The sequence below is a fragment of the Scatophagus argus genome, chromosome 9 (genome assembly GCF_020382885.2).
Source record: "Scatophagus argus isolate fScaArg1 chromosome 9, fScaArg1.pri, whole genome shotgun sequence".
Taxonomy (NCBI): Eukaryota; Metazoa; Chordata; class Actinopteri; family Scatophagidae; genus Scatophagus; species Scatophagus argus.
In genome coordinates this window covers 6,637,696-6,698,643 of record NC_058501.1, presented here as the reverse complement: position 1 = coordinate 6,698,643, position 60,948 = coordinate 6,637,696, and the positions used below count along the sequence as shown (strand labels likewise).

The following is a 60,948-nucleotide window of genomic DNA, read 5'->3' as shown; positions in this document are numbered from 1 at the left end:
TACACAGAATGAAATCTGTTTTATTCTGTTCCGTTTCCTGTTTTGTTCTGATACCTTATGTAGTTCAAGCATACACGGAGGTGACAACACACTTTCTGTACTTTGTGAACTTCTGCTTTAGCCTAATAAAGTAGGTGTATTTTCACATAAAATCTATTTTAGTACATACATTATGTGTAAAAAATTAAAAAGGCATTTGAAGGAAGGCCTGTTTGTGAGCAGCTGTGATAAAGAAGGAGAGGCAGAGGACTGAGTTATGAGAAGGTCAAAAGCAGAGGAAAGCGGGGGTGGGGCATTAAAAAGATTGTGTCCGTCTGGCTAATGGTTCTTTATGGCTCCCTCATGTCCTCAGATGGGCAGGATGACTGGCAGAGAGTGACCGCTGGTAACTGTACATCACCTCTGTTTGCCCCCTTCAGCCGACGTCCCACTCAGCGAGACCGCCTGCCACGGTGAAGCGAACCACTAAAACACCATAAAACCAAGAGACTAAACAGCCATTCATCATTACTGCGCGGACATGATCCGCGTCACACATAGCAGGCTTAACTGTCCCACTCTGTGACTCAATGCACACATTAAAACTTCATCAAGTACTACTGATACAAAAAAGTCTGACCACTCAAACCTCAACCGCCGTTTGTGATGTCCAGAAATAAGGCAATCATGGGTGCAAATGGTTTTGTTGGTCAACTTTTATTGAATTGGTGATGACTTGAACCAGCGCAAAGCATAACTGTGCTTCTTGAGAGACAAGTGTGGGGAAAAAAAGATGTCACACAATGAGTGGGATGGATCCATCTTGTGTCACTAAAATCCTGTTTCCTGACCTGCCCAGTTTGGTGTCTGGAAGAAACGTGTGAAGAAAATAGAATATTAGACCACTGGTAGATCACTGAGAGTCATCAAAACAAACTTTTTTTGTTGTTGATTGTGGAAAATGTGAAAAAGTGACATACATGTGCAAGCAGTTAAGTGCTGACGTGTAGTGTGTGTGTGTGTGCGCTTGCTGGTGAGTGCTGGGTGGCTGTGAGAGTTGACAGGGACCCTAAGCAGCCGGCCCAGATGGTAAGCAGTAAACGTTCTCTATATGTAAGTGATTTGTAGCCTTGAGGACAGCAGGATGTTATGGTGCTCTGTGAGTTGTTTGCAGCCTCTTTTGTCAAATTACAGAAACTCCTTAATGAGGAGAGGGTGAAGGGGCTTTTGCTTTATTTATTTCATTTTATTTTATTTGTTTGTTTATTTGTCCTTTACAGGAGAGGCTTACGGCTGCACTCCTGCTGCAGATATTCAAATAACAGGGAGCAGGATAATTGAGCATATCAAAAGATAGCCTCTCAGGAGCCTGCCATTGAAAAAGTGAACATTTAATATGCCTGTTGTAACCCTGTGGCCTTGGTGCTGTCAGGTGTTGGCCGGGGAAAAGCAGCCCATCAGTCCGCTTTGACACACGTGCATGTCCTCAAGGAGTGGGAGCTGTAGGAAGCAACAGCTCACAGCTCCAGTTCAGAGTATGTGCGTGATTGTGACATTCTGTGTAGTTGTAGTACTTTAACAGTCAACATACCACTTAAATGCACAAGGTCAACATCAAAAACACACTTAAATGGGATGACTGGACCCTGAGCCAGACATCTGTAACAGGTCCTAAGTGCAGGGAACTCCAGGCTTTGAGTAAAGTTCACCAAACCCCAGTGTGAGGGTCCACCTTATTTACACTGTTGAGCTGACTCATAGCGCTCAGGCATCGTTTTATGGTTGTTTGGAATCTACCTTGTCATTAGGCCTTTGAAGAGCAATGGAGGGATGAAAGCGTTAGTTCTGTTAAACTTGCTCTTACTGGCTTATTTTGTGTAAAGAGAGCTTTTGTTGGTGGTTGTTCATCAACATTCTTTGGCCTTGTTGGTCTGAGATGCTTTGAACTGCCCCGGGTTCATGTTGACCTTCTAGCAATCTGATCGGTCAAGGGACTGATGGTTGCAGTCAACGATGTGCTGGGGGGTGGCGACTTGTGCGCATTTCCTTTGTACAGTACATGCACTACTCACCTCACTCTTGGTGCTCTGTGCCTGCTTTTTCTCAATGTTCATGGCCAACACTTGGCTGCGGAATGAAAGGCTCTTGGTCTTCTCAATCACCTGCTGGTAAGGGGATACAGCGTTGTTTCCCATTACCACATGGCCCTAAAAAAAAAGACAAAAAAAATGAACAACACCTTCACGGTAACAATCAATCGACCAATCACACACAGTCTTACAGACATACCATCATACAAACACCAACCAATGTTTGCTAAGGTCCCATTCACATCTACTATAGGCACATCTAGATAATTCTATGTCATTCTGGAGGACTGGGCTGTGATTTGCTGATTACAGAGAACTGTTGTGATGTGTATGCCAAAACATGCAGGTTCAACAAGGGGCCTCACGGAAGGGACCAAACAAGGGTGAGATATTATGGTACCTATGTCCTTACAGTGTGCCCTTTCATTACAAAATATGAACATACATAATGCCTTTTCATCCCTCTCAAGTCACACAGTAGGAACATCTAAAAAGGTTTATGTGTAACTACCACTATCAATTTGAAAAGGGCAATTTTTAACACTTATTAATTAGTTACATCCTGAGCTGACTAACTGAAGAGGACAGGAGGTCTCACCAGTTTGGAGTCAATCTTTGCATCCAGCCTTGCATTGCGGATGAGGTTGACGATCCATCTCTCAGCTTCTTCGGGTGACATGTTCAGTTTGTCTGCCAGCATGCTGTGGAGGAAACAGAAACAAGGGGCTCTGACCTGGGTGTAATGCAACAGAAAAGGCAGGAAGGTCTATCTCAGAGCTGGGCACACTGTCCTGGATATGAGGTGAAAATAATATCCAAGGATGACCTCGACTAAGCTCTCAATCTGTAGCACCACTGGCATGGGACTATCAACGCATGTCAGGAAATAAATTCACCCGAATCATTGCTGACTCGGATTTGTGATGTACTGATTCAGCAAATCAAAATCTGATATTTGCATGGATATTAGGGTCCTGTTTTAACACCAAATAACTTCAAGATAATACTACACTACATTATTATGAATGTTTAACACTGGGTGCCAGGCCACTATTTTCATTTGGCAGTTTTAATAAATGGCAAACACATTGTTTCTGGGCAAAAGTGGTACAACATGAAACCCCAAAAACACTTCTAATGGGAAGTTGATTTACAGACTTGTACTAATAACTCAGTTAGAAGCGCTGGAGTGACCCCATGTTGTGAGTCTCTGTGGGTACTTATCCTGTTAATTTTTAGTTCAGTGTTTTTTTTTGGGCCCAAGGCACGCTCTCTCCCCACCTGGCTGCTAAGGCTTATCATGACACACTGATCCAAATAGTGACTGTCCCTCAAAATGAAAACCAGGTTGGGGGCCGGCCTGCTCTTTGATACAGCTAGCAATGGATGTGTCACAGTAGAGGGAGGGGACGTATGAGGGTGGCTGGCATTCTTTGATCCACAGCTTTCCCCAGTGCAGCTGGCTTCCCTTGTGGCTTTCAAAATAACTAGACCCCCCCTTGATACCCTCATCTAGACCCCTTCTCCCCCACATTTCCTGCCCTCTTCCTTCTGTCTGACCCCCACCACCCTCCACGCCTACCACATTTCATATAAGGGCCCCAATAAATATCCTCAACCCCTCTGTGCACTGGCCACAATTACTACAGCAACCCTAACTCTCATCTTGAAAAGGCAAGACACAGACACCACCCCCACCCCCCCACCTAAAAAAAGTTTACTTTACTAAACATACTTTAGGAAATACTGTAACTACAAATTTGTCACTGTATATAGTCAGTGCATTTGTAAAAAATAATCAGGGTTATAAGGCCTATATAAAAACAATTTACTCAACTAATTGTCACTTCCTGGTTCATTAATCACATTTTGTGAGGCTCCTTCAGTGAGTAAGCTACAATCTGCCCAGACCACACCACTTCTCACGCCATCGCTCTGCAAACACAGATCCCACCACTACCATTAATGATTTCAACTGTAGCTCTCAGATTCTGACTTATTTAAGGCATTCTTTTGGTGGAACGTAATCTTATTTGGGATTTGTGATAATGTTTTTCTTACCTCAAGGTTCAAAATGAAAAAAACAAAAAACAAAAAACAGACTACCACTTTCTAACCCATGAATGTTGGTCCAATGGTGGCAAAACCACATGAAGAAGGGAAATGGAATGATGTCAGTGTCTGGATGGGGCATTAAACGCATAAACAACAAATAAAAGCATTACCTCAGCATAATGAGCAAAATAGGGTTTGGTCTCCAAATGACAGTGCACATATCTCAACACTTTCACCACAGTGAAGTGATGAAGTAGGTGGATAATGAGACAGAATAGAAGAGCAACAGTTCTGAGTTGTATCTCAGCAGCCCAGACAAGAGAAAAGGGAATACAGAGAGACTGATGAACCTGTCACTCACTCCAGAAAACTACTAACATATCTATGTTGGACAGATGACTATACCTCAGGTGATCAAAACCTGGAGAAAATGATGCTTGACAATGAAATTGCTCCTATGGATCATTATTGGGAACCTAACAAGTTTTGAAAAGTGTCAGTTGTCTAATGACGTAACTTTAGGTTTGTGATGGATAACACATGTGGACGATCACAGACTGACACCATTAACATCAAGGGTTTTAGTCTGCAGGCCTACATGTTGCTAATGCAGCGTAAAACCCACACAGATGAATAGCTGTAGCTTATATTGATAGTATAGTCAGATTTTGATTTGACTTTTTTTTATTTAATATTGTGATATAAAATGCAATACAATTAAACAACTCACAGTGCATCAAATATTACTAAGTTACTGTGACAGTCAGCAAATACTGCCTACTGTAGGCTTCAGTAAGTATGAACATATAACTGGGTCTACAGCAATAGGGGGGGTTTGTGTTATTATTTCAGAACTTCTATCTTGCTCTACAACAGTGTAAAACTAGAAGAACGATAGTCAACACCTGTTAAGAGCCCCCTCCATCACAGAAATTCAAAGACACCTTTCAATATTTACTCTGCAATCAAGTAATCCTAGGCAAATTTGAATGAAATTTGTTATTGGTTCCGATTTTGCCCGCGTGATTAAGTGATTGCTGCACAGGGGTACTGGGTGTTTTGTTTGGCAATTCAGTAAAGTGGGGGCACATGTCAGTCAAGTCCAGGTCAGAGATGATGATCAAAACAAACATGATCTGGTTTCGTCATAGGGGAGTTAAGCTAACCCCTAACCCCTCTGAATGTGATCAGGGTAGCATAGCACAGGAACACAGAGAACCCCAAAAGGCTCAGGGCCTTGGCCTGAACCAGCTAAAGTCTTCTAATCTAATTTATAAAAGAAGGTCTGGCAATGCTTTCCTCTCAGAAAGGACATTTGTATTTCAGAAGAGAGTTACTTTATCTCATTGCCTCTCAAGAGGTCTACAGCAGCTACTGGTACTAACCTCAGAGTGAAAATAAGAAAAAGGGGAAGACAAAAAAAGGAGAAGAGGAGGGAGATGTCAGAGGGAGCGGGGTATGGGTCAAACTTACACAGCCTACACTATTGACATCCTGTGGCCCTAAAGCCAAGCTGACAGCCTCCATGACTGGTTTTATTTTACACAATCATGATCCTGTTCCTTGGGGGAAACGGGATCACTTTCATTTCGACCCCGTCCTCAATCCGGCTCCTGAGCTTTCGACTTCAGGCTAGGGGGACTCCTTTGGGTCTCAATACCAACCTCACACTTGAAGAGAGGGGTCAGGCAACGGGGTCTAACTCTGTTAGAAAAGACAGGAGGATGGGGGCAGGGAGTAGGGAGGGGGACCTTCTCATAAGCAACCCCTTTCTTAAGATGGCTGGCCTAAAATGAATGCATTGTTAAACACCAACATGATAGCAGCTGGGAGAATCCAAGTCATTTGAAGCAAGTTTGTTTTTCGGCTTGGGGTAACAGATTTTTCAGGGAAACCTAAATGATGGTGTGGTATTTTTAATGACTCAGTTGTGAGGTGGAAAGATCTTCAGTGTTACATCCAAACTCAAGATACTACTTCCAACTATCCCTGAGCTCTTGTGTACAAATGCAATCTCATGATGAAGGGGAAAGAACTGCCCACATGATGTCTCTAAAGCTTTAAATGTCAAAAGGACAACTGTGCATTTGAGGTCAAAGCAAGGTCTCGCCACTGAAACATGTCATGGAAGGTCTAAGGAAATAAACTCTGTAAATCAAACAAGGGAAACAAAGCTAAATTGGAAACACACACTCGAGACACTGAAAAGTCTAGACAAAAGGATGTGTGTGCATGTAGTTATGAGAGCAGGCTGAATCACATTTTCACGGCCTACAGTACATTTTACATAAGACTTTATTGCAAAAAATAACTTAATTACGCCAACTTCTGCTCTACTTTTGCATCTTTTGCTGTGGGCAAAAGGCGCGCTAAATATCTGTGAAACCATCATGGCCAACAGCTGTAAAAATGTCCTCATTAAAAACAGCCATCAAATTAATTTGAGTCCATGCTTGGGCGCAGAAGGCTTCTGGGTAGAGGACTAATGACTTGGAATTTGGGTGTCTTTTGGAAACAGACATATTCTGTCCATCGTCATAACACTACCAAAAATAAACACGGAAATCCCTAAAACTGTCCCTCATATGTGTTCCTGCTTTAGAGACCTCAACAAACTGAGAGCACAAGACACGGAAAAAAGGTGAAAAGTAGAAAAATCACCATTCGACTTCCTCTTTCAGCGTTACCACTAACCTTTGTGGTCTTTAACAAGTAAATGGATCCAATTGCAGTAAGTCTGCCAAAAAGAACCAGGACTCCTAATCAATTCCAGACAATCTGCAACTGGAGATTTCGACAGGGCCTGATCATGTTCCACAGTTCAACCTTGACTACAGACCTCCACGGCTCTATATAACAGTCAATGCAATCATTTTCGTGTCAACAGAAGTAATTCATTCCCTCTTTCCACTAGGCATCATGTGTTCATGGACCATATTGGAAATGCAGACCTTCCTTCAAAATCTTCAGGATGCACAATACGCCAGAGGTGCAGTAATACTATGAACATAGCTTTTTGAAACAGCGGGAACATTTGTACCATAAATTAGCAAGAACAGCATAACAAAGACTAACACATGCATTACCTAATATCAAAAGATAAGAGCAACAAGCATAAATCCACAATTACAAAGACGAGAATTAATGATGGAGAAGGGTAAATGCTCTGTCTTTATCTCTGTCACTCTCTCAATTTGATACAAAGAGGCAGCCAAATCCCATAATCTCTCTTAATTACAGACAATTACTATAATCTTTTATTTTCTCTCCGCTAATGCTCACTATAATTAGCACTGGCTAAATTTCTTGGTTTTGGGGACACATCCAAGGTCAATTTTATTTTAATGCAACTAAACTGAATCTTGAACTCGGAGTCAACAGAGACCTACAAAACCCCCTGACCTCCGTTAACCCAAAGAAAGGGGGCTGAAAGGTTCCTGTTTGTCGCAGCAGCTGGGAACGTCTCAAGCCGTCTAAACCCTGACCTCTTCCTGAGAGAAAACTGTCCACAAGTTGGCCTTGGACAGGTGGTTTTAAAAGTTTAGTGAGTAAAGCAACCTGCGAGGACCTGGAAGCAGTTAAACCTCACAATACTTAATCCTCAATATGCACTGGGTTAGCATGGCTGTCTGTGGAAGGGTAATAAACACTTATCTGTGAGGAAAATTCCACTAACCATTAAGCCTATGTTCTTACTTCCTGTTTACTGACTGCCACAAAGTCTAGTGACAGCAAACAGGACTTCCTGTTGAGCTTAACAGATGTCCGTCTGAACTCCAACTTGGTAAATGATAATTTCATGTTGTTTGGATTGTATCGAGTTACTAACCTGATGCTGATGCACTGGTGAATTCTGCAGAAAGTCTCAAAGATGAAGAGGCGAGCATTCTCAATAAAGTCCTCTAGGCAAGCAACCAGGAAGAAGTCATTCACAAGAACCTAGAAGACAGAAAGTATTTTATGTAAGGGCAGTGCACATACTATACTAAGAGTCATTTACATCTAAATTTCTATCACAGCAGTTTAATGTACAAGGAAAGTGAAACAGTTAAATATGCACAGAAGTCAGAGTTTTCCTCAGATTCGTTACGACAATCAAGCTAGGACCTTCAAATTGAACAGCAATGGAGTGTAGCATTACAAGATTCATTGGGTCTGTTTCTAGGAATTCATGTCTTATTCAATTAAGGAGGAAAAAGAAAAAAAAAATCAACTCACAGAAACCAAATTCCAATCCATTTTTGATATGCAGTCAGAGTAAACACGGAAGGGAGGACTGTACTAGTAACATTCACATTGCCAAAAAAGTTTGTTTTGGCAAAAGGTTGGAAATGATCAAGTTCCCAACATAAGGTATAAGCATAAGTAATGCCCGGGCCTGCAAGGTGCTTCAAATCAACCACAAATCTTCACTTTCTACAAACACCACATGAGACAACACAGAAAGAACAGAGCCAACCACAGAGATGACCACATTGTCTGCGACTTATCACCAGTCATCTGGTCTGGTGGTTAGGTGTCAGCTCCAGTGTGCAGGATGGCCAAATTTCACGGATACAGTCATCCAACAACTGTATCATCGCCAGTACAAATAAACTTACACATGAAGACTTGTCTTTTCAGATGCCCATATACAGTATCACCTGTGTCTTGTTACAGTAAGAGAAATACAGCCTAGCTTAGACTCTTTGACACAACTGCATATGGCCAATTCATCTACTGTAAATGTTCATGACCCGGAGGTACCACAGTGCGAAATGCTCCCATTTCTAAGCGCTTGCTTGCATTCCAACTCTCCTCTGTGTGCTATTTCACATCACAAACCTCCATCTTCAAAAGTTCTCCAAGAATTATGAGCTCTTTGTTTGCTTAAGCTTAGAAAGCTGCTATCTGCCCAGAGTTCTGCTTGAATAAATCCCAACTACATGGCGCTATCAGGCAACGCACATTTCAGCTATGACAACGCTTATCTAAGGCTGATAAACTTTGAACAGTTAAGTGCCATAATTACTGTCATCTGGGATTCAGACCACAAAGCCCAAACAAATCCTGAAAAGGGCCTGAAGAGCCCTTTTATGCGCAATCTGAGGGCCTGACTATAGGTAGGCCTATACTTTTCATTCTTTGACATGCAAGCATCTAACATCTGACAGTGATTCCAGATTTGGGTGGGGTGGGAAAGTAACAAAAAACTGTATAGCATGAACAGGACAATTTAAACCAAGCCAACCCCCCTCCATTTGAAAGCATTTGGCTCAAACTATCATACAGGGTACAGTGAACTGAAGACAGGAGAGTTGAAAACAATACCAATATCTTGCCATTACAGCAATCAGTAAATAGATGTGTGCCACTTCTCAATGCCTCAAAACTGATGCATTACAAATGTTCATCAAGAAAAGAGTCCATCCCAATGGGGTATCCGTTTACCTCAATCACTCCACGGTCTGTGAAACATCCCTTTACCTCTGAAATAATGCACTTTTTTATGGCTTGCGTGTGAATTTCTGCAGGGGAAAGAAACTGCATTACTGACTTCAAACAAGGCCATTTGGGGAAAATGTTTGCAGACCATCACAGGTAATGCATTAAAGATGCTGTTAAACATTTTTGGAACCACCCACCTCGCTAGACCTGCTTGTGAACTGAAAGGGGTCAACAGGGGGCTTTTGTGCCTACTGGACATGCTCTGATAAGGCTGACAGGTTTCCCCAGTGTTAAAAGCACCTGGAATAACTTGGGCTCTGACCTGAGAGTTTGTTGCAATTGAGCATCTGTTTCAACCACAGCAGAGCCTCTACACAGAGCCCCATGAGGCGAGGTCAAGATCAGCCCGAAAAAAAAAGTGCATGCAAGTGTTTAACAAGGTTGGTGATTGAGGGCGTGTGTCATGTCTGAAATAGGATACAGCTCTAATAATGTTGATAGTACATGTCATCATTTGGAGATGGCCCCTGGAGGCCTTTGCACAGGAAAAACCTCATTTTCTCCTGGAACATGCTTTGTGTTTTTTGAGGGTTTAACTAAGTAAAAACAAATCTGTCTAAGTGAGTTTAGTTACAACTTCCTCATTTGTTAATAGTGATTTGGGAAGCTGAAGACTCTTTGTATTAGTTTAAAAATTGGATAAAATGAAACGGAACTGTCAGTAAACCACTGACATGATTTATAAACACTTACTCTCGGGAAAGAGCCTTTTGAACAGGCCAGATGTTTTTCATTTGGAATATATATATATATTGTCAAGAGGCAAAAGATGAAAAAGGGGCCAAATAACCTGCAGTCTGGCCTTTTATTCTTCTGCAGGTCCAAATTATAAAGTCTTTGGGGAAAAACTGAAATTATAGTGTGCACAAAAAAAGAATGAACTAAGATCAAGTCACGTAAAACATATACATAACAACACCACAACAGTTAAAACACCTGCTCTCCATACATCTGCTTGATGTATAAATACACATCCACAGAATCTCACAAACTCTCATGAAGTTGACCTTAGAACCAAAACACAGCTTCATCTCCAAATTGTCATTGTTTTACAAACACGACTTTTTGTTGATTGAAAACCTACCTACTTATATTATTATTATACACTGTAGGGGTATTTTTGCTCCTTCACATAATGTAAACCCACCTAGCTAGAACTAATACAGTTTATTACTACAGTCCTAACCTTATGTAGAAATATGATGAAATTTCTGCTTAAACTGTTGATTCAATTTTACTGTCATTTCACAGATACCTAGTATAACACTAATTCAGGCACAACAGTGTCATCCCTATACAGTTCTTGTCAGTTTGCATTTTGACACGTGTTAATCAGTTAATCAGTACTAGCATATATATTACACAGCAGCCAGTGGATGCTCTCTGGAGGATGTGAAGTACATCAACACTTTTAGAACAGACTGGAAAAACAAACCTTAAAGAGGGGGGTTCCTGACAAGATCACCGCAATTTTGGTAGAAACATGCAAACTGTTCAAATGAAAATCATGGTCTGTTATTTTTATGTCCATTAACCTATAAAAATTTCTGGTCAGTTTAAGTTTCCAAAATAAGAGTGTTCACTGTATGTACGAGGATTTTTATAGTACACTACTCATGTTCTATTCTCACACCAATGACTAGTGTTACATTCAAACATTACAAACCAAAATTGAAATCGATGCTCGAAATGGTGGTGCTGTGGATCCCCCCTTAAAAACGAGTGTCTACACGCCTCTGAGGAGACTTCTGCTTATAAAGCTTTTACTGTTAACTACTAGCCTGATGGGGCAATTACAGGCCGTAGTAAAATCTGACAGAGGTTTGAGTCATACACTGTCCAAAAGGACCTCTATTTGACAGTATGATCAGTATGATTCAAAGCACAGACTATCACTGTTGTGTCTGCGCTGAACCCACGCACAAGAGAAGCAAAATGAAACGCTGTGTGAGCAGGCAGCTGGTCAGACAGAGATCACGACATTATGATGTTTATTGCGACAGTACAAGTGAAAGTTCAGGAGTCTGACCAGCAAATCAGAGGTCCTCAGAAGACCTCTGTGTTGTCACGGAGAGACACAATAAGGACCAGCTGCTTCTCACAGTTGGGAAACAAACGGTTGAAATGAATGTCAGTGAGGTTATTTAAGAGATTACTCACCGACTCACACTCCCTCAGTTTCTTCTGAGCACTGTCAAAGTCAAAGTTCACATACAGGCACTCCACAAACTCTGTGATTGGATCTTTGTAGGTGTAGGATTCCTGGAAAAATTTGAAATATAATAAAATTATTTTTTTATTTCCAAACACATCTCTATGTTTATGTATCAAAGCTACTAAAGCGCAAATGTTTAATGAATGCAATGTTTGAGTATTTTAATATGAATAAAATAAAGCAGACATAATTAGACATCATCATAAAATGTACATTTTTTTTATATCATACAGAAATCACTGATATGCATTCAGCAACAAAATAAAATCATTAATCTTACATGATGTCATTGGCAATAATGACTTTTTAACAAAAATGACCACAATAGCTAAATAAACAAAACAATTTACAAGGACTTGAGTGAAAGCAGATTCTGAAGAGTTTCAAATTATGCTTACAGATCCAGAGTCCCAACCTGACCTGAGGCCACAGTGCAGAGCACTGAACACACGTTTTAGTGATTACCAACAACCCTCCAAGATGATGCTTAAATCTCTCAAGTAGCTACTGTCACTGGTGGAGGAGCCATTGGCTCATTACAGTCTGTCAATTTACCACCAATCATCGAAAGTACTGGGTTTAAGCTTCCCCTTTAAGCTCGGGCTCAAACCCATATACACGCCCTGCACTGAAACAGTGTGTGTGAGCAACACTATTGGGTTACATGGTCAGGTACTCATCCTTCAAAGCCTATGTGATCTATGACCAATGATATTTTAACTGTGTATACTTTGTAAACAAATAAATAGATGTGGTACCTGCTGTATGACCTTCACCAAATCCTTCAGAACCTGCCGACGCTTACGCACATCCTTGTTTGTGATGACCGCTGTGGTCAGGTAACGCAAGATGTGTGGGCACATGGTCTGGATAGCATTGAGGTATCTGGAATGAGGGAGGATAAAGGTAATGACTTATCACATCGATCAAAGACATAATCTCTTTACAAGGACACACAATATAACATTTTGGCTGAATGTTAGGCTCTTGGCATTTAGGACAGAGGAAAAGCCTTTGCAGCTAAAACAGATAAATGTCCTAACAGGACCCTCACTGCTTTAAGCCCTCTCTTTCATTAGTGTCCGATGAGAGGAAGGAGGAAAAGGAAACCCTGCAAGAAGATATAGATCAGTGAGCAGGGACCTGCCCAGTAGCTGAAACCCAATCCATGAGGGACTGAGGTTTCAACCACAGGTCAACTGGCTAAGGGCTGAACACAAGAGACAGGACGCCGTTACAGGCCTATCCTAATCCTGCACCAATTCTGGAGAAAGTGTTCCGTAAAAGCAAGATGTAAGGATCTGCATGTGCACACACACAAGCACACGCCACATTCCTTGTCAAGACGGCAATCAATCGACAATGTATGACCAAAATTTCTTATTGATTTCAATACATCCATCTTTGAACCTCAACTCCAAACTCAACCACCGACTGACCAAATTAAATCTAAAAAGAGGAGGTGGAGTGGGCCCCTTCAGGTCTCCTATGGCTAACACATGGCGTTCAGAGAAAGAGTGCGGACAACAGTTTAAGCAGATGAAACAAAATAAGGGGACAGGAGTGATGTTGAGTCTAAAATCAGCAGTGGGCTGCTTGGCAAAGCCATGGTCAGCTCTCTCAGCTCTCTCCCTCCCTCCTGCCCTCCCTTTGTAGTTGCTTGACTCCCGTGGAAGACCGCAACGCTCCACGCTGTGTTCCTGATTAACTTACACCTACTTGCTCTCCAAGGGGGGCTCCAATAGCATAAGCCCACCCCACTGCACTAAGGGGACTTTTGTTGGTTTTTTGAGGGGGGTGGGGGTTCTTTGAGTTTTGAGGCAACAAGCATCATTGCACTGGTTTGCCGAGGATGGTACTGAGGCATGCAGCCAAGAAATCAAGTGCAAGTTCACATTTCATCTGTTCAAGGGGGGCTGTGGGAGAAACAGAAGACACAGAAGAATGACAGGGTAACAAGGTCCCATTTCATGGCTCATCTGGAAGAGAAAATCATGCCCAATAATTTAACGAGTGATGAGTGAGAATGAAGTGACTGGGCGTACATTAATGCAGTCATATTTGCCCAGTTTGCACCTGAAGTCAGTGCAGTCTGTCAACTGTACACAAACAAGACCTTGGACCAACATCTGCTGACTGGAGGGGTAAGAGAGGTCATATGTGGAGCTGAAGGCCAGCCGCTGGTCACCAACTCCAGCCAAGGGAAGTACTGGTCAAGAGATGGGGAAACAAGAGCCAAGCCTCAGTGGGAAAAACATGAGGTTTCTAGACTGTGAAACTGCAAAGCACACAAAACTACCTCAGTTTGTCCACACAGATGGTTGGGTGAGCTTTTCATGAGTAATTATTGGGCAGGCCTCCTTAATCATCCACAATAAAATTAAAAACTGAGTAAAATTCAGGGAACCAGACATTTGAGTGTGCTGTGTTGTGGTCGCCTGTGATACTGTCTGTGGAGCCCAATCATCTGTTCAATTATACAAGCCTACAATCAGAACAGGGGGAGGGAGCAAAGACATCGAAATAGGCGGTGTGCAAATTTTAACACAGAGTATAAAGTTTCCGATCTGCGATACACATGGCCTCGTTCTCGACTTGGAGAGTAAACAGACCACACAAAAACACACACTTCTCAAACCACTTTAAAAATATCAGTTTGTGTTCATGAAGAAGTCCACCACACAAAAATGTGTTATTAAAGCAAATGGTTTTCTCTAAATCAAGTTAATGCTATAAAATGACGAGCCTTTTCTCCAATTCCTCTTAGAATCAAGAATTACCTACTCTGATATGGACCCATGATATAAAACAAATTTGTATTTAAGTTTTGAAACAATTATTTAAAAAAAATCTTAACACCACACATACTCTAAACAATCTCACAACACATCAGAAACATGCATGTCTCCACATATCACAAAGACAGCAAATGTTTCATTCAAAATGGCAAAATGTTTTGCAATTATCTGAGTGTAAAAAAAAAACAAAAAAAAACAGGAAGTTAAAACAAGAGACTAAATTAAATCATAATATAAATGTGACTTACTGTGGCTGATACAAAAAGAGTTCAATGATATTGTCTCTGCCCTTGGGGTGGTTGAAGAAGACAAAGAGAGACCAGTGAATGAGCCACGTCCTCTGCTGGAGAGACTGGAGAGGGGAGGTGACAGACTGGACAGGACAAGGATAGAAATACAGGCAGGAGGAAAGAAGGAAAGTCAATTGTAAAAGACACCCAGGAGACAGACAGACAGACAGACAAACAAACATTCAATTATAAATACATTTTGCCACAGTCACATAAAAGCCGTCTTATTCTCCAGTGAGGCAAAAGAGAAGACAAAGGGTTCTTGCCTGCTATATGGCCATCAATAAAATACAGTCATCCACTTCATACTTAAATCCAAGTTCTTAAATAGTCAGATGAGAGCATGTTGGTAAGGAATAAAATGCCACAGCAGAGCTGTGCTGAAAGTGAAATGTCAATAAGAGAGTCTATGTAAGGGAATCTAAATGAGGTATCAAATTCTGAGAAGTGGGGCATTTACGTTGTTATCGATAGTCTCTCTCAGGCGGGTGAGGTCCTCCATGGCTGCCTCCCAGTTCTGCATCAGGATCTCAGAGGCCAGCTTGCCCCACAGTGAGTTCAGGGCATTCCTGTCTGTAGATGGGACCTTGGGAGTAGACATGGTGCACTGTTAACACCTAAAGTATACAACACTACAAAACATGAAATAGGTTTTCCACATTACTTCACGGACTACATTCTGGTTTAAGAGTCTTATAAAAGGTTGGCAAACTGTTTAGTAACATCTGCATCCATCCACAGTGAGTCTGGGCTTGCCACTACTCGCTTGGCTTCGGTGGCACTGCTGCATTGTGCAGCCACTTTTAATATTTATACTGGAAAAACGGATTAAATCATGTCATCCTAAGGGAGCGGGGCTTGACAGAAAAATAGAAATGGATCATAACCGACTGTTTAGTTTTTAATAAAACCAAATTTTCTGCACTTTGATACTATCACAGAAAGCAGTTGACCATATAGTTCTCCAGCCGCCCCCCTCCCCCCAGCCATGAGGGATAAAGTGGGTGTACAAAATGGATGGGTGGATGGATGGTAATGCTAAACATCAATCAATCTAATGGTGTATCATCAACGACGGACCAATAATCAGTGCTTTGCAGTGTCTGCAGTTGTATACCATTAGCTTAGTATTTTACTTCCATAATGTTGAGACCTAAAAAAAAAATCTTCAAATTAGGTACAGCAGAGGCACAAATATCCTGACTATCTATGACAACACCATACCATGTCACAGCCGTTGTCAAATCCATCCTTATTAGTATTAACATTTATATCAACCAACAAAATCTAAACTAAATATTTGGCTCCTTTTACATTCCACACTTGAAGCCAAAATAGTGTCATTAATTCAATTAAGTGAAAAATGAGCTGAGCACCACCCTGAAAGAATAACAATCAATCTTATGGGTGGGGTGGCACCAACCCCAAACATATTCCTTACGGAGAATGTTTTAGCTCCTCTGTATTAGCCTTGTGCCAACTGTCAACTGGATCGTATATCAACGATTGATGGGACGATTGGTGACTGGTTTTTCCCACATCGATTGTAACCAACTTGTTAACAGAGCTAGCATCTTATAAAAATAATCTCTAGAACCTTCACCATACTGCGACTTTAGAGATGTCCCTGGTGGAGTGCATGTCAGCCTGCCAAGCCCCATTTATCATTACCACTAAGTGCCAAGTCAATTCTAAATCCTTAATTACAAAGTTTGCCATCTATTTTCCATGGACCTGACACCTTACATCTGTGTTCTCCATATGCCTGCTCACCAGAACTTTGCCCTGCCCTACAGTATTTCATCTTATGATTTGGATTGTAATACTGAGTTTCTTACTCACACAACAGATTTGCTCTTATTTTAACCTATTTTAACCTAGGTAGCTATCAGCACTGGACCCTCTTTCATTGGTGTTTCAGCTGTGTGTGTCTTAAGTTTCCTTATGATTCAAGTCTTTGTCAAGTTTTTTGACAATATGTGCATAAACGCTTGGTTGACACTCAATAAAAGGGCACTGAAAAGAAATATTTATTTTTGCAACCTGGGTGGAGCAGAGGGTGCTGCTCTTTGGACAGTCAGCCACATGGGCTTGCGCGCATGCCTGCACACACACACCTCTCTTAGCTTTCATACACAAGTTTCATGAAAGCTGGAGCTGTAGCGATGTCCCACATTTCCCATAAAGCCATGCTGGACAGAGTAATTTACTTTATGTTTTATGTTTTAAAATGCAAATGTTACTTTTTCTTAATGCATGTAATATGTTTTATATGGTCATTGCTTGTTTTAGCCCTGAACGAGTAGGGGCAACATCCCAGAGACCACGCCAGCTTTTCACTCAGTGCTATGGATCAGCCCTGGAAAACTGAATCTTGTTTCATCTCATTTAACCTCGAATAAGGATAGAAAAATGAAAACAAGGTGTTTGTCACTGATGATCACAAACAAAACATTTGTTGCTGCCAACCTAAAAATATTTAATGTATCTGCTGATACTAATATAACTAACTGCGGCTTTAGTGATGAGACTAAAGGGGTTGGGCTGATTGTCAGGTATTCTGACATGACAACAATTCATTTGCCAAATATGTTAAAGATTAGTAGAGAGAGTATTATGATACCAGTGAGATTTGCTTTGTTAACATTTTTTGAAATTTTGTACTCCATTCAGTCCAGAGAATGATAATTGCAATAAACGCCATGCCTTGCTCTCAGTAACTCTGGACAACTCTGTCGTTATCACAAGGTAATTAGACAGAAATATGAACTGACGCTAATGAGACACATCTTTTTGAGGATAATCACTCTCAAAAATGTTGCAGGCTACCGGTTCTGATTTCCAGAACAGACTAAAACAAACAAAAAAGAATCAGGTAATGAAACACAGGTTGAGAATGCCTCTGAACCTCACCAAGGCAATCACAGTGGACATTGGGCTACACCCTAGGGCTCATGGGAAACTGTGCACCACAGTAGTTCATGATAACGCCAAACACCAGACGCAGTGACATGAGTCAAGCAGGAAGTCAGAGTGGGTGTCTGCCGAGTGGCCAGAGAAATCTAGATCCTAACCACACACCCCCACACACCGTCGGACAGCCGCTGCAGTGAACTGTGAGACACGACAGATGCACAAGTAGAGGAAACACTAAAAAAGAACAGGTTTCCGTTGAAACTCCACGAACTGGTTTTATTCAGAAATAAAGGACTTTTTTCTTACTTGGCAAAGACCGGTAACATTTCAACATACTGCTAAAATAGTAGACAGGTAAGGGGATAATATTTAGAAAATCACTTGCAGTGTTATGCCAAAGGAGAACACAGTAAGATGATGTGTCCATTCATCCAGTCAGAGAAGCAGAGTTTTATTTTAATTTTCTTTAAACTGAGGTCCATTTATCATTATTTTTTTTAAATGAAGAATTAAAGTAACAGGAAAGATCAGTATTGTAACAGTGAGAGAGAAAAAAACAAGCTCCCATGTCAGTATAAAGGTAAGGTCAGCATTTCATCTGTTTAAGTTTTTCGTTTTGTTTGTTATTTTTCCCTCTCTTGGAAGTCCCTGCCTGCTACGTTTGGCTGACCTCCAGGTCATTATGGCAGCTTTCTACAGACACATACGCATGCACATAGGCGTGCACATGCGCACGCGCACGCACACACACACAGAGGCTTTCTCCAGTGGCCACGCTAGAAAAGTTTCAATACCTGGGTTTTTCCAGCAGTTACCTTAAGTTTCCATTGGTTTGTGAAATGGACACATTTTCGCTGAGTGACCAGCAACAATAAATTTACTGTGCTGGGGATCCGTCAGGATACTCAATCTTTATTCTTAACATTCAATCCCTGCATTAGGTGATGATATGAATAAGTCGCTCTTTTCGGGCTAGGCCACACTGTAACAAGACCTGAGGCATGGATTTTGCAAGGCTGGCTTCCTTCGTTTAATCGACTGGGTTTCCCACGTTAAATGACTTTATGGAGCCTCACCTCTCCCATACGGGGGAAGCAGAGACAGAAAAGGGGCCTGTGAGGATGGGAGGTCCACCAAACACCAAGAAGCAGGGAGGGGGGAGAGTAGTATACACACTCCCACTAATGAAATCCATTTCTACCTTTTTTCCGTCAAAAAAGCCTCTTGCATTGTCAAGAGAAAGCAACAGATATCTAGTTACAGAGTCTGATCTGGCTGGAACGCAAAATGAGTGGTCTAACAATTTGAGGGGTAAAAAGGAAAAAAAAAAAACAGCGCTGGACTTCGAACAACATACCTCAATTAGAGCAATTTTGGTTTATTTAGACTGAGTTGCAATGCCATAAACAACTGTTGTTGGAACAGTGGGACATCTCTGATGCAAGCTTTTGAAGACTTTTCTTAATACATTTTTTTGGTAGGGAGTGGAAGTGGAAATCTTGGGTGAATTACCCATCATCTTGTCTCAGATGCAACTCTCCCTTCTACAGATTTGAGCAGATCAGTAAAAAAACCCATCAAATGAAGTACCCAACTGCTTTGGGTTAAGAGGGTTGTTTGTAGCGAAGAGGGTTCATCATCGCTCTGACTCACTGCCAAGTTTTTGAGGAGGGGACACTCCGGCATTGCGAACATGCACGACTAGCCAAAGTCACTGACATCCAAAAGACAAGAGGCAACGCAGTGCAGTATCAAATGCCAATTAGACTAGGAACAAAAGATGGTCTTAATGTTTTTCACTCTAATGAATAGACAAAATGTTGATCTTATTCATGCCCATTCTGTCAGGGCTGGCTTTGGCATGAGTCTGCTTTACCGCAAAGTTAAATGCTGAATCAAAGACAAACAAAACCAAGAGGAAAAGTGAGTGACACTTGGAAACCACTGACTATGCAGGCTGGTTCCACTGGTCATTATAGGACATTTGGATGGGCTGAACTTGAAGCAAGATAACACCAAAAGGAAAGCTAAATTCTTGCTGGGAATTTGTGTTTCATTTCAAATGAAGCAATATCCTTAGTCAACAGAGGGGTAGCTACAAGCTCTAAGATGGCCTACATGTGACCTTGAAGGCAGTTTCAGAGGAGTCAACAACAGGCATCACCCAGGCGTTGCTTCTTATATACCTAATGGTGGAATTACCTTGGATACAAGTCTCATAATTGCTGTAGAACTCACACCACTTGTTATTGAACCCTGCTTTGCTTTTCTAATTTTTCCTGGTTCGCGACATCCGACATCACAAACACATGGGAAAACAGGGAACAGTAGAAAGCAGCAGATCGTATGCCTCATCAGACTGCCAGAAGACGTTAGAACTTGTTTTAAAAAAAGTCTTCCTAAATAACACTGACCCAAACACTATTGACATGGAGGCCAGTGACAGCGTTACAGTGATTACTTTTTGACATCTTTTACTTCAGTCTCTCATTAAAACTCAAAGCTGAGGAACAATGTCCAAGAAGAACAGAAATGTACTTACACACCAACATCTTTGAACTTTAACACGCGCGTTGAAAAAGGACAAAAATTAAAAGCAAAAATTAGTGTGTCATTTTCATGTCACTGCCAATCGGAGCTGGAGCTGATAAATACCTGGTGCCGAATGCAGAGTCACTTGACGGGGGAATACCAGCTATACCCTCCCCCATTGACAACAAAAGCCAGATGTTAGTTGGTGTTAGTTTGGTTCTTTAGTCCAGTGCAAAAGGAGTATAAGAATACAAATTACTGAAAAGATGCAAGACCTGTACCAGTCTACTTCTGCTTTTGTGATCAGTCACTAAGCTCATACTGAAGGTAAAGCTTAGCTGTCAAACATTCAATTATCACTTTGTAAGAATCTAAAAAAACACACAGATTTGAAACAAAATACTACAGTGACTCAATTTTAGGTTTTGACCACAGCCACTGAAAGGTTTTCAGGTCTTATGAGAGGCAGCAGACCTTGCAGTTGAGCTGTACCCAACCCATTCACTCCCTAGTGCATCTTTGACTCATTTCTGAGGGCAAAGGGAGAGAAGCCACAAATGCCAGAGCCCAGGCAACAAGTCTCTTTGTTTATAGAGGAAATATGGACTGTGCATATGCACCAACAAGAATCCTGCCAGTACTCTCTGAGCTGTAATTATCTTCCTCTGCAAAACATTTGTTGGCATTATTCGATTTTTAAAAACATTTATCTCTAAATAAATCAAACTCAGCTCATCGTTTAAAAGAAGAAAGAAAGAACAGCCTAATGAATACAACCCTTAATAAGATCATAAGTACAATCCCCATCATACATGCACATCCTCCCTGAAACACCTTGCAAAATGTGTGTAAACCTCTTGATGCTAACCAAGAGAAGCCTTGCATAATTTAAGCACACCATATTCTCAGAAGTCGTGACAAGGGACACTCTGGCCACAGCACTCAAATCAATAAGCTGTCTACCGAGGCCTGCCTCGTGAGAAGACTACAGACAGATTATGCAGTCTGCCACTGATCACTTGGCCCAGTAAAAGATTCTACTCAAGTCTTAGAGCAGCAGTCTCCTGCTAATACAAAGGACGTGCAGGGAATTGAATAGGCAATGACGTCAGCTTTTCACATTTAATTACTTCTAAGTGTTCTTTTCCTCTCCTGTGCAAGTATTGGACTTGTAAGGAATTAAAGTAATCGAGCAAACATAATGTGATGCTCAATTTTAATATGTCAGAGAACGCCTTAAGCCAGTATATAACTGAAGATAGTAAAATACTACACTCTGTTAAGTGAAGTAAGGTGTACCGTTATCAGCAAACATCACTATTAATGTGAAGTGATGCTGAATGCCTATGACAAGAGTTGAAAACTTACCAAGACACGGAAGAAGTACAGATATTCTGCAGCACCAGAGTAGTTTCCACACTCATACTGGAACTTGGCATATCTGTACAGTGTGTCCAAGTACTCCTGACGAAACTGCAAGAGAAATATGAGTGTATCAATATCACTATGAACAAAGACTTGAGCCTATTTTCAAATCAAACATTATGCCTGATCTTTGCACACTAAGGTGCCTATGGAAATCTCAGTTGTGTTATTTCTACAGGGATTTCAGGGCTAAGGTGTAATGCTACATCATCAACACATAAAATATTACATCTCAGACATCTAGCATATATCAAACATATTTTTGATCCTCATCACCAAATTCAAAAATTGAATTTTAATTTGATATGTATTTGTAGCCGTATAGCCGGGCTGTGGTGGCACACCACTGCTAAATGAACACATTGTATCAGTGGTATTTTGCCTTTAACGGCAAGAGAATATTTAACTCTTGTAACAAATCTGCCAAGAAGTGGTCATGTGGACTAAATTAGAATTGCACATATATATATAGGGCTATCATTTCAAGCCTACTTGTCTTCCTATATTTAACTGTCCTTCCTGCTGTCCAGTATCACACACCAGTGTGGACTGACGTCAGGCCATTCACAAAGATTCAGTATAACTACTACAGGCAGTGGGTGCTCTGGGCTGCCCAAGCCTTTCCCACAGCATGCTGAGGGGCCCTGAGCCTGGGCTGTGTGGAGGTACACTGGGGACAGCATGCAGGTCAGCGGGATACCGAAGTGGGAGGAGACCGATGGAGGGGAGGCTAAGAAGCCAAACATCACGGTAAATATAGAACCTCCGGCATTCTTGCGGCTCTATCCACGAGTCCCGAGCTACTCCGTTTATTCTTAACAATTCACCACAGAATGTAAATGTCCACAGAATTTGTGCAAGCCATACAAACCCCTAAAATGAGTTAAGGGTTTTGGGAAGTAATTCTGCATTTCCTTGCGTGGCCTGCCCCTCCCACTTCGCCCCTAAAACAACCATGGGTTCACACAAGAGGCATGGGAAATGCAGTAAAGAAGTGAGATGTCAGCAGATCGGGCCAACTTACATTATGCTTTTCTGCCAAATAGTCAAAGAGCATTCGGCCATCCCTACAAGAAAAGGGAAAAAAGCAACACTGTTAGTGCAGTTAGAGATCATTTAACATGAGTTGTCGATTGGCTGACATTCTGGTGCTTGGAGGCCTATTCAGGTATATTTTTCCACTTCTGTTCTAAATCAAGAGCTGTACATACATGAAGACCTTTTCACTTTTAAAACACTGTGATGGGCTGTTTATTACATTTGGTTTGGCTACTACAAATCTATCCTAGCCATGTCTAACAAATTATGTCTGGTGAGGAAAGCACCTCTGAGCATCTATGGATTTGACAAAATGAAAGAAGTCACACACTCTTCTAAACACTTGTACCTCAACTGTGTTTTACAACTTTGCCTGTAACCCAAAACCCTGGTGTTCATGTTGACATCCTATTGAAACTATGTGTGTTTATTCCATAATACAAACTAATTAATGTGCACTTGCTAGCACATGAGTGATGAGTGTTAAGTGAATCTCATTGAAGCCGAGGCTGGATTCTTCACTGTTTCAGGACCGGTTGTCTCTGCTGATGATCTATACAAGCTCCTGGGTCATTTCCCTGTAGTGGAACGGCAGTCTATTGCATTATGGGAACACATATCCTGATTTATCTGAGCCACTGGCTTTGCCTTTCATGTCACTGCAAAAATGCACTTTTTTTCAAAACATATGTCAAACGGCACTGCAGATGTATGTCTCTGCACAGATGCAAAATGCAAAAGAAGAATTATCTGCAAACTGTCTGTCTTAGCAGTGATACAAAAGCTTATATTTTACTTACTTCTAATGAGGTTTGGATGAGAATCAATTGCTCAGATGTAAAACAGTGGCAATAGTCTATGAAAAAGTCTGTACAGCATTACTGCCACCTTCTGCACCGAAAAAGTCAGGAGACATCCAAAGAGCAAACAAATGAGCATAGAAATTATAAATCACCAGTCCTCATCCTGAGTGTGTCTAATAATGACAGATTGTTTATAAATATGGTACTAATATGATTTACTATGATATCTGGGTTTCAGTAGTTGTCCAAATCAAACCCTGTAAGGCATAAAACCTATTAGCCAACTGTTCAATAATAAGTACCAATAGGTTCTTTGACCCTGTAAAATGCTTTGTGGATCTGTGTATTAAGCCCAGAGTGCACAGAGTCGGGGTTCAAGTATCAACCCGTTTCCCCTTTACAGCACTGGATGATCCTCTCATCCAGACATAATGTTAAAAACAAGAAAATGCATTAAGAATTATTCAGACCATAATGGAGGAATAAAACTTTGGCTTCACAGAAAATTCTTCACTGGCCTCAGATGAGTTTCCTATTGTTTCACAAATTCAATGGTATGAACAAAAAAAAATACTATAACTTAAGACAGACACACGATTGCCCATCCAAAAGGAAGATTTCCTGCTTATTTAATACTGACAGCAAGCTGACAATAACATGGACGTGTGCTTAATAAGTCCATGTTTTTACTATCGGGCTTTTTTTTTCATAACAGTTCCTACAAATCTGTGTCTTAAAAAACAGATGTCTACAGTCCAACTAAAACAATATAGTAAGACAGTACAAATTGAAAATAGATGAAAATGGAAAATGCTTTTCTGTAACTGCACACACTCTTGCCAAGAAAAAAAGAAAAGAAAAAAGACTGAATGAGACCAAACTATTTTAATCACTGTAGACAACAAAACAGTCTTAATAAAGTTAACCACAGCATCTTGCATCTGTCTCCTTTTACTTTTGTCTTTGCTGACTTTGCCCCTGACAAATCAAAGTACATTTTTCATTCAAAATGCAGTTCCTTGGACACTCCAAAATCCCCTTACAATGCTGCTATGCTGGCTACTGTTTTAAACAACAGGTCTTACTAATTCTAGAATTGTAGCAAGGAAAACCAGCATTAAATTTCACAGCCTCACTAAGCCTAATCATGTTCTACTTAAAGTCTGTTTTAGGATAATAATAATAGTACTACTAATAATAACAATAACGAAAGATACTACCCTTGGTTACAAAATAACATGCTTTACCTGGTAGACTGCATCTGCCTTGTAGTCTCCGGGTCCTCAAACATTTTCACAATGGGTTCGGTCTCTGACTGCAGCTGCTTTAGCTGGGCCACAACCTCAGTCCTCTTCTCCCTTAGAGCTGACACAGGTTGCATAAATACAGTCATTAGTTATAGCAACAACATACACCAACAAGTATATGGTCTGTGTCCGAGCACCAAAAACACTGTAAAACAAAGTTCACTGCTAAATTAATTCTGAATGGAGTGAGTGGTGTACAAATATAACCATTAAGGATTTCAATGATGCAAATTTGTTCTCTTGTCTTGTCTTTGCTTAATGTGTACGATTGCTGGAGAAATAGGGATGAGGAATGCCTATCCACCAAATGTCAACACTTACTATGGGGAATTTCCTTGTCAGGAAAAAGGCTTCTGTGCACATCCATGGCAAAGTCCACCATGTTTGTGTCACTGAGAAGGTCCAGCTTTCCATTAAGCAGCTCCTGCTCATTGTAGATCTGAAAAACAGGGGTGAGGGAATGTTTTGCACAATATTATTATACAAAAGGGATGTTCTGACAATTATTACAAAGAACATTTTTTCCCTTCATAGCCACACAAATCGCTAAGCCTCCGGGTATGTGAACTGTTTCATTCTTAAAAAGATACAAGTTAGTGTATCTTATTGTATACAGTTTATACAATATTTGCAGTGAACAACGCGGAAGGGCACGCCGATTGTTATTCCTCTTACTACATTATATAGGCAGAGGTATTGAGACACCTGACCATTACATTGCATTCTAAATGCACAGACATTAATATGGAGGTACCCCTTTGTGGCTATAAACAGATCCCTTCCTTCTTTGGGAAGGCTGTCCAAAGGTTATTGGAGTGTTTCTGTGGGAACGTATGCCCATTCATGTAGTAGAGCAATAGTGAGGTCAGGCACTGATGTTGGACCAAAAAGCCTGGCTCGCAGACACCGTTCCAGTTCATCACAAAGGTGTTTGATGGGGTTGAGGTCAGGACTCTGTGTGGCCCAGTCAAGTTCTTCCACACCAAACTCATCCAACCATGTCTTTATGGACCTTCTTTGTGCACTGGGGCACAGTCATGCTGGAATAGAAAAGGGCCGAATACTTTTGTCTACATATAGCATAACAACATTCACCTTAACTTACGCCAAAAATAGCGATTTCGAGCCAGCCGAGTTAGAGATGTCGCGAAAATTAACGTTCATTTTAGCTTCCTAAATAAATCTTACAAGTTAGTTCAACGTTTCTTTCAGAAAATCTGGTGGGTGTCTGCTGCTAACAATTGCGTTTCGTATTGTGAGCATTCACAGTAATCATTCCAATCTTTGGAAATAAACTAATTCCATACTCGTCCAATTGTTAACATCGCCCACTAGCAGTCAAAGGCATCGCTTCAGATCCTTGTTAGGACTGCTGCACGGGCCAGTATACCCCCAATGGCCCGCAAAATTGCTGACCGGCAGACCGTAAACGTGCTTGGGAGCAACATCCTCCAACAAAAAATTCTATCAACCCCAGTAAAGGAAACGCGTACTCCGACAACCGCCTGAATCGGGTACAGTGCATGCTTCGCTTGAACAGCGTAAAGCTAATCATTATCAAGAACGGATCTTCCGATTAAGTTTCAAATGTAAAAGTCGATTGAAATATGTAAGATGTCATAACATGGGTTGGAATCATTCAAATCGCCGTTTCTAGTAACTGAATATATACAACATACACTTTTCAATTTATTAGCCCTATTCTCACAGAAGATTAGATGTTTTTCGAAAAGGTGACGTGTTTTTCCGCTTTTATGTTGAACGCGGGAACCTCCATTTCCGGCTCCGCTTCGGTTAAATGTGGCTACTTTACACAGCTGTAGAAAATGTGGCCAACTTCGGCGTAGACGGCGTTTATAACTGTTCAAAAGGCGTATATTGTTTATTGAAATAACGAAAAAATGTACCGAAGTGTTTATGTGTTAATGTAATCCGTACCTCTTTGACAGACAGGAACTCCAGCAGAGGAAAAACGAGATGACGGTCTAAAAAGTGGGCAATTTTGGTGGTGAGGTCGTAGTCCGCCATCTTTGCTCCGGGGAAAGGGAAGAGGAAACACGTTTCAACTTTGTACAGAGAGGCGAACCAATCAGCGATAACCTTAGCATCCTCAGTGACAAATACTTAAAAGACTGGAGATGTTGATTTCACATGACTATTATGAAGTGTATTCCAAGTTCATAATGTCTAATGACTGAATTATGTATACAGTATTAGATAATTACATAGGACACTATTTCCGATATTATTTAGTTAGGTATTATTTTGTTATTTGGCAAGTACGTGTGACCATACAAGGAATTTGACTCCGGATTTTTCTCTCTCCTGTGCACCATACAAAATACAAAATAACAAATAATGAAAGAATGAAGAATAAAGTATTTACAAGAAGAAAAAAAAACCCGAGATAAATATATATATATATATATATATATATATATATATATATATATATATATATATACATGTAGTGCAAACAGTGGAATGATGTAGTGCAAACAGTGTGATGGTTCATACAATGGCATTTGGACTAGATAGATAGATAAAAGATGCATTTTGCTGTATCTTTTGGTTTTCTAAGTTGTTTTGTGGGGTTTTAATTTTCTTTTTATCAATTTATTTTCCAATATGCAATACGCTGTTTTTATTTGTTTGTTTGTTTGTTTATTGCTTCCTCAAAATTCCATGGTTTCAAATCACTTTCTGTCTTTTCAGTCATACAGTGTGCCGGACTTAATTATGTTATGGTTTAGTGTCCTTTTTCTTCTCTTAAGAAGCAAAAATTTTAAAGTTTCATCAAGTTATCAGTGCAGGAGTGAGAAATCTGTGTAATGTGATCATGTGACCTCTCTATATATTATACAATTTATTGTACTTTATTAATCCCAAGCTGGGAAATTATTCTCTGTATTTAACCCATGACTGATTGAAACACACGCACATGCAACATGCAGTGAGACACACAGGAGCAGTGGGCTACCATTTCAGGCACCCAAGGAGCAATTCGGGGGGATTAAGTGCCTTGCTCAAGGGCACATCAGTCAGCTAATGGGGGGTGGGACGTGAGGGGGTTATTACGGACTCTACAAGTTTATATACAAATATATATATTTGTTACAATGACAGTTAATATTCAGTTACAATGACAGTTAATATTCAGCTCCCTGTTATGGTGAAACAGGCTTGAGTTTCACTAACATTTTTAACCTTTCTTGCTCATGTGTGTTTCTTGCTCAAATGTTTTCCTTCCTTGGTTTCTCAGAAGGATGTGTGACTGTGACTTGTAAACCTTTTAAAATTCCCCTAATTTCTTTTTGGTCCTGATACAGTGAAGCAATTCATTCATAAAGAAGAACCCAAGTGCATATTTTGTTGAATTTGAAAACATAGTCTTTCCTGCAGACACCACTGATATTTCTCCTAAATGCCTGTGTGTGACCGTGTATGACTTCTTCATGGGACCAAAACCATTTGAGGGGAAATGTAGTCATGATCAGCCCCCACTCATGAGTTGCTAAATTTGAATGAAAACAACCAGATCATTTCCAATCATTTGACTTTTCCACAAGGTTATAATGTCTTCACTGTGCATCTGAACCATCCTCCTTTCTGCTCCCTCAGCAGCTGCCTCATAAAGGTGTCCATGTGTTGACCATACCCAGCCAGTAACAGCCAATATCAGCTACTAAATGGTCCATCTCTAATAGGTCTCACTAGTACCTTGTTTTCTTGACAACCACACGGAACTGTCTTGTGTCCACACACAATTCTTCCCTTGTTACCAGTCGGCTCTCTCTCCCTCACTGCCACTTCTCCCAGCTGCCTGACAGCAGGTAGAAGTGAGTCATAAACAGACACCACTCACCATGGCTAGTTACTGTTTTACAGGGTGCTTCTGACACAGTCAGCTTTGGCTTAGTGGCAGCCTGCTTGAAAAGAAAAAAAAATGCTTTTACCCTGCTAAAGACTCCTTCATGTTGTTTGCTTCCTTTCAGGAAAGGTTTTGCAGTAAAAAGAGTCACCCTTATATCATTAGCATTATTCTTAATCTAAATAATTAAATGCCCTGGTCATCTTGTCCTAATTTTTAAGGTAACAATAAAATCTGTCATTCCTTTATTCGTTTTACTACAAGTTTCACTATAGTTATTATAATGTGAACAGCTATTGTTCATACTGTATATGCATTTTTTTTGTACCGTGTGGGAACTATTCTTTCACTTGCAGATTCCTGTTCACTGCTTTCTTGAAGTATTAGAAATACTGATTTTGTTGTTTTACTTTTGTGTATTGCATAATAATGATATTCAGTGTTTAAAATGTCCTGTTTTCCATCCAGGAACCACACTTTCATTGCTGTGTAAAACAAAAATTATTAATAATATGATAATTTGCTAATCAAGCTAATTGATTTTTGGAAATGCTGCTTATTCTGAATTTGTTTCAAAAACATCGGGACAGGCACAACAAAAGACTGGGAAAGTTGTGTACTGCTCAAACAACAGCAGTTTGAAACCTTCCACAGGTGAACAGGTTCATTGGTAACAGTTGATAATATCATGACTGGGTGTGAAAAGAGCGTCCTCCAAAGGCTCAGTAATTCACAAGCAGGGATGGACTGAGGTTCAACACTTTGTGATAGTATAAATGGTATTACTGCATGAGCTCAGGAACACTTTGTCAAAATGCAATGTCAAATGATTGCGTTTGATTTTTATTTTAGTTTTACACCCATGTCCCAAATTTTTTCTTTTTTTTCCTTAATCTTTTTCTTAAAGTTTTAAAGTTTAGAACTGTTCAGTAATTATTAGGATAATGAACTGAATAGAAGATGTAAAATGTTAATTTCAAAGGGAAAAATCTACCAGCAATAATGTGACTGCTGTTTACATTGTCCTTATAGTGCAAACAAGATTCCAAACTAAGGCAGTTGTTGATCACCTCACATGCAGTCGCTACGCTCAGAAAGAGTGAGTAGTCAACAGACAGTGGCAGTAGTAATCACCACAACAAGGAGAGGTCATAGAGCATAGAGTTTGCAGCTGATGGGTCCAGTAGTATGAAGCTGTGGGCAGGTACACACATGTTCCTAATAATGTACTATGATGAGACATTAAGGTTTAACATATCATTAGGTGCATGTTTAACAAAAGCTTTTCAGTGTAAGCCTTAAAAGAGTGAAATAAATAACACCGAGGAAGACCTTGGTTTCCTACAAAATGAATTGAAACTCCTCTTACCACCCCAATAGTTTTCATACAGTCCCTTATAAAGCAGGAAAACCTCTGTGTGTCCTTCTAGCCTTACTTCAGTGCAAACTGTTCATAACCCGATAATTGTTCCTCCATCTAACATAAACATGTGCACTATATTGTCCATTTTCAGTGTAATGTGAGTTGTGTGCTTGCATTTTATGTGCAGGCAATAATACTTGTTATTACACAACATTGAATTAGGAGGCAGCAGGAAAGATCTTCACCGGTCCAGACAAAGCCAATAAGGATTCTCAGATATGTTAATGGCCACAAACTAAATCTAAACAGACAAGGAATCATGTATTTTAAACATTGATATGAAGGCCAAATTGCTTTGGTTTCTCTTGTTTCAACCAGCCAATCCTCATTTTAAGAAAAGGTGCTTTTGGGAGGTAGTATTTTGGAAAAACGTGCAAGGGAATTCTCCTTCCTTCCTTCAGATTTTGTTTTCTTTCCTGATGCTACACTGATATTGTTTTGCTGATAACATTCTGAAATCAGAAAAATATGTTAAATCTAGACTTCATTTTTAAAATATTCACTGTGCCAAGACTTTCTCCTTCTACAGAATATCTGCAATGCAAAGCAAACAATCCTAACCACTGAACACCATTAGAGCTACAGTTTTTAAAAAGTCTAGTGCCAGCTTGCTCACCCATCATCTTAGTGAAAAGCAAAACTGGACCAATAAACTGCAGAGAGTTTGGAAAATGGGTGAGGGATGACTGAGACAAACAATAAAGCAATTCAAGGGGATGGATCTGGACAATTTATCGGCAGGACGCTGGAAATATCTTGAAATGGGGTTCCTGAGTTCTCGTGATCAACATTAAGTTGGAGAAAGTCAATCATCCTGGCCAAGAAATAGTCTGGCGCATAATCCCTCGTGAAACTACAACTTGACATTTTTACACTTTATCCTCATCTATCAAATTAAACAAATGAGCAGACTTTACGCTGGGCTGCAGCCCATCTGAACTGAGCCCCGCCTCCTATCATCCAAATAGCATCCTGTCAGAGCTCAGCTCTGTCTCTCTCAGTATCACAGCATTGCCAGCTGTCCCGTATTGATCAGACAAATGTGGGATGTAGGATCCTTTCCTTTGACCTTAATAAATAGCTGTAACCATCATGCATAAGCAGGATTAATATGGGTGTCTCCAAATTGAGGGAGGGACTGTGCACAATTTACACACATTGCACAGTAGCATTAATAATAATAATCATTCAAATCTTTTGATGTGGTATTGCATCTTAAAATAGTTTTGTTAACCTAAATAAAAAATAAAAAACAGCATAAAATAAAGTAAAAATTTACGTAATGAAATTTTATTCTTTATGAGTTATTTGTCAATTGGCTACTCTACATTGCTCCTAGGTGTGCGTGTGTGAGTGTGTGGTTGTGTTTTTGTGTGTGTCAGCCCTGCAATTGACTGGCAACCAGTCCAGGGTGTACCTCGCTTCTTGCCCGTAGCCAGCTGGGATAGGCTAATGGTGCCCTATTGACACCCTAACGGATAAGCAGTATGAATGAATGAATGAATGAATGGATGGATGAGTTATTTGTCAGATATTTCTGAAGCGCTGTGGTGTTGAATAGAACTTATTTGTTGTACAGCTATATACATATATACAGAGAGAGAGATAGAGAGAGAGAGAGAGAGAGAATTCAAGAGCGACATCTTTGTCCAGAAACAGTGCCACTGTTATCATGTACAATCCACTTTTATGTCTCCAGTTTTCCTTGGAAATACTTTCTACTGAAGAAGTGTCACCTCTGAAAACTGCCAACACCCAGCCCAATCGAACATCAAGGACAAGCCCCCCAAGATATATAACATGTGGATGAGCTTTAGAGGTGCTGGCATAAGGACTTTGTTAGCTAAACTAACCAGCTGCTGGCTTTAGCTTTAACTTTATATTTACCATACAAATAACAGAATGGTATGAATCTTCTAATTTCACTCTCAGAAAGGAACCAGCTAAGCGCACTTCCTGAAATATCAAATTATTACAAGGCTGTGCAGTTGTGCACAGTTACTGCAAATCTGAACCTTACTACACTTTGATTGTTGTTTGTCAGATTCAGCCTCTCTGTGGATACAGTTCATGGTGGTCTGCTTCCTAACATAACTGTGTCTTGGCAATGTTTCTGCAACTTTGTGATCTCCTCCTGCCAAGGTGCTTCTCGGTCAACCGAACCAACAGGGTGAATGTAATTAATGATTTGTTCCCAGTAATTCCCATAATAGCGAATGAAGAGGTTTGGGTTAAAGGCTTATCAAAACTTTAAACAAAGCCCATAAAAATGGAGTAAATATAAACAGTAATCCACCATTTTGGTCTCTTTAAATCAAAGCATGTGTGTGGTTTTGTAGGATGAAGCAGTTGCAGGCAGTGATGGCTTTGACCACACATGATTCTCAGGTTCAGCATGGGGATGCTATCAGAAACACCATCACATTTCAGCATCCAAAAGAGTTATTCATCATTCTCCATGTTTGTCTTGTAGAAAATACTCCTCTGCCTTAATGGGATAAACTTAAAGGGTGCTGGAGTGATGGGCCAAATATTCCATGAAAAACCTCAGCTCTCCAGTTCCCTGAAAGCTTTCTTGGTCAACAAATGAATCAAAGATAGGGTGAAGGGATGACACTGCCAAAGACACCCACCACTGGCCTCATTCTAATATCTTTCAAAATATAAATCAATAAGACCTGAAGACAAATGACTCAGCGCCGGATGTTGCGAAGCCAAGCATCCTGCTCAGAAACTGACTTCTAGCATCTCATATGAATTTCAATGATTCTTTCGTAAACTTTTTAGATATGCATCACCTCGGTCCGAGTGTGTCAGGTTATAAATCAGCAGCCCACACGCATGATTTGGAGCCCAGTGCTGACTTCAGCACTGTCACGTTCAATGGCAATGGGATGAAGGCTATTAACCAGGCCCAGAACACAATACAAATTTCCAAGGAGTGCCCAGTGGCACCAAGCATAGTAGGCCATCTGCACAGCACATGTCCGCTGCACAAACAAGGAGTACCTCATGCTCACACACAATAGCGATATCACAGAAGGCACACACGGGAGATGATCAATATTTGACCCTCTCTAATCCCTCCTCTGCAAGCTCTGCTCTCATGCTTGCTCCTCTCGTTATGCATAACTTCACTTTTCCTCTGCAATTTTCTTTGAAAACATGACATTATAGAGAACATGGCGCTATCTCCAAATTTGTGGTCATGAACATTCTTACCAGAAAAGAAAAGCGAAATACGATAACTCCAGATTATGCCGCATAGTTACAGGCTTCCACTGCACGGGGGATGAGATCTGAATACTCCTCTTCCTGTGGATCTTAAAATTCTGTAATAATTGCTATTGTGTGTATTTATATAGCTAAGTGGAGTCTTTGCAATGAAACCACTCTTGAAATAATGGAAATAAAGTAAGACCAGTGAACAATAGCCCCAACTTCTATGAATGTCAAACCTCAGTTTAGACCCCCTGAGAGGTTGTAGAAGTGCATTATATTTCAGGTTGGTACCATGTAAAAAAATTGCTGTTGGAATCAACGAACTTCACCAGCTGTGGCTATGTAAGATGAAAATGATGTGATAATATTTTCAATATTTAGCTCGGAGGTGTCAAAATTGTCACATCACTGCCAAATACTCTCTCGAAGGTCATACTTTTTCTTAAGAAGACTGAATGAGGATTATGTAAGAATGGACTTGAATGTAAAGTCCTCCAGTAAGTCTTTTTTTAACTGTAATAAATTCCAGGAGGAGCACAGTAATGTGTTCATGTAGAAATCAAGTTAAGTTTTCAAAATTTAAATGGATAAAAAAAATTTTTTAAGTTTAAATCACTAATCACTTCTTATGATGATGATGTCTGTTGGAGGTAATCTCATGCACTGTGATGTTAAATCCTTGTTTGAATTTAATGAGAAAGGACGATGGGCTATTAAAACCAATCTAGCAACACATAATATACTACATGTGGTAATACTCCAATCCACAATAAGCAATCACACTACTACACGAGGTGTCAGGGGAGCAATACATCCTAAGGTTCGTACTGTGTGAGTAACATCAATTGCCAGCATGGTGCTGCTCTGACATGGAGCTGAATATTGTTCTTGGCATCAAAGCCAAGAGAGAGAAGAGCAGGAGAGTGAGGAAGCCTAATTGTGATGTGCCATAATTTCCCGCTCGGGGCCTCTCACTCAGGATATGGGTGAGGTCAAAGGTGCAATAGAGGGAGTCCATCAGAGGCAAAGCGTGCTGAAGTCATCTGTACAGAGTTATTCGCGGTGAGGTGAAAGCAACTTGGTCAGACAGGGGACCTAATCAGATTTCAAAGTAAACACAGTGCCGCCGGCTCCAGAAGGCTGAGTCCAAACATTGTTGCTAATTGCATCTGTCTTCATTTTCCGCAACCCACTGTACAACACCAACGAAAGAGAAATCTAGATGGAACAGGAACTATAATTCAAAACCACAGAGAGCACCTCAACCTTACTTCAATTTTTAGTCCATAACTGTTCATTTCAGAGATTGCCAACTCTGATTGCTTCTGTCAGAAATCAAAATATAATGCCTGTGAAGTGTTTCTACTGGAATATTTCTTTTTTTTTTCACACATGGAGACTGAAAAGGAAAATATATATATGCCTCTCCCGTGTTCCATATGTGGGGGCTTCCAGGGCATGGAAACCTACGTAAGCACCAGTCAAGTAGTACAATTTGGGTTTTCAGATGGCTGCAATTGATCTCCCATATTGTGACATTTCTGTACAAGAGAGCTGCTCCAAGTTAAACAGGCGCCTTATGTCAACAGGCTTTTTTTTTTTTTTTTTTTTTTTACCACCACCAAATCCAGCTACATCTCAAAGTTATACACAGCATGTTCACAGAGGGCTTTTACCATCATGTCCTCAAATCCCAGGAGTCACATGCTGTATGGTGTTTATTGCAGGTCACTGTTAGGGCCTTGGCCTTCAGTGGCACCTTGGCAGTCAGGGGAAAGCCCTCTACCCCAAAGGACAGTGTATGATTGTTTTAATGTGGTTTCTTTGGTATTTTGTGTTCCAGCACAAACCCAACCACATATCAACTGACTGCCATGTGCAGACTTGAAAATTACAAGTGCACAGATCTCCAAAGTTGAGCATAACTTAAAATGTATGCAGTGATATTATTTGTATCCTTGACAGAGATGATGACATTTCATCATTCCCTGGTGCACTTGTCCCTTTTCGATAAAGCTAGGCTGCTTTACAATATCAGTGTGTGTTCTTTAAAAAACAAAATCTCCTTCTTGTCTTTTATAATAGAACAGTATGCAAAACAGTAGACTATATGTAGTGAGAAGCACTGGATATGACATCAGATCTCTAAAATGTGTCTGTAGGCAAGTTTGTGCTGAGCCCACATCAACAAGTGTGTAATGTGGTAAGAGAAGTGTGTAAGCAAGCATGCATAGTTAGAGGATGAGATTCACAGGGGCTCCTGAGGGAAATCAGGATAAATGGTGGATGTGCTTGGAAAGCAGATTTCATGTTTTTGAAGCAAACTGATTCTAGGCTAGCTGTCCTACCCAATACTTAGTAGGGGAATTTTATAAAAATGGAAACTGAGCATGAAAACAACATCATCTGGATTTGTAAATGTCTGCTGTAGCTTGCGTACCATCATGCTGTATGGCTGCTGAACAGTGCAACTGATATGCAAATACTGGTTTATAGTATAATGTAATCCCAATTGCCCTGTGCCTGTATAATTTAGGTTTGAAAGTAAAAAAATGACCAATCAGCTTAACTTGAGTGCAAGCACGGGAAAAACTTTAATTCTTTTTAATATAATTTATTCTTTTGATATACATTTTAAGCTTTTTAATTTTATCAGTCATGTAACATCTTACAATTTAGAAAATCAGCCGAGACGTTCATCAATATTATTATTGCGTTATAATACCATTGACTATAATACATTATTATTGATGTTATTTTTGTTGTTAGCAACGTCTGGAACGCCCATCGCTGGCAGTGACGTAGGCACGGCGTATGTTGTCAGGTTGTCAAAAGAGAAAAGATGGCGTCCGTATCAGAGATGTACGATGTGGGTTGGGAAGGTAAGACAAAATTTAAAACTCGCTGTCCTCAACCGAGACTGTTTTTATGTCTAAGGCATTCGGTTTTCTGTGTGTTTTTGTTATACAAACATGAGGGACAGTCTTCGCTCGTATAAAATGGGAACTAGAAAGTCAGCGTGTAATGGAGTTAGCTAATGCTAGCTTGCATGGTTAGCTGACTTATAGGGTTCATCCTTACAGTACATCCATACCTGCTCAGTATCCGCCATTTGTGACTTAGTTGTCGGTAGTACTAACATAATGCTTCATGTAAAGCTGTAAGCGATCTCTGTCTGTTTTCAAATAACTAGACGACTCCTGTGGCATGTTAGCCTGCCGTGACGAGACAGTCACGTCTTTGGCTAACTAAAGCTATCGCTCCGCCACAATAGATTTCTGTTTCTGCAAAATACATAATACATAATAACACAGTAATAACAATGCACTAGAAACAGTGCCATTTTATGCACTTGCGTACTAACGCACACAGCACAAACAATCGTAGTGGTTACAACTTGTACTTATTTCTCTGATACTCCGATCATTTTAATGTAACTTCAGGCTGGACGTTTAACAGTGAAGCTTCATATGTTTTGTTTTCCACGATTTCATCTCAAAGCGGGTATTGTACAGTCACAGAGTTAAAGGACCAGGCTTGATGTTTTGTATTGAAAATTGTACAAAGACTACAGCTGTCCTTATGGTTTAACAATTTTGTCCACAGAGATGAGAGACAAACTGCGTAAATGGAGAGAAGATAACTGCAGAAACAGTGAACAGATTGTGGATGTTGGTGAAGAGCTCATCAGTGAGCATGCATCCAAACTGGGAGATGATAGTAAGTGTGTCACGACTAAACAAATCAATGCAATACTCTGCATCGTTCAGAGAACCTTTTTAGCAAGCAGAGACACTGAGGAGTTGGTCAACATACACTATAAGGGACATTGTTATTTTCAAACAGACCATTAGAAATAAAACAAGATGAGAATACCCTTTCATACACCAGTACCAGTATGTCATTCACCCCATCATTTCATCTTATTATATTCAAACAGGAGACTGTAAACGCACTAAAGTGGAAACAGTTGTGGCCTTAAACACAACAACTTCTGTGCAAATTTTTCTGACAATAAAACAACAGCTTGCCTCTGCTTTCTTGTAGAAGTTCTTGTGTCATAATATAAAAGTAAATGATGAATCTGTTTTACACAGCTGACAAAGCTAATAAAATAAAATAGATATTAATAAAATGCAGATGTTGAATTTAATGTTTGACTATGCTGTATCAAGCTTGTGCCTCCTGTTTACTCCACATTAGAACTAAACAGAAGGCACTGAGAGTACGCTAAATGGTAAAATATGCATATTCTAAATTTACACACCAGTAATTTTCTGCTAACATTCTTCTCTTGCCCTCTGCATCAGTGTTATATTTTTCAAAGTCCTCCATTTTGACAGCCCGTTCCTTTTGAGAGAAGTAGGTGGAACACGATAGGTTCATTTTAGCTGGAAGAAGAGTCAAATGACACCCTAAACGTCCCTTTTTATGGGAATGCGCACAGATCCTGAAGAAGAAAACCTGGGTAGTCACTGTTGTGATGGTCTTTATCTCTGACTGGGGTTTAAGGTTTTGTTGAGGCAACGTTGTTATGTTGGACTTACTTCTTAGTATACCCCCCACATCTGTTTAAAGCTTAAAAACATGTTTTGAATGAGGATCCTTTGCTTTATAGCGTTGAAAACCACTGAATGTCCCTGTATAACTGACTGTGGGTTCATCTGTACAACTGTGTGAGATGTGATTGATCCAAGTGGGTGATTTTCTGCTGGCTAGATTGTTTTTCTGTCCTCTCTTTTGTGGTTTATATTTTTCATTTCTGAATGGATCTTAGGTTTCCTGTGATGTGGAAAACACAGATAGACAAAGTCGAGGCTGAAAAGCCAAATCCAGTAATACAAGATTGCTAGCATTAAACAGATATTTAGGTGATTTGAGAGTGAAATACAACTACATGGAAAAGTATCTGTGAAAACAGGTAAACCTTTTGTATCTTTTGGATTGCTCACACAGATGAGATGGCAGAAAAGGTTAATCAGTCAAAGCCAAAACGAACTTTGAAAGATGGCTATATACAGTTAACAAGAGAGTAATTGTAAACAGGGCAGGTGATATGGCCAAAATCTTACATTACGGCAACTGTAATTTTATACCACCATAACAGTATATATATTTGTTCTGTTAAAACATTTTTTTTTTTTTATAGTTTTCCCTAAATCATTGCAAAATATGTATTGGCAATTGCTATCATGTTAGCTCCCCAGAAGCTGTAAAAAACATCCACACCTGTGACAACAGGCTTGGCTTTCAAGTCTACAATGTGTGGCTCTACTTAGGTGCGGCAGCATTCTGCAGTTGTTCTCTTTCCTGTTCTTGTCTGTATTAATTGGAGGATTAAAAACCAACTTTAAAGGTGTGTACTACCACCTACTTTACCCGAGTGTGTAAGTGGTACATTAAATCAAGGAAAGCAATTTGCATGATTGACTCTATTTATTGGCTATGATTTCACAATAGCCGATATAATATAAGTTATTTATAAGTAATAATTTATTTAAGTACTATTTAAGTTATTATCAGGTTGATAATTCAATATTAGTGTATTGTGCACAACTGGCAATAACCATACTGTACCAAACTTAATCACATTTGATTATTTTCTTCTTTTATTTATTCTTATATTTGGAACTTCCATATAAAACAAAAACTTTTTGCAAAGTATAGTTGTCCATTTGTTGTTGAATTTCTAAATCCAAACCATGTCCACAGATGGAAGACGGACGTGGTAACAAGTTTTTCTCCCTCAGCTGGGGGTGGCTGGGATGCCTCCTGCTTTATATTTACAATTTCACTCTCCTTGTTACATTTTCTTGTCGCGGTCTTTTTTTGCTGTGATTGGCAAGTCAACTTAAAGGCTTGTTACTGCATCAGACTACCTCTCTTATGTCATGTGAGAACATGGCAAGGAGTTCAACTGGCCAAATCAGGTTACCTTTCAAAGCAGCTGGATTCATAAGATTTGCAGATCAAAGAGAATCCAGTGCTGATTTAATATGTAGCTTTACCTGAATACATAACAGTAACACTAAGGATAAGAAAGAGTTGTGCAGAATCACTACCTGTGGACACATTTCTGTCATTGCATGGTATACTGGTACACTATCATGTTGTCCAAATGTAATGGTGTGAAAGGTATATCAATGTGGATTATCAAAAGATTATCTTATAAAGAGTTTACTTAAGAAGCAGCAGGATTTTTTTTCCGACAATAAACAAATCATGGGACAGGGTTTCATTTATAATGGGACTGTCCTGCTGCTTTACCCCATAAAACTCTCCCTGTTCCTCTAGTCATTATGATTCATACACTCCTCACAAGAGGCGGATAAACACTTACCATGCCATGGTTTTATTGAAACCAGCTCTTAAATTGGCTGTGAAATGAGATGGCAATTGTCAAAACAAGAGTTGGAATCATTAAAGTCAAGAAAAACTAGAGGCATTTGTTTGTTTTGGCATAACCTGACAGTTTTTGGTGGAGTTTCATTTTATTATTCTTTTCAATTAACAAGAGTTGTTCATTTGGCTGAACAAGTCTGTTTTGCTTGTCAGGGCTGTCTGTCTAACATGTTGCATTAATTCCATTAATTGGCTTCTGTAGCCAGGCTTTTAGTCAGCATGTTATAATGTTACAGTTGACTGAAAGAAAAAAAACATTTAATCTTTTTTATAGCAAACCTCCAAGTGAAACATGTTGAAGGAATGGTTTTCTGTTAATGATGAATTTTCTACATGTATATACATAAAACGAGTGCTGAAACTTTCACACTTGCTTGAGATTGGTTTTATATATCTAAAAATCATCTTTGACAATACTTAACAACAAGTGGACAAATATTAAGTGGATAATAATGGTACAATTGTTGATATGACCAAGAGCATCCATTGTACAATATATTGTACAAATCAGTATGGCAGTTTGTCTTAATCTTACCCATGTGTTAAAAATGCAGAAATCTTTTCTTTTTTTTAAAGTGACAATTGTTAAGCTAGGTTTCAACTTGAGTTGTGATTTAGTTTATCCCAAGCTCCACCGCCCTTGATCAACAAGGTCTGGGACCTTGGTTGATCGATGCTCATATCAGAATTTCATTTCGAGGTAATGTGAGGGTTTAATGAACTGCTCACAGACTCATCAAGACAGCCCAGGTAGTTTCAAACATGTTTTGTATTTAGAATTTAAAATTTGGATGTTGTTAAGCAACAATACATTGTCTAGTCCTCAAGGCTAATGTTAGCGATCATACTAGTTATCCACCCGACCGTTTTCTCACCCAAACTTATTTAGCCTTCTGCTTTATTTGCTCACTGTAAAGCATTTCTACAGCAACTTATTAGTCTCTGTTTTGTTTACATCTGTTTCCTTATTAGATCATGTGAGAGAGATCACGTAAGGTGATGCATTTGTTCCTGTATCTGGTGTGATAATCTTAACAAATATCCTGCAGTGTATGTGATGCACCATTATTTTCAAATTTTGTGGTGTGTGTGTGTTTGGAATTGGAAAGAAGAAAGTTTTTCCTTAAGTGTTTGATGGACCTGTTTTCATTTAGGATTTTAAAACTGTAGTCCCTGGCAGCTTTAGAGCCTTCTGGAGGATTCTGCAGATTAGAGATGTAGTCACTTTCCAAAAATAATTCACTATAATGTAAACACTCATTAATAACTCTGTTTGTGGTGCAAAGTGTCAAGATATTTAGAATCTTTATGCAAAGATATGGCTAATGCTTTAATGTAATGGCTAATCAAATAAATTTTATATTCTGTTTATGAAATGCATATTTTATGTTTTTAGTGAAAACAGACACTATGTTTTTTAACCCAACCACATTTAGCTGTCGAAACTTGTTCTGGCATGTGAACTACAGTAACTTTTTACACTGTCACATGAGAAACAGCATGGCATGTACAGAAATGTTAGTTCAGCTTCTTAGATTTCACGACGCATTAACAGTGTTTTTAACAATGTTGGCAAAGAGTTTTTTTTTTCTTTCAAAGATCACATATTCTATGTGTCAGTTATACCAGTGCAAAGTATTAGGAAGACATCCAATAATGGGTAAAATAAATTGTGTTTGGGGCTGTGTGCTAATTTTCAGATAGTTTAACTTCATTCTTAAATTAGGGGAGGTGATTATAGTAAATGTAACATCTTGTTTTGTTTGATAATGTTACACCTTTACATCTAATTTACAGTGTAACATTTCTGAAATTCAATTAGTAATTTATTCCCAACTCAGTATAGGGAATGTGACTGTAACGCCTCATATGGGACGTTTAGTTGAAATTGTTCTTCATTTATATATTTATTTATTTATTCGTCATTGTAGTGCTGTGCAAGTTTTTAATGAGTATTTGGTTTTCAGAAAGCTGCATTACCTTCAGTGTATTCTGTACAGAGAACAGTAGATGTAGCATTACATATTAAATGAAATGTGAAAGTTCTTTAAAGTCTAAGCTGTTGATTCACATCATTGAGGCTTGTTTGTGTGAGTTGACAACATGATGTGCAGCTGTTGGGGACAAGTTGAGTTGTCAAGTGCACAGTTCAATATATTATTTTTTCATGTAACAGCAGACAGTGAAATGGAAAGGGCGTTAACACTGTCTTCTTTGTCTGTCTCTTTTTCCCAGTATGGATTATTTATGAGCAGGTGATGATCGCAGCCCTGGACTGCAGTCGGGATGACTTGGCCGAGGTAAGTTTTTACTGCTCTTCCTCACACACCCAAGAGCTTCAAAACCCATCACTCACTCGCTCACAGCCATTCCTACTTTGCAGCACCACCTCTGCCAAATGTAAAAATCTGATTTTTATTTGGCCAAATGGTATTACTCTGTACTATGGAAAAACAATTTGCTGAGAGTTGGAATTAAAGGGTGTAGCAAATGAGTAGAGAAGCATGCTTCAAGTGTTAGCTGAACTTGGCCATCATTTATGGTGTTCAAGTACTTTTCCCCTCATTTCATTTGCCATCCTAAAGCTTAATCCATGTACACATTGAAATATTCACAGCTCTAATGAAATCTGTGTGGGTTAGAAAAAACATAAAAGGTCACAGTAATTGAAATGGTTCATTTCCAATCAGTATGGATGAAACAAGTCCCTTGGTAAAGAATGACTCATTGACTACAGAAAAGGCAGAACTCAGTCATTGGAATCAGCTGTCTGTTAGCTATTCTTTCAGCCTGGCTGCCAGACTTTAAAAAAAAAGCAGAACGACCAGACTTGAGCTGACGGATAGCACAAATGATTCAGGTTACAGTGCAGACTTTTTCATTTCATTCAAACCCAACAAATCAGCTGCATGTTATTGTAACCTTTCCTCACCTTGCGTAGAAGAGTTTAACAAGCTTAAGGAGAGGGGACATTCATTTGACAACAGTAATGTTCACATCCTGGACAGTGAAAACAGATGGTTTGAGAGAGGGGTGAAGGAAGCCATCTATGTCCAACAGCCTTTCCTTAACAAAGGCAGTGGTCTGTGCCACCACCTATCAACCACATTCAGTGCAGCCTTGAGATCCCTCCCTGAGACTTACATCTCATTTCCCCCAGGAACCATGTGACCCTTACAAGTCACACCATGAAAGGGTGGGTTCATGACCCATTTGACGAGTCACACTGTGGCTATGGGGGGGGTGGGCGAGTCGCTCACACCTGGAAACATGAGACTCTAATGAGTCACATGATGGCTGTGTGTGAGAACGCAGCTCTTCTATGCAAGATGACCTGGATGACTGAAAATCTACGCAGACATCTTTCCTCTCCTTGTTCATGACTGTGTGATCAAACAAATTCAAGCTCTGTAGGGGAAAGGGAAGAAGTACCAAGGATCATCCTCACTCCGCTTCGTGCATTAGCAAACATGGTAGCCTAAATAGTTAACATACAGTAGTAACAGCAGACTTTCACTACAACTGTATTTTTATATCAGTATATCAAGTTTATTTAACTGAAACGTAGGCCAGAACTGACATTTTCAAGCCAGGTGGTTTGTATCTGTAGAGGCATGTGTGTGAGAGCAATAGTTTAACATAAAGTGTAGTCACAGCCAACTATAATTGGTCTCTCTCCCCTGCCCACATCCTTGCAGACCTGTCTACAGGAACTGGAGAAGCAGTTTTCAGATAGCCACAGAGTGAAGCGATTATCTGGCATGAGGCTGGAAGCTTTGGAAAGGTAAGCATTGGGTTGGGTACCAAAAGCTCCAGAGGCACAGGAGGCAAAAATAAAGCACAGCTTTGCTCTTCTGCATGGTGCTTAATTTGGGTGGCTTGGGGGTGAGAAACTGTTAGCAGATCCTAAGTGGTACAATGGTCTGGGTGTGTGTAAGTACTGTGTGTGTGTGGGGTAGGATGTGTTTTTATTGGATCACCCGGAGAATAGGGAAAGAGGAAAGGTTCAGCACTGGAGCTTTGTGGCCCTTTAGCCTGAGTTAGGGATTCCCGGGAAGGAAGTGGTCAGATCCCACTGTTATTTTGGGGGTGATGGGGGGTGGGTTGTATTGGTTTCTAGTTCTCTGTTTCTTTATTTTGTTACTCCTCATCTCTGTGTATTTTTCCTCTTTCTTTGCCTTCTCTATTTTTATGTTGTCTTTCCTATCCTGTTTTGGTGCAGAGACCCAAACAAGCCGTGTAAATATTGACATGTCCACACAATCTCAGCCCCCACCTCCTCAGTGATGAGTTTTATTTTTGAGTCTGCAAAATGGAGTAGGAAAGTGTTTTAGTCTGGAGTAAGGGTAATAATTCAGACTGTTTTCTATCTTGCTTACATTCCTCACCCGGATCACCATTGCTGGTTTATCGGTTATGTCAGAGTTTATGTGATAATTGAGAGTGATTACTTCAGCGCTGTCAGATTAAATAAACGCCACACTGGGATCTAATTGGCAGCAGACAGAGCTACACTTGAATGACACAGCTACAAACAGCAAGGCCCTTCCCCTCCACGCACACACTCACACACACGCACGGTTCCTAAATAAATACAGCAAATCAAAGTGGCTTGTGAGTGCTCGCCTGGTGCCATCTGAAATCTCCCAAAGTGTGGCTGAGTAATAAAGTGAATGTGAGGGAAGCAACAGTGCTGGAAGTGGGGCTCCTCAGTGCTAATGGGAACCAGAGATGCTTCTGTCTGTTGCAGGCTGTGGGCGGGACACTTTCTGATCACTGATCCCTGGCTACTAGAACTTCAGGGTTGTAGATTTCCTCTAATAGAAAAAAAGTTCTAAAATCATCCCTCAGTGCCTGATTTGACATGACAGGTGAAGTGCACATGCCTCCGATTCCTAGATTTCTTTACTGTATGATTTGATATTTACAGCTCATAAATTTCCCCTTTAAACAGAATCGTGTGGGTTCAGTCCAACAGTTTGAGGCTCACTTTGCTGGATATTGTTGCTTATCAGGCTCTTACATGTGTATTGTATATTGTGGTAATATATATTGGCCAGGAGACAGAGAACTGAACCAACAAGTTAGTTGCAGATCTGAACGGATGTAAAAGCAGAAGTATAATTTTGTTTAAAGGTGAATCAAGCTGGATACAATCAAATGAAAATACAATCATCAGAACAGTGTGCTTTGTTTGTATTGATTTCATGACTCATTGTGAAGCCTCTCACGATGTCAGCTGTGTGACTAGCAACCTAAACTTAAATGAGTGTTTATTTCTTCCTTTAGATCACCACTGATTTCTGTACAGCCTCACTGTAATCATAGAAACCTGCCACTCTGTATACAGAAACTTGATTACCTTCAACTCTGCTTGATTTTCCCACCAACTAATTTTTCTCGACGAGGGGGCTGGAATTGCTTAAAAAAACAAATTTGTATTCTCTTTTCACTCTCTGAAGGTACGATGACGCCAACAAGGACTATGATGCCATTCTCCGAGACGACCCCACCAATACGGTAAGACTGAGAAAGCAGGGAAAGAAAGGGGAAAATCCCTCTGCTTAGGGTTCTAGTTTGCTTTACTTTGCGGTCTCAGCTTTTTGGAAGGCTTTAAATTTGCTGAGGCACTCTGGTGTTAGCAGCGTGAGTTTGCTAAGTTAAACTCCGTTTAGCCTCTCTGACCTCAACCTCAGTGCTGATTGGCCTATCACCCACACAACTGAAAAGTGTTTAAGTGTTTAGGGGCTGGGTGGGTGTGGGGCGATTCATGTCCTTAGTCAGTGGCAGACATGTTTGGTGGAAGGAAAGCGTAAATAAAGGGTCTTTGAAGATAGTGATTTCCTGGGCCTTCCAGACCCCCAGCCTGAATGAACAGGGTTGGGCTCCTGTCCCACCTTCTCTGTTGCTGTCAACCAGCTTCAGGTGCAAAGTTTGCCATGTTCTGTGAGATTAATACAGACAAGCCTCACAGCCCCTCGCCTCAGTCTCTCTCCTTGCTATCTTCTCTTTTCAATTTACTGTTCATTGCTTTGAAATGATTTGCTGAAGCATGTTTAGCCAGTGTTCTGCCAATCCCACACCACCAACTCAAAACATAATGTACCTGCTCTTAATTGTTTCCATAAGGACATGTGGCCATGCAAGAAAGTAAATCTTTTAAAGAGTTTTCAAAAGAAACCATGACCTTATTTATTTTGGCTGTACTTCTCACCCCTCACCCCAAAGATGTTCAACAAGTCTCTGGTGCCATACTGACATATGGATTGCTTTAGATGTATTAAACATTTTCTCTCACTGCTCATGATGTATAGATATGTGTGCTTTGGGTGCCATGCAAAGATTCTTAATATCATCAGTTACATGCTTTACACATATAAAAGCAAAAACTAATAATCTTTACTTTGCTCTGGTGCACCCCACCCTGCTTACTCGCACAGTGGTATAGAGGATTAACCTTCCCATCTCTATTTAGCCACATCTGTTGCTTCACACAGGGTCTCACACCCACCTTCACTTTTTCCAAAACCATCTGTTTATTTTACACTTTCTGTTGCAGTTGGAAGTTTGCAAGTCAGATTGGCAAGTTGGCCTTTCAAATAAGGGACGGGACTGTTTTTATGGCAACTTGGTAATATAGCAATTAAGAGGAGTGGTCATGTAATGGGATATACATATCTTTAAGGCAAGAGGTATTCTGAATGTCACAACCAAAGTGTGCATGAGTTGGAGTTGTGAAAGTGTCTTTGTACTTCAAGTCTGGGAGGGCTGAAGTACAATTTGGATTTGTTTCTTCTTCTTTTTTGGTATGTCCACTAAGTATGGATGCTGTCGAAAATGCTGGCGCTGACTTGCTTGGTCCATGCCATGTCAGACGAATAAAATACGCTGGGATGGTTGCAAAACTTTTGAAAAGGTTTTTGTCACTGTCATAATGTCCAAAACAAGATTGAAATAAAAGCTTCAATTCATATTATTTACTTGTAACCTTGTCAGTTTCATATAAAAAAAAGGCTGTTGCTCAGCAAATTTATGGTTTTGTGGCCATTATTTGCAGCAATTTTCATTGCATTTATCCACTGTTTGGACAATGAGAGTTGTAATTTCAGTTAATCCCAAGGCACCACCCGACATGGCACAGATCTTCTGGGTATTCCGTCGACATCCTCGGAAAGGGAATGGTCAGTTTCCTGGTCTCTGTGCATTGAATGCTGCCACCCAAGTAAGTGTAGCTTGTCAGTCAAACCAAGGCCGGAAATGGAACAAAACAGACAAATAGGTCCTTTGTCCCTGGGATGTTAACCTTGAACCTTTTTCCCACAATCCTTGTCCTGAATGACTTGGGCGTAGTGGTGGAGGGTGGAGCAATGATAAGATGACATCATTCAGGTCACCTGTCTTGGAGTTAGGGCTATCGACTACGCACATGTTGGCCTACATGCTTTTGAGAATCAAACGGGATGGGCTTGAGAAATGGCGGAAAATTGGCGACCACAAGGAAGACTTGCGAGGCGTCCCAGCATGCGAAGCAGAGATTGGAAACTGAGCTGTTGTAATAACAGGCTGTGGAATAGATGTGGTACCCATTAACCAAAATTGTTGAATCAACAAAAATTGCTCAAGGTTTTTTTTTTTTTTTGTTTCTTTTTTTTTTTTTCTTTTTTGCCATGGTGGTGTCCAAAAAATGTTTCAAACTCTTAGCCCTTCCATTGCTTGCTATGTTCCAATACCTACAGCAATGATCTGGCAAAATTTTTGTCTGCGTGTGTAAATGCATTTCTTTCCACCTTGTATTTCTTCTTGTGAGTATTTTAGATGCACTGTCCACAACATTTGCATGCAGGCATGTACCAATTCATTTTTTGTTTTTTTTTTACCATTGCCTCAGATCTTGCATTAATAACAAATTCCAGTGCTCTCATTTTACCCTAATTGTGCAGTATAAAACACTAATATTTCTTAAATAAGCCACTGAGGTCACATAGATGACTCCTGAGGTTTACCCACAATCATATGCAATTACAGATTGATTGTTGGACAAGATTATATTTGCTTGGGTCAAGGCTTCTGAAATTTACAGCCCAAGTTCAGAATTTCTTGATTACATAATGTGAAGGATATTCACAAAATTAACCGATGAGCAATAACTTTCTGTTTTTTGACTGATCATAATTGGAAGTAAATTGTCATTGCTGCTATCTGTGGATGCAAACAAGTCTTTTATCTTTCATAGCATTAATGTTGGTTTGAATTTGTTTTTGCACTTTCTTTTCCCTTATTCTATATGTTCAATTTCAAATATGTACAGTGTGCCTGGTGTGCCACCGTCATTGTGATGTTTATCATTATAATAAAGGAAGGTTGCCGTAGGTCATAGCAAAGAGCCAATGGTGATGTAAATAATCCAGTTCTTACTCCTAAGGTCTCCACAGTGCACTAATTAAAAAGGAATCATGACAACAGACGTATCAGACCCACTGCCAGGTTTTCTGGATCATTAGTTAGAGAAAGGAGGTGAAAGAGGAGTGGTTTGGAATTGTTTCTCATTTAATAAAGTGCTGTTTGACTCTCTGGGCTACCAGCTTCCATATGTTCCTTTGAGCCCCAAGTGGTTCTTTATATGGGAAATTAAAAAATGCTGGGAGCGAGGAGAGTTTGGTGTGGTGATGGCAAGAGTTCACAAGTGCAAAAATCCACATTCAGCATTGCTGTTGTTTGTTAAATTTTAATTCTTCTGCTTGTAATGGTGTTGGAAAAGGAATGATTCCACATGCTTCTAATTTTTTGTGAAGGGAATATAAATTCCTTAATCTCACATAGCATCAAGTTCTACTGGCTTATAGAGGATGTAAAGTGTTGTGGTCTTTCTGTGAAACACATCAAAGAGGAATTAATGGGTTGATCTTTCACACTTCTGCAGGTATGAATGGTGTGTCTGAGAATGAGACACATTATATGGTAGGTAGAAGTCCTTACTGTTGATGCTGGAATTCAACAAATGTGTTGTCTTGTGGCCTGTATGTATTTTTTTTTTCTTTTTAGAGAGAGAGAGAGAGTCTAAAAATTTGCTTGTATCTGCAGGTCCCTGTTCCAGCTTGATGGATAAGTGGATTTGTTGTGATGGCCGTGTCAGAAAAGGCCCAAATTTACAGCCCCCTAGACATGACTCATACACAGCCATCAATGGATTTGGCTATGAGTGGAAGAGAGGAAGCCCCACTCAATCAAGTGCCAGTCCATAAATAAAATAGGCTGTGGCAGAGCAGTTCACTTGTAATGGAGCGGCAGCCTCCTGTTAAGGTTTTCACTTACTACCAAAAGGAGGAGGGTTGGGGGAGGGGGGGCATTTGGAAAAGTTAGAGGGGTAGGAATAATACTTTCTAATTCAGATTGATGAGAATCTAATCCACCTTAAGGTCATTTCAACATCAAAACAAAGTAAAGCTATTTTCAGCTGATCTAGGTTGAGCTGGTGCAGCACTAGATGCGTGCCGTGCCGGCAGGAAGATAGGCGTTGGGGTTTGGGGGAGTGTGCCATTTTCCCCACTTGGTTGGGGGATGACTCACCACTTTATCTGTGCCACTGAGCTCAATCTAGCTCCCAAACATTGACTCATAATGTGTGTGTCCATCTTCTTTTGGACATGGCCACTAACTAGCTACAATTACGTCAAAGTTAACTTTAGTCTCTAAAGCGTCTGTGCCTTTTGTGCTTTTATTTTAATTGCTGTTGTTGTAATGCACCAAAGTACTGATTCATCTTATAGAAGTGATTCAGTCTCAGAGCAAAACTTAGAGCAGGATTGTGGTGCACTGAAAAGACACTAATGTACACACTTAAACACACAACTCATACACTTTTCCATCCTCTCACCCCCTTCAGACAAACACTCAAGGAGTCCTAATCCTGTTTACTCTCTGTTCTACAGGCAGCAAGGAAGCGCAAGATCTCCATATTGAAGGCTCAGGGGAAAAGCACTGAAGCCATACGGGAGCTCAATGAATATCTGGAGCAGTGAGTGTTTCTACATGACCTCCCACCTCCCCTGGCTTTCATTTTAATTACAAACCAAGTTTGCTTTCAGTTGAGCTGGCGCAAGTTGTGCATAAAATGCCAACAAACTCTTTATCCTGGCTTGGTTGTTGATGACTTTTTTTTCTTTATTTTACTATGTTACAAATGCATTCCCTGTTTTGAAATACTGACATAACTTGGTGTAGAAACCCCTGTCCTTTTGTGTTTACAGGTTTGTTGGAGACCAAGAAGCGTGGCATGAGTTGTCAGAGCTGTACATCAATGAACATGAGTAAATGCTTTTTCATAATTTAAGTGACAGTATGATTTTAGTATTCACAAATTTTTCATGCACCATAGCACATTTGGGGTGGTGGCAACATGTTAGCTTCACCAAAATCTATCATGAAAGTTAATTTATTCATCATGATAGCAAAAAGGGCAAAAAATGAACCTGGGATAGGTCCAAACATCCTGCATCGAAAAATGTCTACTTTCTGAAGTGAATATTTGATGTGTATGTGTTGTGTGTGAAGCTATTTTATTGTGATGAGTAGTGATAGATGTTTGTCTTCTAAATGTGCCTTAAATGTCAAGTAAGGCAGCCATATGTTGGAGGTGTACCTGTCAGTTTAACTGGGCTTCATATCAGACTGATGGCTTGATCTCCAGAGGGCCATTGGATGGTCACAATGGAAGGTGATGAGATGCCTAACTCAGCCAGGGGTCTGAATGGAGCCCTGTCCATGTTTGTCACATAAGAGTTGTTTAATAGGATTTCAGTCTTAAGCCCCCTCTACTACATATGAGAGCAGACAGACTCCATGGCCTCCCACTGATATCTCAGTTGCCAAGGGGAATTGCTAGACAGACAAGAACAGTGTAGAATTAGTTTTTTTGTCTGTATCACCTTTTATCCCTCTTAGTGAAGTTAGTGAAGCAGTATCTGTAGTTGAACTATGGTTTTATATGTGTATGTGTGTTGGGGCGTGCGGGCTCTAGGGTTGCTTGGTTGCTCTGGTACGAGGGCAGTTGGAGCAGGAATGTGTAGTGTTGTGAGAAGGCTACTTATTGGATATTTCATGCTTTTGTCTGGGAGGCTTTATTGCTGTAGTGGCCAGAGGAAATCCAGGGGTGAGCGGATTATCTCCAAGCTTATCCCAACACTTCTAATATCACACCATTCTCTCCCACAGCCCCTTATCTACAGGCGTGTCAATTTCTTTTCTTTGTTTTCTTTATTTTGGGTTACAAACTCCCTGTTTCCCCTCCTCCACCTCTTCCGGATAGCCTGGCATTATCGGCACTCTTTTCCAGAGGAATAGAGCAGGGAGCAGAGAGAAAGAAAGCACTTGCTGTGAAATTCCCAGGAGAAGGTGGTGGCAACCCCACCCCCCCCACCCCCAGCCAGAGAAAACACAGGGTGATGGAGAAGCAGGGAAGAGAAATAAACTCTCTTCCCCTCACTGCGCAACACCCTGGGAGCTAAAAATAAACAAAGCAGTATGTCTCTGCACTCTGGGGTCACAGTAGGCATCAATGTTAACACATTAAAAATCTAATTAATGTCCTCTGAGTTGACGCTGTTAAAACAATCCTTGAGCCCGTGCTGTTTAGACAGCAGACTGTTTTGTCTGTTTGCAAGTACTGCATGGAGCCTCTGTAGGAATCTGCTGTTGGCTCATTCTGACCCAGCTTATGAGACTGTTCAACAAAATTGGACTGGTCATCCAGAATTACAGGATAAATAGTAATCATTTTTTCAAACATACTTTGCACAGTCTGAATCCATTTTTGTATTATATGCAGTCAGAATGTGGTATTGAAATGGGGGGAAAGCCACTGCTGATGGTTTTACTAACCTCCAAAAGAAACAAATGTGATTCTTACAGTCTCGCGAATGATGGTGGCTACAACCTTACTCAAGAACTGTGGTGAAGAGTGAGCTTAGAAGAGTAGCTCAGCAGTGGTGGGGTTAGATGGCTTAGAGGAAGAGTAGAAGAGGTAAGGGTCTGGCTCTGGTACAATATTCTGGTTGATGGCTGATGGAGCAGGCCACGGCCACTGCATGAGCACATCTGAAAGTCTTTATGGAGAGGAAGTGGTAATTGTAAGCAGCCCCCAACCTTCCAAGCTCTCTGATCTCCCTCTCTACCCAACCCCATCCCCCTATTTCTTTCGTTCTTTCTATGTTCCCACCTTCCTCTCCCTCCTATTTTGTTAATCTTTCAGCTAGTTACCATGGTGGACTTTAAATAGACTGATAAGTTCTTCATGTTGTAGCAGGCAACATTTGGTTCTTGCAAAAAACTCTGCATCTAAGCACTTCCCTTGTTACCCGCAAATGAAACTACTCCCCTTCTTTTGCAGCCTAGAAGCCAAATGACGCAAGCAGCGGCCTTTAGGTTTTTATTAACTGATGAAGTTTTTAAAGAAACATGTAAAATCTTGCAAGGAAAAATGAAAAAAATTACATTGCCAAAAAAGTAAAAACGTAAACATGAATGTGCTGATAGACGGCCCGTGTAGTCCCATTTTCGGTCTGCTTTTGCCTTGGCCTGTGCGTGTTGGGCTCTATTTGGTGATGATGCACAGACATTTTATGGCTTTGTGTTCAATGATATACTGTATCTTAGCTCGTCCTGGCCTGGGCCTGTGAAGGGGAAACTGTGTATTAGAAGTGGAGTGGCAGCAGATTAGTGTGAGGTCAACAGCTCAGCAGTCTGCTGCTGAGAAGTGATCTCATCTGAGTATAGGCACAGTGTGCCAGCTCTTACTGTAGTGCTGACCTCAGGAAGGTAGTTAACTACACATTAAAGGCTGAAAAAACACACAGACTGACAAGATTGATCCTCAGTGTCCCCAAAGGAGGGAGAATCACCACAGTAGATAGGCTTTTACCTTTGCCAACTGTCTGGACTGAATAACTTTACTGTAAGCTTGTAAATAAACTTTACGTCTTGTGGTGGATTTTTACAGATCCACGCGTCACATGTAAAGTGGACCCTTGTAGTCTTCAATTTAGATTTATACCTGGAAATTTATTTGCCATAGTTGTTGTGCTTCACAGTTCACAGCAAGCTAAAAGATGACACTTCCACAGCTGTATCAGTTGGCCTTCTGTTTTCCTTGTCATTTTCACAGCTATGGAAAAGCCGCGTTTTGTCTGGAGGAGCTGATGATGACCAATCCTCACAATCACTTGTACTGTGAGCAGTACGCTGAGGTAGGTACCCGCCTGGATGTCCATCATCAAGCATGGGGGCAGACTGTGGAATAAATGTTAGCTCTCTGTGAATGGTGCCTCTCTGAAACACTGAGAGACACCGACATCCATTTCACGTCATTGGGAATATAGGCTCATGAAAAGAGATTTGTTTACACAGGGTTGTCATGTGTTGCTTATTCAGATGTCATGCTGTCATTGCTCAAGCTGCCTTTTAGCCCAACTTATTGGCCATGTTTAATGCCTCCTCACACAGGTGAAGTACACTCAGGGGGGGCTGGAAAACTTGGAGCTGTCCAGAAAGTATTTTGCCCAGGCTCTGAGGCTGAACAACCGAAACATGAGGGCATTGTTTGGTCTGTATATGGTGAGTACTGCTTTGCATGAAGAGAAAGTGGGAGGGAAAGAGAGAGCAAGGGAGAGGAAGAAAAAAGCAAAAACAGTAGAACCTTTTTTGTTACTCTGCGGTTTGTCAAGGTTGAGGCTGGCCACTGAGTATGTCAAGCAAGACTGTACTTGTATGTGTGTGTTTTTTTTTTTTTTTTTTTGGGGGGGGGGGGGGGGGGGGGGGCAACAATGAAGGGGCTGTCAGACAGGTCAGCTCACTGCTGACTCAGACGGTGAACTCCAGCATTGGAAAAGTTTGCTCCTCTGGAGCTCTTTATTTTAGTAATAATACCCCTTTGGTGAGACTTTTTATGTTTATGGCTTAGATAAATAAAGTAGTCACTGAGTAAAATAGAGAAAAGCATGCGCGCGAGAGAGCAGCAAAACTGCTGCAAGCACTTTGTCAGAGGCAAATTATCCCACCAGGTGCCAGTTTGATTGTAGTCTTGGCCCAACAGCCCTTTCATCTACATATTTGTTTAAACAGGATGTTGTCTGCTAGTGCCAATGCATCATATGTAAGTGAGATTTGACATAAAAACACAAACGAAGTGGTGCAGGGAGTAAAGTATGGAGAGGGGAAGCAGGTCCAACACACAGAGCTCCAGTGTTTTCCTCTTTGCTGTACTGGGAGTCCTCAGGTAGTCCAAACACCTCGTGGCAGTCTATACCCTCTGAGAGCGCGCTGAGGTGTAGAATATAGGAAGAGCAAAGCAGGGTCAAACCAAGACATTTGCTTCTGTTAACTCTCATGTTTGTCCGGAGACAGAGCAGGCCCTGTATGGTTTCCTGACAAGTCATCCACCACCACTCTGTCTTAGGAGTGTGTTTTGCAGATTGTCAGCTAGTTTCAGTGGTCCAGATCTTGACAGGTGCAAGAGGTTCAGGAAAAGGGCAGGAAACTTTCACCATCTCCTGCTGTCTGAATCAGTTCGACACAGGACCTGGTAGCACTGACCACAGCTGGGTTGTGGGTTAGTTACTCACAACAGTTGTGTGGGGATTCCCCTCTATAATAGTGCATACTGTTGTTTGGGGATAGCCTGTCCGGGTTGACATAATCTAAATTAAGGCTTCTGTTGAGTTAAAAAAAGAAATAAAGAAAATGCTTACTTAAAAAATACAGAAGCCAAACCATTTGATCTAAAAAACATGGCCAGGTTGATTGGTGTGTAGTTAAAGTTTCAGCGGACTGGTGGGGAGGGCTTTGAAGTGCAGGCCGGGTAAGCCTTCTGGGGTTTGCTGTGTGGGGATGATGGCAGGAACATGGGAAAGACACAGATTTGTGGTTCGGAGGGGAGCTGTCGGGGCAGGCAGAGACTGTGATTCACACAGCGTGCCTCTCCCTGTGCACCACTTTTTTTTTCTTCGAAGACATACAAGGTCCTTTCATCGCCGGGAATCGATGGTGTTGGAGAAATTAGGCCCTGTTAAGTGACAATTTACGTACGAAGCATTAGAGCACTCACTTTTTCCTCCCCATAAATGATTTCTCCTGTGTCATCAGGCCAAGGTCTGTTTTTTCTCTTCATTCTGCCACAATGACTAGTGGAGTGGTAGATGGTAAGAGTGGTTGCACATTCATCTCAGTTACGCTTTTATTGCTGTTTCACCAGGTTTTGATATAAGAACACCCCTTTCACTGATCTCTCTTTTGCTTCTTCCTATTTTTTTCCTTCTAGTCTGCAAGTCACATCGCTGCCAGTCCAAAAGTTAGTGCCAAGGTGAAGAAGGACAACATGAAGTATGCTGCTTGGGCTGCCTCTCAGATAAACAGAGCCTATAAGGTGAGTCACATACGGATGTTCAGTATGCTTCTTAGAGCATAATGTATTTAATTCTTGTCATTACTCTTGTCTTTCCCCCACATCTTTGGAGTCTCTGTTTGAAAAGCTTCTTTTTACTTTTTCCCACATCCATCTTCTTTCTGCCAGACAGTGAAAACCACCAATCATATTAGCTTATGATTCTTCTGTTGCATTTTAGTTTTTCTGGGATATTTGCACACAATATCCAGACATCCAGAAATCCCCTCATTTGCATAGTATGTGTAAAGCATTCACCACCACCAAATGACCCCCAAATACACAGCAGCCCTGAAGGATGCCTTGATTCACATTATTGTTATAACAACCCAAATGTCTTTCGGTGTGTCTGGGTAGGTTTACTCTTAATGTGTTGATTTTAAAGCCACAGCATCTGCTGAGACTCATTTCCACACGCTGGTTACACAGATGAGCTCCTTGCAGAGCCACAAGTCTGTTCTTCCAGGACAACAGTCACACTAGACTGCAGCAGAGAGTTGTTGAGTTCAGTGGTTCTCAAAGTGAGGTTCCGTGTCCCTCAAGTGCCTTTGTTGTGAATGTAGGAGGTCCCCAGCAAATTCATGAACATAATAACATGTTTTAACTTTTCATAACTTTTCTTTGACAAGCATCTTTGAAATTAAATGTGAAATTAAACCCATTTGAGGAGGTGTTAGCAGAGCTAAGGTATATGTTGTGACTCTGCGATATGACCATTTCCATGTGTGCTCGTAATATAAAGCAAGGAGGTGAAAAAGGGAGGAGTTGTTTAGATGCTATCACTAAAATGGTGTCACGGCAACCCACATATAAAAGCATATTTAATATTTATTTATCTTATTTGCCATGCGGGCCATATGTGTTGCCTATTTGGGCATCAGCAGTTAAACGTGTAATAAGCCGTTCCTTCCTCAGCATGTGTGGGTCCTGTTGAGAGACAGGCTCCCCACTGAGCCTCTAAAGACCTTGTCTCACCACACTCATAGACACATTTCACATGTTGAGCGCTAAGAAAATTATGAGGCTTCTGTTGGAAAAAATGTGCTTGTGACTAATTCAGCGGTGAATGGCTCTGCTCTTTTGGAGCTCTTGTAGAAGTGTCATGTAGGACCTCTAAACTTTGAATTGTTCCTTTAGGTTTGAGTTTGAGTGGAATGAACTGTCCTAGAGAAGAGGAGGTGCAGTATGCTTTGTGTAGTTTAACACTTAATATGTATGAAGACATAAATCTCCTTAATAAATAGAAAAATGTAGAGGTGGCTTGGTCAACAAAATTATTCAATCAGATGTCTCGACTGATGTTGAGTCCACTTTGATCAGTATACTCGCTGACCTCACCTCACTGTCTTAGAGAGTCTTTGATCCCATCAGGGGACAAGATGAATATCTCAAACTGCTAGCTTATAGTCATAAATCAGAAGGGTAAAAAAAGGAGAGCGCCAAAGTGTAAAAAAAAAAAAAAAACATATGGGAAGAAAAGAAGTGAAGCATTCAAGGCATCAAACTTTGACAGAATAGCTGACGTTGAGGAGAGGGGCAAGGTAAAAGGGCTGATGGCATGATAACAGCCCTTTAATTCCCCTCAAATCCTGTTACAGTCCGTAAATTAACTCTCTTTTCTGTCAGTATATTACGCTGATTTTTATGTTTATATTTAAAACTGGTGAGGAATCCATTATTGATATTTGCCAGGCTGTATGTAACTACATCAGACAAGCTTTGAAACAGACCTATTAGAACCACTACCTTAGGACTTCATCTGAAACTTGTTACATGGATTACACAGTAGCATAACCAGTAGTGTAGCACATGTTTTGCTTGCTTAAATATTTTCTTTATTGCCAAGAAGGTGTGGGAGAGGTTTCGACAGGGAGCGCACATCTGTGTTTGGTGATTTTGGCTGCAATGAATCAGACCTGCCTGACATATGACTGTGTGCACTTGAGTAGTTTTTTTTGTACTTAATGAGCATAGTTTTCATTTTGCAGTGATTTTATAGAAAAATTTGCTTCAGTTAGCTATTTTTTGAGATTTTGTGGAACATATTTTTCACACCTCTAAATGGATTAACAAGAGCAAGAAAAATATAAATCTCTTCCAATGAAGCGGAAATAACTATTTCTATTGTGGCCAAGAGGAAAACAATTTCAGTTGAGTTGTCATGATGACGGACTGACAGACTTCAGCTCAGGCCAGTGGACAAGTGTTTCAAGTATTGACTATATGTGGTTTTGACCTCCTGGTGAAGATAAGACACCTCAGTTGGTCACACATTCATCCTTCAGGGAACATGATGTGGGCTTCATTCCACCCCTCTGATTCCTCACTAGTCTTACAACTTCTTGTATTTGTTGAAGTTGCCTGGTAATGCTGAGGTTGTACTGGGATTTCAACTCTTGAGCTCTTGTAGATGTTTGTGTGTAGTTACTGTGAGTGACTAGTGAAATAATAAGGCGCAAGTTTGCCTAGTTTTATTCTTTTACTCCCCACCTCCAGTTAAATCACTTCTGCGATCTTTTAATAGGGAGCGGTGGCGTGGGCCCCTGTAAGACAGCTGCAGACTGCTGTGCGTTTGTGCTTGCTGATTGATGGCCTCTTTAAAGCGTTGCTCGTGTCAGTCGTCCACTTTTATTAGGCCAGGACCTGGTGATTGTCATACCTCAGTAAGAGAATAAGGTGGGCAGGTGAGTGCAAGTGGAAGCAGATGTCAGCAAGAGGTCACATGAAATAGGGTGCATTTGTGGGGGGGTGGGGGGAGGTTTGACAATTACATTGGTGGGGTTGTTTGATACATAAAAGACCTGGAGATGTGTTGCTAGTATGTGCAGGGGGCTTCAAAGCAGCACTCCGTGGTCTGCCCTCCTGCCCGGACTCTCTAAACAGATTCTCCGATTAGCTCCTCTGTCACGGACCACAGGCTCCCACTGCGTCATGACTCTATTATCGGATCCTCTAAATAGACGTGGAGCTGTCTGGTTTGCTCCTACTGTTTTAGAACAGGGCAGGAGTTAATGTGGTGGTCTCACCTCAGGCTGAGGAGATAATTGACTACCGGGCCCGGGGTAATGGTGCATTAGGCAGCAAGGCAATGAAATGCACTCATCATTAAAGCTACCCCAACACACACACACACCCTAAATCTAGAAGAATGAGTCACACTTGGAAATTACATTGCTAATTGCACACCTTCGCCAACTCCCATCTCTAAGTTAGAGTTTGGCAAAAGAGGAAGGGAAAAAACTTTTGCCATGGAAATACATTATAGGCTAGATTTAAAAAACACTTAATTCCTGTTTGAAAAAGTCTAAGCAAGGCCAAAGGTTGAATGAATAAATGCTTCACAGTGTTAAAAGCATTGCCTTATGTGTTTCTTTCTGGTCAAGAGTGCACACACTCTCAAGTGGTACATCTCTCACCTTGGAGGATATGCAGAAAGTGCTGTCCTGTCCAGAGGCAACACTGAAACAGTATCCCCTGACTGTATTTGTGTTTTCACACTGATTCAGTTGAAAGAACTCCAGAATCAGAATCAGAATCAGAAAGACTTTATTGCCACAGTGCTGTTGCCTCCTGCTAGTCATTTCCGTTTTAGCTGGATTGAAGTTGTTGCAGACTTGTAATGTTTCTACACATAGACTGTTATATGATGATTGAGATGCTGCAAATTGTCCTAGGGATTTTACCTACAGAGGTTTCAAAATTACATGTCCTATGTCAGTGTTTCCCAACCTTTTTTGAGCTGTGGCACATCTCTAACGTTAGAAAGATCTCGCGGCATGCCATCGGGCAAAGGTGTTTGGATCAGTTGGCCGCTCCGCACGTCGCCTGCCCAGAGCGCCGATCGGATGCCCCCCCCCCCCTCCCGGCACAGCCAACAACTCACTGTCCTATGTTACATGGTGTAACGACTTTGGTGATACCTTGACATTTCATCTAGTGCCATCATCAGATTCTAGTTGTTATTTGTCCATTGCCTTTGTGAACAATCAAGGCAAAACGTATTACATTCCGATCAGCCTCAGCTGTTCTTCATGTTTGATGACAATCAACAAATGTTAGCATTGTCATTGTGAGCATGCTTACAACACACCATTGTGCCTAATTATAGCCTTACAGAGCAATTGGTCTTATACATTTACAATGAACTGTATTTTTAATGTAGCTTTATTTTTTCTTTTAACATATGGCAACCGTGAGGAAAAAATGCACAAAAATCTATATCTAACTGAACTCATGTTATTTAAATCACACCAATTTCATACATTTCCTGTAAAGTCCACTTTTAAATTCTTTTTGAAAGGTTACAAAGAGATTTATGTCTATATCTATGAATGGGGGTGAAGTGAGGTTAATTAATCTACCCTTTACTATATCCCTGGTCGACTGCCCAAGGTTAAGGAAGTTGTCTTTCTCTTTGGTATTTTTAAGGGGATACCTTGTATGTTAATTGACTAGAAAAAGTGTGTCTGGATGTTCACACATGAGTAATCCTGTACGTGCTTGTGGATTAAAATTTGCGGCACTTCCTGTGAAACCCTTTGGACACATTGCAGAAATTAGAGTGGAGTGTTATGTACTCCTGTACTAGAGGCTATGGAAGTGGACTAATCTGTAAATGTGGGCATTCTGCCTTAGAGCTCTCACTCACACAGAGAACTAAAATGGCACTTATGCAACAGTTGAGGAAAAACCCTCTAATTAGAGGTATTGTTTTACACAGCATGACCTATTTGCCAATTCTCTCTGATGACCACTGTTGTCTCTGATTATTTTTGGTTTTAGTTTTGCAGACTGTGGTACTTTTGCTGTGTTCAAGTGTTTGTGTCTCCATGGCTTTAGTTGGCTGAAACTCCTAACAAGCTGATGGTCTTTTTCCCCCTCCTCCCCACTCCTCTTTCTTACTTTGTCTGTCCACTCGGTGTCTCTCTTCCTGTCACCTCTGACATGCAGTTGGCTGGTCGTGGAACCAAGGAGAACAAATGCTCCATGAAGGCGGTGGAGGAGATGCTGGAGTCCATGCAGATCACCATGTCCTAGATGCCCTTGTCCGCAACTTCACTCTTCTGTTCACCCACAGCCACTTAGAGCAACATGGCAGCTCCAATAGCCTAGCAATGTGATCAGAACCAAATCTTTAATTCTTTTTTTTTTTCTTTATGTCTTCAAGTTTGGTTCTGTAATTGATCGAACTTGAAATGGACAATGGAAGACCTTTATTTCCCCCAAATGCAAAGGTTTCCTGCACCTGTCTGGAGCCTACAACAGCCATATTCTCCAGCTGCTACATAGAAGTAAGCCAGCTGTGATAATACTGTCCCTCACCATCCCTTTTTGTCTTTTAGAACTTAAACTAATATCATTAATTAGTACATTTACTTTAAGGCTATAGCTCTGTGACCATGAAAGATAACAAGCTGTACAGTAAATGCTATTTATAAAGACAACATGGAGATTCCACCTGTCTGCACTGAGGTCCTTAATCGTTTATGTCTGTAAATGAAACATCTTTATCGAATAAAACGTTTTTCTTCTTTTTTGTTTCTCAGAATTTCTGAATAAAAGTAGGACTGATATCCAAGTTGAAAATAAATTATGGGTATTTGTAGCAATGTAAGATGCAAAGTTGTGGGGCGGGCGGGGGGTTGTCATGTACCTAAATAGT

General features: G+C 40.5%; 2 protein-coding genes across 2 annotated transcripts; one reads left to right on the top strand and one right to left on the bottom strand.

Moving 5' to 3' along the window:
- Window positions 1-677: 677 nt before the first annotated feature.
- Window positions 678-27,030, bottom strand: eif3ea (eukaryotic translation initiation factor 3, subunit E, a). Its single transcript, XM_046398407.1, has 13 exons — window positions 26,874-27,030; window positions 25,257-25,374; window positions 24,876-24,993; window positions 22,812-22,854; window positions 21,731-21,835; window positions 15,375-15,500; window positions 14,873-14,997; window positions 12,585-12,711; window positions 11,772-11,873; window positions 7,954-8,063; window positions 2,668-2,770; window positions 2,052-2,186; window positions 678-846 (listed from the first exon to the last, which is right to left on the bottom strand). Exons 1-13 carry the CDS (start codon window positions 26,961-26,963, stop codon window positions 811-813), a joined length of 1,338 nt encoding a protein of 445 aa, XP_046254363.1. The 5' UTR covers window positions 26,964-27,030; the 3' UTR covers window positions 678-810.
- Window positions 27,031-36,220: 9,190 nt separating this feature from the next.
- emc2 (ER membrane protein complex subunit 2) lies at window positions 36,221-60,820 on the top strand. The gene is made up of 11 exons (XM_046398408.1): window positions 36,221-36,333; window positions 37,058-37,171; window positions 42,089-42,153; window positions 43,552-43,637; window positions 45,316-45,373; window positions 49,783-49,868; window positions 50,101-50,160; window positions 53,013-53,094; window positions 53,351-53,461; window positions 55,164-55,268; window positions 60,237-60,820. The coding sequence occupies exons 1-11, from the start codon at window positions 36,294-36,296 to the stop codon at window positions 60,321-60,323; spliced, it is 894 nt and encodes a 297-aa protein (XP_046254364.1). The 5' UTR covers window positions 36,221-36,293; the 3' UTR covers window positions 60,324-60,820.
- The last annotated feature ends 128 nt before the right edge of the window (window positions 60,821-60,948 follow it).

Bases quoted from the DNA above. Each gene is read 5' to 3' on its own strand.
- eif3ea (XM_046398407.1), bottom strand. From the start codon at position 26,963: ATGGCGGACTACGACCTCACCACCAAAATTGCCCACTTTTTAGACCGT. The intron at 21,836-22,811 runs GTAAGTTGGCCC...TTTCTCTTGCAG, and splicing joins ATTTGGCAGAAAAGCATAAT to TTTCGTCAGGAGTACTTGGA. The intron at 14,998-15,374 runs GTAAATGCCCCA...TGTCCTGTCCAG, and splicing joins GAGAGACTATCGATAACAAC to TCTGTCACCTCCCCTCTCCA.
- emc2 (XM_046398408.1), top strand. From the start codon at position 36,294: ATGGCGTCCGTATCAGAGATGTACGATGTGGGTTGGGAAG. The intron at 42,154-43,551 runs GTAAGTTTTTAC...ACATCCTTGCAG, and splicing joins GTCGGGATGACTTGGCCGAG to ACCTGTCTACAGGAACTGGA. The intron at 45,374-49,782 runs GTAAGACTGAGA...TCTGTTCTACAG, and splicing joins GAGACGACCCCACCAATACG to GCAGCAAGGAAGCGCAAGAT.